This window comes from Henckelia pumila, unplaced genomic scaffold (assembly GCF_033568475.1).
Source record: "Henckelia pumila isolate YLH828 unplaced genomic scaffold, ASM3356847v2 CTG_461:::fragment_3, whole genome shotgun sequence".
In the NCBI taxonomy this organism is placed as follows: domain Eukaryota; kingdom Viridiplantae; phylum Streptophyta; class Magnoliopsida; order Lamiales; family Gesneriaceae; genus Henckelia; species Henckelia pumila.
This window is the reverse complement of record NW_027331831.1, coordinates 10,872,580-10,944,668: the sequence shown is the minus strand read 5'-3', so window position 1 is coordinate 10,944,668 and position 72,089 is coordinate 10,872,580. Positions and strand designations below refer to the sequence as shown.

General features: G+C 33.6%; 3 protein-coding genes and 1 long non-coding RNA gene across 6 annotated transcripts in view; 3 read left to right on the top strand and 1 right to left on the bottom strand.

The window, feature by feature from the left end:
- Positions 1–26,404: 26,404 nt before the first annotated feature.
- LOC140872267 (transcription factor PRE3-like) lies at positions 26,405–27,251 on the top strand. Its single transcript, XM_073275085.1, has 2 exons — positions 26,405–26,533; positions 27,105–27,251. The coding sequence occupies exons 1-2, from the start codon at positions 26,405–26,407 to the stop codon at positions 27,249–27,251; spliced, it is 276 nt and encodes a 91-aa protein (XP_073131186.1).
- Positions 27,252–46,840: 19,589 nt separating this feature from the next.
- Positions 46,841–48,533, bottom strand: LOC140872348 (uncharacterized). 2 transcript variants are annotated; one of them, XR_012147791.1, is made up of 4 exons: positions 48,314–48,533; positions 48,157–48,180; positions 47,750–47,807; positions 46,841–47,141 (listed from the first exon to the last, which is right to left on the bottom strand). It is a non-coding gene; the product is annotated as an uncharacterized lncRNA (long non-coding RNA). The 2 variants fall into 2 exon arrangements; XR_012147790.1 differs by having other exon boundaries at positions 46,841–47,807.
- A 13,832-nt stretch (positions 48,534–62,365) lies between these two features.
- LOC140872080 (homeobox-leucine zipper protein ATHB-13-like) lies at positions 62,366–63,774 on the top strand. The gene is made up of 3 exons (XM_073274812.1): positions 62,366–62,588; positions 62,654–63,039; positions 63,170–63,774. The coding sequence occupies exons 1-3, from the start codon at positions 62,468–62,470 to the stop codon at positions 63,497–63,499; spliced, it is 837 nt and encodes a 278-aa protein (XP_073130913.1). The 5' UTR covers positions 62,366–62,467; the 3' UTR covers positions 63,500–63,774.
- A 6,849-nt stretch (positions 63,775–70,623) lies between these two features.
- The window catches only part of LOC140872187 (probable serine/threonine-protein kinase PBL3), a 3,228-nt gene continuing 1,762 nt past the window's right edge, over positions 70,624–72,089 (top strand). Inside the window, exon 1 of one of the 2 annotated variants that reach the window (XM_073274974.1) lies at positions 70,624–71,142. In XM_073274974.1, the coding sequence (XP_073131075.1) occupies positions 71,085–71,142 (58 nt within the window). In that variant the 5' untranslated portion in view covers positions 70,624–71,084. The remainder of the gene's footprint in view (positions 71,143–72,089) is intronic. The other variant, XM_073274975.1, reaches the window with a different exon arrangement.

Here is a 72,089-nt window from a genome sequence, read left to right as displayed (position 1 = left end):
ACTCCGGACAAGCTACAACAAAAAATTGTATCAACAACTATACAACCTAAACAACAAACAATGGTTCAAGAAAATCTCTTTACCGTTCTTCGTCCAACTCTCGACGAACAATGCTGCTAACACAGGGCTCGACAACTCCAACGAATCTGTACGAATACAAGAGTTGATCAACAACCATGATCACTCTCAAGCCAAGGCTTCAATCAATACAAAAACGATTCGAAAATCCAAAACTCAATCCGACGGCATAACGGCTATAAACTGAACAAACCAAAAACGCAGACTGCAGTTCAATACTGATATAACCTCATATCAATGCCCAAAACAACAATAACAAAGCAAACCCATCAACCTCAAAATCCAAATTTTCGAAAATGGCTTCCAAAAATCATAACAAATCCGAACGTCGCTCTAATTCAAAACCTACAGATAATAAACGATCAGAACTCTGTCTAGAACAACATACTCGAATCTCAAACGATTCTAACAACATCCAAAAACTAGAATGTATCCGATCGTAGAAGAACTTACAATATAACAGAGCTCTCACTGCAGAGATCGATAATCTGCCTTCAGAAATGATTTCCAACGGACGGATCGAGCTCGGACTAGATTTTGAAAGCTTGAAGAGGCGTTTCCCCAAGCTCCAATGGAAGAACACGATGGAAGGGAAGAAGGAGAAGCAATTGAGACTAAGTCAAATCTCTTCCAAGTGTAGATAATATATTAAACTTAATATTTGCGTTTTAGTCCCTGAAAAATCCAAAATTTGCAAAATGGACCCTGATCAAAATCAAGTCGGCTCGTGAACTCTGCAATCTCCGATTAACTCAAATAAACTCATTTAAGATAAAAACGGGGCGTTACAATTCTCCCCCACTAAGAAGAGATTTCGTCATCGAAATCAACAAGAACCACAACTCATGAGATAGAATAAAGAACTAAAGACAATAAGAAGAACTCACGTCATCCGAATAACTCCGGAAATCGCTGTCTCATGTCAGATTCTGTCTCCCAAGTCGCTTCCTCGACTCCGTGACGGCTCCACTGCACTTTCACCAACGGAATCAACTTAGTTCTGAGTTGTTTCTCCTTCCGATCAAGGATCTGAATCGGTCACTCAAAGTAGCTCAGAGTCTCGTCTAACTCGGCTTCTTCAGGCTGAAGAATATGAGAAGGATCTGGATGATACTTTCGCAGCATAGAGACGTGAAAAACATCATGAATACCAGATAAAGACGGAGGAAGTGCAAGTTTGTAGGCAAGATCGCCTATCTTCTCAAGAATCTCGTACGGCCCGATGAATCTCGGAGATAACTTCCCTCTCTTACCGAATCTGATAGTGCCTCTGAACGAAGAAATCTTCAAAAAGACTCGGTCTCCCTGATCAAAACTCAGAGGTCTACGCCTGACATTCGCATACTTCGCCTGTCTATCTTGAGCTGACTTCATTCTGGTCTGAATGATCTTAACCTGCTCAGCCATATCTCTAAGCATCTCCGGTCCCAAATCTGGTGACTCGGACAAATCATCCCAAAACAACGGAGATCGGCAATTTCTACCATACAAAGCCTCAAAAGGCGCCATATCCATACTCGCTTGGAAGCTGTTGTTGTAAGAAAACTCGACAAGAGGCAAAGAATCCTGCCAACTAGTGCCAAAGTCTAGCACTAACGCTCGCAGCATATCCTTTAACGTTTGGATAGTCCGCTCTGACTGTCCATCGGTCTGAGGATGATAATTTGTACTCAGATGCAATCGAGTACCAAGTGCCCCCTGAAGACTGTGCCAGAAGTGAGAAGTGAATCTAGGATCTCTGTCTGAAACGATCGACTTCGGCACACCATGAAGTCTCACAACATTGCTAACATACAATTCAGCCATTTGATCATGACGATAAGTCATCCTGTACGGAATAAAACACGCAGACTTCGTCAATCGGTCGATCACTACCCAAATGACATCGCATCCTCGAACGGATCGTGGTAGCTTCGTGACGAAATCCATGGAAATGTGATCCCACTTCCATTCAGGAACAGATAGACTGTGCAACAGACCTCCTGGTCGCTTCCGTTCTGCTTTTACTTGCTGACAGTTCAAACACCGAGATACAAACCTCGCAACATCGCTCTTCATTCTCTTCCACCAGAACTGGTTCTTCAGGTCGTTGTACATCTTACGACCTCCAGGATGAATACTAAACCGAATGCAATGAGCCTCTCGGAGAATACGCTGTCTCAACTCCGAAATATCAGGCACAACAATATGGTTATTCACAAACAACACGTCATCTCTAACCTGGAATTCAGACTGATGCCCAGATCTGACTTTCTCTACTGAAACCTGAATGCTCGGCTCAGACTTCTGTGCTTCTCTGATTGCAAAAAACAACTCCGGTTCGGCTTGAATAGCAAACACTCTGATAGTCTCCCTATCTGTTTCAAACTCTAAACCAGAAGTGCAACAATCATCGATCAACTGAGAAACACCAATAGTAGAAAGAGATAAAGAACATAGCTTTCGGCTCAAGGCATCTGCAACTGCATTCGACTTTCCCGGATAATACTTGATTTCACAGTCGAAATCCTTCAACAGGTCTAACCATCTTCTCTGTCTTATATTCAGCTCTGCATGTGAAAACAAGTACTTAAGGCTCTTATGGTCAGAAAAGATCTCGAAAAACTTACCATACAGATAGTGACGCCAGATCTTCAGAGCAAAGACGATCGCGGCTAGTTCAAGATCATGAACCGAATAACAAGTCTCGTGCGGTTTCAGCTGCCTCGATGCATACGCCACCACATGCTTATGCTGCATAAGAACACAACCCAAGCCTCGGTTAGAAGCATCACAATAGACTGTGAAACCTCCAGTACCCTTCGGAATAGAAAGAATCGGAGCACTGGTCAGTCTCCTCTTCAGATCAACAAAGTTAGCCTCACAATCTGCAGTCCAGACAAAAGGCGCATTCTTCTGAGTCAGCTGGGTAATAAGCTTGGCAATAGACGAGAAACCCTCGATGAATCGGCGATAATAACCAGCTAAACCCATGAAGCTTCGGATCTCAGGTACTGATGTCGGTCTAGGCCAATTCATAACCGCTTCAATCTTGCTGGGATCGACAGAAATCCCATCTCCAGAAATGATATGACCGAGAAAGACGACTCGATCCAACCAGAATTCACACTTAGACAACTTGGCAAACAACTGCTCAACTCGCAAAATCTGCAGTACGGTCTTCAAGTGCTCTGCATGGTCAGTACGGTTCTTCGAGTATATAAGAATATCATCGATAAAGATAATGACGAACTCATCTAAATAACGCTGAAAGATACGGTTCATCAAACCCATAAAAACCGCTGGAGCGTTAGTCAAACCGAACGGCATGACTATAAACTCAAAGTGACCATACCTCGTTCTGAATGCGGTCTTAGGAACATCTTCCTCTCACACTCTAAGCTGGTGATAGCCTGACCTCATATCAATCTTCGAATAGACAGAAGAACCCTGTAGCTGATCAAAAAGGTCATCTATTCGGGGTAAAGGATACCTGTTCTTAACTGTAGCCTGATTCAACTGACGGTAGTCGATACAAAACCGCATAGAACCATCCTTCTTCCGAACAAACAGCACAGGAGCACCCCAAGGCGATACACTAGGTCTGATGTATCCCTTGGCAATCAAATCCTCAAGTTGCTTCTTCAACTATCTCAGTTCAATAGGTGTCATATGATAAGGAGCTTTGGAAATAGGTTAAGTACTGGCAGCAAATCGATGCTGAATTCGATCTCTCGCATAGGTGGCAATCCAGGAACATCTTCCAGAAACACATCAGCAAAATCTCTAACCACTGGTAAATCTACCAAAGCTGGGCTAGATTTCAGTACATCAACTGCATAAACCAAAAATCCTTCTGCACCTCTCTGTAACAAACGAGTCATAAATAACACTGAAATCAAAGGAATTCTAGATCGAGAACCCTTACCAAAGAATTTCCACTCGTCTTCCATTTCAGGTCTGAACCTGACAACCTTCAGAAAATAATCAACTGTTGCCTTGTACTTGGTCAAAGCATCTATACCGACAATACAATCAAAATATGACAGTCCAAGCACAATACAGTCGAATTCTAACAAATTCTCCTCAAAACAAAGTTCACAGTTCCTGAATAGTCTGACAAAAACAATTCCTCCACCCAACGGTGAAGTAACAGCTACTATAGTAGGCAACAACTCAGTAGGCAAGGCATGCAATAACACAAATTTCTCAGAGATAAAGGAATGGGAAGCACCTGTATCTATCAAAACATGAGCAGAATAACCAAAAATCGAACAGTTACCTGCTATAACATCGTCAGGTGCTGCCTGAGCCTGATCCTCTGTCAAAGCAAAGACTCGTGCCTGCTGTCTAGGAGGCTGGTTCGCACTAGAGTTACCTCCCTGTTTGTTCTGCTGTTGAGGCTGGAAAGAGTGCACTGCAGAAGACTGCCTCTCGGGTTGAGCTGCAGGTCGAGATGAACTTTCGCTCTGAATTCTATCTCTGTTAAGCTGAGGGCACACCTTAGAGAAGTGTCCCGGTTGCTGACAGTTGTTACAATTACCAAAGACTCCCACACACTGATCCGATGAGTGTCTTCCCCCACACTTGCTGCAGTACATGGCTAAAGATCCAGAACTCTGTCCTGAACCGAATTGCTTGGAACCACTGGAACTAGAAGAACTGTTCCCCTGCCTCTTGAACTGTTTACCTCTTGCTTTGTACTGATCTTTTCTGTTTCCCCCACTGTTTCCACCTTCATACCTTTGCTGCTGGTTCTGATGCTGCGGTGGCTGATTCTGATACTGAGATGGTGGGTTCTGATACTTCCTCTGTTGCTGAGGTGCTACCTGGTTACCTCTTTGCCTCCACAAGCCTGCTTCTGCTCCCTTTGCGTGATTCATGGCATCCGCAAAGTTGTTAGGCCTGTTGGTATTTACCAACGTGAAGACGTCGGGGTTCAAACCATTGATGAACTGATCTGCCTTAGCTTCTTCATCTCCGGCAATTAGCGGCGCAAAACGCAACAGACTATCAAACTTAGCCACGTACTCTTCAATGTTCAGATTCCCTTGCCTCAGATTGGCAAACTCTGCTCCCTTATCTTTGCGATACGAGATAGGAAAAAACCGCTTATAAAATTCAGATTTAAAAAGAGTCCAAGTAACTTCCGTACCTCTACTCTCCATTGCTTTCTTTGTCATGATCCACCAGCTCTTAGCAACCCCACGTAGCTGATGAATGACTAACCTGATTCTGCGGTCATCTGTGTAATCAATGGAATCGAACAGCTGATCGATATCATCCAACCAACTCTCACAGTCAACTGGATTTTCTGAACCCATCAATAACGGCGGATTGAACGACTGAAACCTCTTCAGCAAGGTTTCCATAGGCGTTGCTGAAGCATCCAACTGATCAACTTTAGTGCTAGCTTGCTCAGTCGCAGGGATAACTGGCGGTGTGTTTCTGTTTATCACTCGACGAGGACCCATCTGAATAACAAAGGTTAGGGCACAAGATATCTCAATCGCTACAACCGGTGCCCCCTTTACAACCGCTCAGAAAAACCGGATACCAGTCGATAACATAAGCAGTTATATCTCAAGTAGATCATGCTTTATAAAAGTAAATCACATAACCATGTAATTCAAATAATTCTCAACAATAAAGCATGCTCGCATGGAATTAAGTATACAGTTAAATAATTCAAACACATGCGAGGAGCCAATACACGCAGACTCGATCTACCCGCTCACTCTAGTTCAATCAAGAATCATATCTCTCTGATACCACTTAATGTGAGAGCTCATTTCTAATCAACTAATATCAGACAACAAGCAATAAGTAAACAAGAAACCAATAATATTTTTTTTTTAAAAGAAGGCTCGCGCGCCCGCGCTGACATCAGCGCGCCAGCGCCGATTCTGCGCAAATACCAGCGCGCCCGCGCCCATACCTCGCCAAGAAGCCGCGCGCCCGCGTCGTCCTCTCGCCCAGAAGAGTTAAGGCACTGAAATAAACTCAATCAAAACCTAAACACTTGCATTAAAAGTATTTGACATGCCAATAACAATACAAGTAAGGTTTAGGGAAGAGAAACATTCAATACGGTAGTACCTACATTGATTCTTGCTTACAAAACAATTACGAGAAGTTTGAATGACTAAACATGTTCGCAAAACATAACTAGGTTGACATGCTGATTCGAATTCTAAACGAGTCTCACTTCTATCTCTTGCTCTGGACGCTAACCAGGTCTATGCTGACTTGATCCTGCCCTTCCTGTTGCCAAGTACACATACAAAACAAAGCAACAGCCGGATAACCGGTGAGAATGATAATCCCAGTAAAAGCAACATATCAAGTAATACAACAATAAACATGCTTTCAAGACAACAACACAATCAATAACAACGTAATGAAATGCATGTCTTTAAACCGGGATATCAAATCTAATAAACAAAGGATTGCTGCTGTGCTTTTGGGATCCCGAGGATGAGATCATGTGACGACTCACCGACTCTCCCAATCGAGGTGGTGCCACATATCTCACTCCTCTAGACTTTGAGCAACCATAATGAGTATGCTAGCGCTAGGCGATACGACTACGACCTAGGCCACTCAATCATAGTTCCCAAACGTCCAAACAAAAAGAGCGGTTCTGCCCGCTGAATCAACGTAGGCTCAAGATGAATGCATAACAGAAACATAAAACATAAGCCACATAGTCAAAAGTAAAATCAATCAACAAACACAAGTTTCTCATGCTAGAACAAGTGTAGATGCAATATGTGATTTGAAAGGGAAACTCGAGAACCAACTGTCCCGAGTATGCTATCCCGCTACGATGACTGCTTTTACCTTTCAATGTCGTAGATCCAACTCCGGACAAGCTACAACAAAAAATTGTATCAACAACTATACAACCTAAACAACAAACAACGGTTCAAGGAAATCTCTTTACCGTTCTTCGTCCAACTCTCGACGAACAATGTTGCTAAAACAGGGCTCGACAACTCCAACGAATCTGTACGAATACAAGAGTTGATCAACAACCATGATCACTCTCAAGCCAAGGCTTCAATCAATACAAAAACGATTCGAAAACCCAAAACTCAAACTGACGGCATAACGGCTATAAACTGAACAAACCGGAAACGCAGACAGCAGTTCAATACTGATATAACCTCATATAAATGCCCAAAACAACAATAACAAAGCAAACCCATCAACCTCAAAATCCATATTTTCGAAAATGGCTTCCAAAAATCATAACAAATCCGAACTTCGCTCTAATTCAAAATCGACAGATAATAAACGATCAGAACTCTGTCTAGAACAACATACTCGAATCTCAAACGATTCTAACAACATCCAAAAACTAGAATGTATCCGATCGTAGAAGAACTTACAATATAACAGAGCTCTCACTACAGAGATCGATAATCTGCCTTCAGAAATGATTTCCAACGGACGGATCGAGCTTGGACTGGATTTTGAAAGCTTGAAGAGGCGTTTCCCCAAGCTCCAATGGAAGAACACGATGGAAGGGAAGAAGGAGAAGCAATTGAGACTAAGTCAAATCTCTTTCAAGTGTAGATAATATATTAAACTCAATATTTGCGTTTTAGTCCCTGAAAAATCCAAAATTTGCAAAATGGACCCTGATCAAAATCAAGTCGGCTCGTGAACTCTGCAATCTTCGATTAACTCAAATAAACTCATTTAAGATAAAAACGGGGCGTTACATTATATATGTTATTATTTTTATTACATAAATTAATATTTGTAAAACAAGTAATTAACACATAAATTAGAACATTACAAAATGAATATTTTATCTAATTTGATTAACATATCTCACTTATTAGAAAATACATAATAAATCATATACATCGATTCAGAGCAACATACATAAGAATGAAAATAAAATAAATGCATGATACCAAAAATGTCATACTTGCTTAATATTAATCAACCAAATAATTGAAATTTGAGTTAATAATTGCATAAAAATCAATATCAATATTATTCCAAAATAAAACTATATTAAAATTTAAACATTATATCTATAGGCTAACATGAGTTATTGATAATGTATTATTTTAAACTGTTATAATGATTATTGTAAATTAAAACTGTAAACTCTTGGTAAAGTGACAAGCGATCGGTCATACAATTGATATCAAAGATAAGGTCATGTGTTCGATTCTCATTGATTACAAGAAGTGCAATGAAGATTGTTGAGTGCAATAATTTTCCTTGCTGTGTAAAACAATCAAACCATGACGCTTGATTGTTGTGCGGTTTAAAATATTTGAGTTGCATTATTACTGTCAGTTATAACTTTTGGTAAAGCAGCAAACTCTCGGTACTCTATATTATTACAAATATCACAAAAAATATTATCGAAGATGATGATAAAATTAATTTTTTTATAAATGGACTGTAAACAAAAAAAAAATTGTTATGTAAATAAGAAAAGACGTTGTAATTTAATTTAAAATTTAGAATGCATTATTTGTATTATTATTATTTTCTCAAAACCAGTAGTTGTAAAATAATTTTTCAAAACTATATATTATTTGATATATTTTTTTTAAAATTTTATTTATTAAATATGTCACGACATCAAATTATATATATTTTTTAAAAAAAATTATATATTTTTCTTAATGTCTAATTTATACAAAATTGTAGTATTTGTTACAACTATTATTTGCAACAACGTCTATAAATTCAATTAAACTTGTAACATATAAAATCTTTCAACAAAGATTCTTCGCACTCATTTTATAATACATGTTGTAAATATCATATTACATTGAATTTACTATTTACTAAATATCATGAAAATTATTAACTAACTGCATATTTATCTCTTATCATCTCAACTCATTTATTTAACAACGTTTATCGATAATAAAAAGCATCCCCACGTGCAACGCACGTCGCTTTTACTAGTATATATAAAAGAATGAAATATTTTTCTTAAAAAAATATTAAAATGAAATTTATCAATTTTTGAAGTTGAAATAATAGAATCAAATTTGAATTAAAACGATAGAAGATAATACATAGGATGTAAAAGCATTTGTTAGCAAAAGATAACGTAGTAAAATCATGTATAAATAGGTTGGTAAAACAGAGGGTATCTTAAGGAAACCAATAATTTTACCATATATATGGCCCAATTTTATTAGTATAGGGTGCCAATGTACGTATTATTTAATAGTAACACATTAATACAAAATTGCCATTTATATTTATACCTTACGCACCAAATTATTAAAACAATATTATTTTTGTTTATCTCATCTAGTCATCTTTCTGTAATTTTATATTACTGTTTTTAATTTCTTAATTAAAAATATTTAAAAAATAGATTAGAGAGCTAACGATACTGTTAAATTTTATACATTCTTCGGATTTTAATTTATTCATTATATATATCCAAGGCTCCAAGCTAGGAGCCATTTTTTGGTATTTTCTTAGGGGTTTTAAATTTCGTCTTGCCACACAAAATGAGTGGCTTCCCCCATTCGTTTCTGCTATTATATTCTCGGGATAGATCTAATGACCACCATCATTTATCCAAAATTCGGTTTAAAGTTGACCAAATATGAATCTCATTTGTTTGGACTAATGATAATCATCGGATGTACAACGAGGCTATCAGATCAATTACCACCAATCAATATGATCGGTAACTAACCGTGCAAGATACGGTATTCATAATTTTTCTGAGATCGATATATTTAGGTAGTGTTTGCAACTTTTAAATATAAGTTATTATAAATTTTTTTCTTCACAAATTCATAATCACTTATATTTAGAGATTACAAACACTACCTTAATTATATCAAAGCTCACATGAGGTATCCGATATTCACCAAATATCCATACCGAAACATATCGGATATGATATGTGACCACTATTTTAGCAATATCCATGCATAGGGGATGCATATCGCATAATGTATCGGATGATCATAGGGAGACACACCACATGGAACAAGATCATGCAACTGATCCAAATAATTAACCTTTAATTTGTTCTTGGGTGATGGTGTGTGTGGGGGAGGGGGCAATTTAATTCAACATATTTTTTCCTATGACTATTATTTATTTAGTTATTAATTATTTTTACTGTATCTCGCCCACATTTTCGGATGCTAACATCATGTATTTTGATGTGAGTGATTTGAATAATTAATAAATTATGTCGGCATGATTAGTTTTTTGAAGAAATTAAACAGAAAATAAATTACAAATTAAGACAAAATTAAATGAAATTGTATACATGTCGGCATTATTTTCATCAAAGGAACATGATGTGACCACGGGCCTGGCCCATCGTATTATCAGGATTTCTAGTCATTCAAAGAAGATTGTTGTACGTGCATGCATATATTAATTACTGCTAATTAATACGTTAATTTTTTTATTTGTGTTCCATGTGATGGATAGCTAGCAACCCCAACTTGAAAGTCGAATAATATTGAATAATATTTATTTATTTATGTTATCAAAAGTCTGTCTGGATTAAAACTCATAAGTTTCTGTTTGAACGTGTATTTTAAAAGCGTTTTTAGTGCTTTATAAATGGAAAAAAACTTAAAGTACGTATGTGTTTGGACAATATTTCTATATAATATTTTTGAAAAATATTTTTTAAAAAGTGTTCTCCAAGTATACTTTTTGAAGAACAATTAAGAGGTGTTTTTAGATGTTTTTAACTTTTTAGAATGTAAGGCAATGATGAAACTTAAAACACATTACTTTTGAAATATTTAAATATTTTTATAGAATAGTTGTTCAAACACGTATTTATTCTTAAAAGCAACTTTAAAAAATTTTACAAAATATTTTTAAAAAACAATTTTATAAAAATATTTTATAAATACTTGTTCAAACGGAGCCTAAATCACTGAAAATATTTATGGGATTTTCGTAAACTTATAAGATATTCTATTATCTCCTAAAAACCAGACGTTCAAAAATTTTATTTTGATCGTAATATAAGTTTTATGCGCAACAAGTAGTCGATATTTCTCCTTAAATATTTTCAATGCAAAAACTAGTGTGAGACGATCTAACAAATTAATTTTGTAGATATATATATTATTTGACCTTAATATTACTCTATTACAAAATATATATATTTTTTATTGTAAATATGGATCGGATCGATCTTTTTCAAAGATATAGATCCATGACATGAGACCGTCTTATAGAAAAAAATACTATATAAAAAATTTGGGGACTCATTTTTCCAATTAACTATTTTCTGTATGTTTACACTCATTTAATTTTCTTTTATATAAGTACTTATCATAAGGTCGGATAAGTCCTAAAAATTTACAAAATATATATTTAAATAAATTGGAAAAAGGCTAATTTCGTTCGGTATGTTTTGCAAAATTACTCTATGCTGAAAAATTGAGTATTCTTAGTATTTTATCTTTCAATTTGCAAAATATTTTAGTTTTTTTTTTTTTCCGTTGGAGTGATGAAAAGACATTGCACACTTAGTGTCCCATTTGAAAAATTGCTAAAATTGTTGGGGGCCAACCTCATGAAACACTCACATACGTCTACTGTAAGTGTTCATCGTATCGAAATTATATCAGTATGTGTATATATATATATATAATCAATTAATTAATTCAACATGAATGCATGTTGCATGTTAATACTCAACAAAGGGAGATTTCCCAAATCTCTTTTTCACATCTGAAGAAATAAAATAATGTATTGTTTGATTTTATATCTTTCAGATTAGTTTTATTTCAGTAACCGTACTGTACAAATGGAAATATTTTTATTTAAAATTTTTAATATAGACAAGAAAAAAGGAAAAAATATTATATATATATATATAATATTACTGGTGGTGACAGTTTGCAGGCAAATGAATGTTGCCAACCAATTCCAACGGCCCAAATCATCAATTTGTGCCCACCTTTCTGTATCGGTACTCAGGAGAACGGATCGATCGAAACTCGAAAGTCAGTAATATGCAAAATTGTAGCATTTTTTTTTACTTGTGTGAAATCTAAATATTATCATGATTATTTCACGGAAGAGTTTATGCGCGGATCTTACTTAATTTATACTATGTGTTCTTGTAATTATGTTGGAAAAGAAGAAGACTGAGCAAAACTGCATAGATATACTAAGTTGACTTTGACCAGAGCCCAACTGAAATCATCAAGCAGTCGAGTCAAACTAAGTTCACTTGATAAATTGCGTTCAGTTTAAGGAGCTAAACTGAATCAGTCTCTCTCAAGGACAAATTGTTCAGAAAGTCAAACTGCTTCAAATTAAAGCCAAAATAGAATTACTCAGACTGAACAATTGAGCCACTAAAGTATCCAAGAGACTGCGTAAACAAGACTGACTCAAACTAACTTTCGTGGATAGACTTTTTCGTACACAATTAATGCCGCAAAGCTAGAGCACAACAACGTACTATCATGTCAGAGAATGCACGAGAAAAAGACAACGATCTCAATTTGAATTTGAAAGAGTCGTTGCTCGCCAGGTATAAATACATATCAAAGAATGCTTGAAAAAACATTCGGCTCCTTAGAAAAAAAACTCGCACATATATTCAAACTATCAGAGGTAAACTGAACACTTTCAGTTTACTCACATACATTTAGTCGAGGAGTTCAAAGCTCACTCAAAGGAATACATCAATTAGAAGCCGAAGAACACAATAACACATATTTAAGCATCAGATCAGTGAGGATCACGTCGTGCTTAAGTGTTGAGTTGTAATACAATTATTGTAATAGTGTTTATCAGTTGAGGTGCAACAAACCTCGTTGTAACAAGAATCAGTCGATGGCTGAGTTCTTGAGTCTAGGAGTTTTGAGATAGACAGTGGGTAAGTCCTAGTCTTGGAGTGGGCTGTTTGATGCGATCATGGATGGCTCGCATGTTGATCAAGTGCCTAAGGATCCGTTGGAGATACTACGAGGACCGGTTACGAGAGGCCGAGCTCAGAAGTTTAAGGAAGCATTTCAATCTTTGTTGCTGAAGACACAAGAGGGCGTTGGATTTCTTCATATTCAATTTGGAGGAAGTTATAATCTTATTGAGGTCAAAAGAGGTCAAGAAAGTGAAGAAATTGAAGACCCTGCTCGAAGCCAAGGCGCGCCCGCGCCATTATTTTTCGGAGAAGAAGCGCGCCCGCTCCTCCTGATCGCGCGCCCGCGCTTACGGAAACCAAATTGACGATGTTCTTGCGAACCATAGGTGCTCCCGCGCTGCCTTAGCGCGCGCCCACGCCGTGTCCTGCGCAACAACGCGCTTAGCCCTAGCGCGCCCGCCCCGAAGTTTTTACACACACCGAAGGTGTTTGTGTGTGTATTCGGGATTTTTAATATTTTGGTATTGTTTTGTTTATTTTAGGTCTTTTATTGCTACTAGAAAACTTTAGGAGATATCTTTGATATTTTTTTTGATTTATTTTGCGTTATCTTTCAATATTTTGGGTTGTAATATAAATACTACAACATTCATTATTTGAAGGCAATTAATATTTTTCAGATTATTGATTATTCAATACAAAAATTCTTTTTAGAATTTTATCAAAGCTTTTGCTTTACCCAAAAATCAAACTTATCAAAGTTTCATAGCTTTGTGGCGTTTGTCAATCGATTTTCAATTGGGTTGTCAAATACAGGTTCCTTTGAAGGTCTAATTGAATCTTTGATTGTTTTCTATCGTGAATTCTCTGTTGCTAGTTACAGGTTCAACTAGAGGTGGAGATTCCAAAATCTGTTACTTGTTTCAAAGTCGGGACAACATTATTGAATTCTTTTGTTATCGAATTGAGGTGCGATTCGTTGAAATCGTGTTGCCTTTCATACTTAAGATTCATATCATTTGGTATCAAAGTCAGGTTTGAAACAAGTAAGTTTTCACATCTTTGTGACTATCTGTTCTTCGTGTTCTTCGCGTTCTTCGTCCTTCTTCAAGTTATCTCGAAAAAATTCAAAAAAAAAAATAAAAATAAAAAAAATCAAAAAAAAATAGAGACCAAAAAAAGCTTCAAAAAAAAAAATAATAGAAGAAGCAAGATAACTTGTGGACAATTTTCGTTCTTGTTCATCCTTGGATGCAAGTCAAAATTCGAGCATCCCTAAATTTCTTCTTCTTGTTTTTGTCAATCTTCGAGAGTCGATCTTCAAGCGTCTAAAAGTTGTGAACTTGAGAGTTTGATTCACTTTTACACAAAGCAAAAGCCTACATAAATTGAGTGGAAAGAAAAAGAGTGTTGGAGTGATTCGTTTGGAGTGATCTGTGAGAACTTGTGTGAGGAATTTTACTACTAACCTTTTTCTTGCAGGTACCATGAATCCTAATAAAGATGCTAGTGAAAGTGTGAACCAAGGAATTTCCAAGGTTCAAATGGATGCGTTGATGGGTCAATTTACTAGGGTGATGAGGACGGAGTTGGAACCTCTTCATGAGCGGATGAGTAGATTGGAGGAGAGTAGTGGTAGTGGAAAAAAAAAATAAAGATAGAAAGGGAAATAATTTTGAAGGAGATGAGGAGAGTTTTGATGAGAATTGGGATGGAGGGAGAAGAGTACATGAGGTTAGACATAGGCGAGATGTGGTACGAGGAAAACATACGGAGTACAGTAAGGAGGATGGAAATATTAGTAGTATTAAGATGAAAATTCCAGCGCTTCATGGAAAGTCTGACCCGGAGGCGTATTTGGAATAGGAGAAGCGTGTGGAGTTTGTGTTTGATTGCCATCACTATTCTGACCTTAAGAAAATGAGGTTGGCAGTGGTTGAGTTTGTAGACTATGCGTTAATCTGGTGGGATCAATTAGTGACCACTAGAAGAAGGTGTGGAGAGCCGCCTATTGAGACGTGGGAGGAGATGAAGTGTGTCATGAAGAAGCGGTTTGTGCCTAACTATTATTATCGTGACATGTACAGGCGATTACAAACTCTGAAGCAAGGTCCAAGAAGCGTGGAGGATTACTACAAGGAGTTAGAAACCACGATGATCCGGGCCAACATTGAGGAGGATAATGAAGCTACAATTGCCAGATTTTTGTGCGGTTTGAATAGAGAAATCCAAGATCAAGTGGAGCTTCGCCACTGTTTTGATTTGGATGAGATGGTGCAGACAGCCATGAAGGTGGAGCAGCAGCTCAAGAGGAGAGGAGCTGGTCGACTTCCTACCGGTGGAGGATCGTCAATTCCTTGGCGTCCAAGCGTTGCAAAACGGGAGGACAACAAGTCGGTGTCCAAGCCAAAATTTGACACCAAATTGGAGGCACCAAAACAAGTGGGTAAAGGTACACCTGAAACTACTAATACTCGTTTTAGGGATATTAAATGTTTTAGATGTCAAGGACTTGGTCATATTGCCAGTCAGTGTCCTAATAAAAAAATTATGATTATGAATGCTGGTGGTGAGATTGAGTCGGAGAGTGAGGATGAGAAATATGATAGTATGCCTGCGTTGGAGGATCCTGATGAAGAGGGATATGATGCGGTTGTTGGAGAATTGCTAGTGACCAGGAGAGTGTTGAATGTACAACAAAAGAAGGAGGAAGAAACTCAAAGAGAGAATTTATTCCATACTAGATGCTTTGTGAATAACAAAGTATGTAGTGTTATTATTGATAGTGGGAGTTGCACTAATGTAGCGAGTTATGAGCTGGTGGAAAAGTTGAGTTTGCCTGTTATAAAGCATCCTCAACCTTATAAATTGCAGTGGTTTAATGATAGCTCGGAGGTAAGAGTGCATAAGCAGGTGGTAGTACCGTTTTCCATTGGTAAATATGTAGATAAAGTGTTGTGTGATGTGGTGCCTATGCAAGCTTGTCATATTTTGTTGGGTAGACCGTGGCAATTTGATAGAAAGGTGATACATGACGGTTTTAAAAATCGTTATTCTTTTACCTTGAAAAAGGAGCCTATTGTATTGTTACCGATGACTTCAAAGCAAGTGTTGGAGGACCATTTGAAAAAGAAAAAGAAAGAAGAGGCCGAAAAAAAGAGTGAACAAAAAAGTGAGATGGTCTTAGAAAAAAATATTGAGAGAAAAAAAGATGAAAAAAAATTGAGAGGAAAGAGGCCGATAAAAAAATATTTATGGCCCAAAAGAGTGAGTTGCGAGAGATTTTACATGAGCATACTCCACTTGTGTTGATTTTCTATAAGGAGTTTCTCCTTAACACAAGTGATATAGCCGGAAATCTTCCGAGAAATGTTGTTTCTCTTTTGCAGGAATTTGAAGATTTATTTCCGGAGGATTTGCCTCAAGGATTACCACCTTTGATGGGGATTGAACATCAAATTGATTTTGTGCCCGGAAGTGCGTTGCCAAACCGTCCAGCGTATAGGAGCAACCCGGAGGAAACAAAAGAGATGCAAAGACAGGTAAGTGAACTTTTAGATAAAGGTTTTGTGCGTGAGTCCATGTCACCGTGTGTTGTGCCTGTTTTGTTAGTTCCTAAGAAAGACGGTTCATGGAGAATGTGTGTGGATTGTAGGGCCATTAATAACATTACCATCAAGTATAGGCATCCTATTCCTAGACTAGATGATATGTTGGATGAGTTGCATGGTTCTAGCATCTTTAGTAAAATTGATTTAAAAAGTGGTTACCATCAAATTAGGATGAGAGAAGGTGATGAGTGAAAAACTGCTTTTAAAACCAAATACGGCTTGTATGAGTGGTTGGTTATGCCCTTTGGACTAACTAATACACCTAGCACTTTTATGAGATTGATGAATCATGTGTTGCGTGCTTATATTGGAAAATTTGTTGTGGTATATTTTGATGATATCTTGATATATAGCAAAAATTTGGATGAGCATGTTGAACATTTGAGAATTGTGCTAATCATACTAAAAGCTGAACAATTGTATGCTAACTTGAAGAAGTGTGTGTTTTGTACAAAAGAACTTGTGTTTCTTGATTTTGTTGTGAGTTCCCAAGGTGTCAGAGTTGATGAGGACAAGGTAAGTGCCATTCGAGATTGGCCAACGCCTACTTCTATTGGTCAAGTTCGAAGTTTTCATGGTCTTGCAAGTTTCTATCGGAGATTTGTAAAAGATTTCAGTACTTTGGCGGCACCTATGACTGCAGTGATCAAGAAGAACGTTCCATTCCATTGGGGCGAGGAGCAAGAGAAGTCTTTTAATATTATCAAGCATAAATTAATTAATGCTCCTTTACTTGTTTTACCTGATTTTACTAATACTTTTGAAATTGAATGTGATGCGTCAGGTGTAGGAATTTGAGGTGTCTTGATGCAAGGTGGGCGACCGATTGCTTACTTCAGTGAGAAGCTTAGTGGGGCGTCCTTGAATTATCCTACCTACGACAAGGAGTTTTATGTGTTGGTAAGGGTACTTGAGACATGGCAACACTATTTGAGGCCAAAGGAATTTGTGATTCATACGGATCATGAATCATTGAAGACAACACAAGCTAAACAAGAGGCATTCTAAGTGGGTGGCGTTTGTGGAAACTTTTCCCTACGTTATCAAATACAAGCAAGGGAAGGAAAATGTGGTAGCGGATGATCTATCACGAAGGTATGTACTTTTATCTACTCTAGATTCTAAATTCTTAGGATTTGAGTATGTGAAAGAGTTATATACTAGTGATCTTGATTTTGGTGAGATATATGCGTCATGTTTGCATGGTCCAAAAGATAAATTCTTTATGCATGATGGGTATTTGTTTAAGGAGGATAAGTTATGTATTCCTAAGTCGTCTATTCGTAAATTACTTGTGAGGGAATCACATGGGGGTGGCTTAATGGGACATTTTGGAGTGGCTAAAACTTATGAAACTTTGCATGAACATTTTATTGGCCACATATGAAGCATGATGTTGAGAAAATTTGTGAAAGATGTGTGACTTGTAAGAAAGAAAATTCTAGACAACATCCACATGGTTTGTATACTCCACTTCCCGTTCCTAGTGAACCGTGGGTAGATATTTCTATGGATTTTGTTTTAGGACTACCGAGGTCTAAGAAGGGGAGGGATTCAATTTTTGTTGTGGTTGATATATTTTCTAAGATGGCTCATTTTATTGTTTGTCATAAATCTGATGATGCTTCTCATGTTGCTGAATTGTTCTTTAATGAAATTGTTAGATTGCATGGCATGCCTAGGAGTATTGTGTCTGATAGAGATACTCGTTTTTTGAGCTACTTTTGGAAAACATTATGGTGCAAACTTGGTACTAAACTACTGTTTTCGACTACATGTCATCCTCAAACGGATGGTCAAACTGAAGTTGTTAATAGAACGTTAGGAACTTTGTTGCGTGCTATAATTAAAAAGAATTTGAAGAGTTGGGAAGAATGTTTGCCATTTGTTGAGTTTGCATATAATCATAGTGTGCATTCTACTACAAATTTTTCACCATTTGAAATTGTGTATGATTTTAATCCTTTAACCCCATTGGATTTGATGTCTTTGCCTATGAGTGAAAGGGTTAACATGGATGGTAAGAAAAAGGCGGAATTTGTGAGAAATTTGCATGAAAAAGTGAAGGCGAACATTGAGAAAAAGAATTTGCAGTATACAAAGCAAGCAAATAAGGGAAAGAAGAGAGTTGTGTTTGAACCAGGAGATTGGGTGTGGTTGCATTTGAGGAAAGAGCGGTTTCCTTAAAAACGGCGCTCAAAGCCTAGAGGCGATGGACCGTTTCAAGTGTTGGAGCGCATCAACGACAATGCTTACAAATTGGATTTGCCAGGTGAGTATAATGTCAGTGCTACTTTTAATGTTTCTGATTTATCTCCGTTTGATGTAGGTGATGATCAAGATTTGAGGACAAATCCTTTTCAAGAAGGGAAGGATGATGCGATCATGGATGGCTAGCATGCTGATCAAGTGCCTAAGGATCCGTTGGAGATACTACGAGGACCGGTTACGAGAGGCCGAGCTTAGAAGTTTAAGGAAGCATTTCAATCTTTGTTGCTGAAGACACAAGAGGGCGTTGGATTTCTTCATATTCAATTTGGAGGAAGTTATAATCTTATTGAGATCAAAAGAGGTCAAGAAAGTGAAGAAATTGAAGACCATGCTCGAAGCCAAGGCGCGCCCGCGCCCCAGACTCGCGCGCCCGCGCCATTATTTTTCGGAGAAGAAGCGCGCCCGTGCCTCCTGATCGCGCGCCCGCGCTTACGGAAACCAAATTGACGATGTTCTTGCGAACCATAGGCGCGCCCGCGCCGTGTCCTGCGCAACGAAGGCGCGCCCGCCCCGAAGTTTTTACACACATCGAAGGTGTTTGTGTGTGTGTTCGGAATTTTTAATATTTTGGTATTGTTTTGTTTATTTTAGATCTTTTATTCCTACTAGAAAACTTTAGGAGATATCTTTGATATTTTTTTTGATTTATTTTGCGTTATCTTTCAATATTTTGGGTTGTAATATAAATACTACAACATTCATTATTTGAAGGCAATTAATATTTTTCAGATTATTGATTATTCAATACAAAAATTCTCTTTAGAATTTTATCAAAGCTTTTGCTTTACCCAAAAATTAAACTTATCAAAGTTTCATAGCTTTGTGGCGTTTGTCAATCGATTTTCAATTGGGTTGTCAAAGACAGGTTCTTTTGAAAGTCTAATTGAATCTTTGATTGTTTTATATCGTGAATTCTCTGTTGCTAGTTACAGGTTCAACTAGAGGTGGAGATTCCAAAATCTGTTACTTGTTTCAAAGTCGGGACAACATTATTGAATTCTTTTGTTATCGAATTGAGGTGCGATTCGTTGAAATCGTGTTGCCTTTCATACTTAAGATTCATATCACTGTTACAAAGTGTTGTAATAGCTAGTCAAAGTTTTCTAGAGTAAATCAATCCGAGGTGGAAGAAATGGTGATGTAGGAGATTTAGCTTCGAACATCCAGAAACAAACACTTGCGTATTTTCTTTATTGTTTTACTTTCACTCGAGCACTCTCACTCACTCACTGCTCAAATCAAGACATTTGATCATTAATTCTAATCTGTTAGTTGGCATCATTCTGCATATAATATTTATTTTTCAATTAACATCGACACGCGTGAAAGAAATTGTTCAGTTGACCAACCTCAATTGAACTCAATTTGTAAGATTCAGGAGTCAACTGCTATAGTGTCAATCAATTTGGAAAAGTAGCATTCACACCCAAACTGATCCATCGAGAAAGCAGTTTACGACACCCGGCCGCAACCGATCCTGACAAATTTTTTAACATAAACTACAGTGTCATCTTAAATCGTGTAAACTTAGAGCATGTACAAGGATGTGAGAAAGTTTGTGTGGTGAAGTTGATAACTTGATCGCTTGATAATGTTAGCGTTGATAACTTCATTGTACGTTTCTACAATGATGTGGTGATGTTTAGTTATGATGTTGAAATATTATTATTTTATTATATTTAATATTTTTAAACATAATAAAATTGATCATAAATATAATAAATTTAAAATACTCATAATTAAAATTTAAAACTTAATTGAAATATAAAATCACTCGAAATAAAAATTACACGCAATAACAAAATACAAGAAATAAAAAAAGACAATAAATTTAAAAGGATTACAACCGAATAAAATATAATGAGATAGCACTGAAATAAATTATTAATTGAATTTTTTTCGAAGAATTTGTTCTTGCATCTTCATGTAGTACTGACGTTGAATGTCAGTGAGCCTTGGATCGTTAACATCTTTTTTCATGATTCGATTTTCTTGTTCTATCTCTATTCTTTCTTGCTCCCTTACCCTCATCTCGAGCTCCATCATCCTCATTTCGAACTTTTTTTCCATATTTTGAGTCATTGTTGCATAATGATCTTTTGTCAAAGCAATCCTCTCTTCATCCCCCTTTTTTCTTTCTACTTCATGTTTGTTTTCAACATTTCCACCATGTTTGCATCTTTCGATCCTTCTCCGCTCATTGCGCTTTTGAAGGCCTTCCGTCCCATCGGCCTAGTGGTTTTGCTCACTTCTTGCACATCATCTCCTTCTTCGCCAATTTGTGTATTAGATGGTGTGGAGAAAGGTGATGGAGAGGATTCACCATCAATATTCTTAAGCTTCTTCGTAGAATTCATCGAACCTCCTACGAATTTATCGAACGACCATATTTTTCATTTTGGTTGATCCTTCAACACTAACCAAGCTTTCTCATCTGACCATGGATGGTTATGATCTTGCTTGTACATCGTTTGAGCTTGAGCATACTAAACAAAAAAAAAAAAAACCAGTTCGAATATGTTGAATTTAAATATAAAAAAATTATGAATTCATACCCTCATATCAAATAAAGATCCGCTTTGGTTGAGTGCTTCAAGTTTGCTCATTTAATTTTGGAAGGCGAACACTCGTTTTGAAACATCATTCCAATGCTGCCGCATGTTGTCCGGTGAGCGTACTTTCCATCCATTTGGTAACTCATGGTTATATTCATTCCAAACCAATCCCCAAAAAATCGAGTTTCTTTGATCATTGCCAAGTGCCGGATTGGTTGAAGCGTTGCACCATGACTTTGCGAGACGTTCATTTTCAACCTTCGTCCATGGTTTCCTTCTGATGCCTTCACCACCATCGCCAACGACAATATTTTTTCCTTTCCTTCTAGATTTAGTAGACGGATCTTCAAAGGTAGGAGGCGAGACTTCGATGGGATTTGGGGAGAATTGAGTTTGGTTGAACATAAAACTCAACATTTGCTCGTCGGTGAATTGAGAATTATTTGGTGAAGGAGTATTGAGATCATTATTTTTCCATGAATCCATTTTTGAAATTGGATTGAAAATATAATGAAAGTTGGAGAATATAGAATTTTTAGAATTCAAGTAGTAGAAATTGTGAATTTTATGAGATGTATCCAAACCTATTTATAGAAGAAGGCTTGAATTTGAAAATTATAACCTTTTGTACTTTTTCAGAATATAAAAAAAATCGGTTTTTTTTTAAATTTTTAATAAATTTTTTTTAAAAAATAGGCTGGGATTGATCTGGCCGATGATTATCCCAACCCTTCCTTATTTTGTTAAACTTACTTTTTCTTTTTCTTTTTTTTTTTAAGTAAAAGGGCCAGATTTTTGTGGCCCTTTAATTTTCAACGGCCAGAAAGATCTGGCCGTTGATTTTTTTTTAATTTTTTTATTAAATTGGTGGGCTTCATCGCGCGAAGCCCAACAATTTGACCGCACGCGGAAACTTCCGCATGTGATATCCTCGCCCCTTGGAGGGGCGAGTGATAAAGTGGGCCGGTCAAGTTGGGCTTGATCGCTCCACTTGACCGGCCCTTGGGCATGCTCTTACAGCGATGTTGAGTGGACGTAATTCTCGTGTTGAAAGTGAACTAGCTCTTAAACTCATATATTATTAGTAAGGCTAGCAACTTAAAAGCATAATTTGATTTGTTAAAAATATTCAAGTGCTACAAGAAAATTTTGATAAGAAAAATTTATGTCTTATTAGTTACTATGTAATAATGAATCAATCTCTTATAATAACTAAATTGATCGTTTTAATAGCTAGACAAAAATACCCCTAATAAATTTATTATTTATCACTTATGACTATCATATTTAACATTCATCCTTTTAAATTTAAAAAGAATTAAAATATTTAATTATTTTTGTAGATAGCACAATATTTATACACATGGGTGGATTGCTAGTTTATATGGTTGATGTTGAAATATAATGAAATATTAAAATATGAATATCATATAAATAAAGAAACATTTTTAAAATATATGATACACAGTTGAATTAAATATATACAATAATAACTTTTTGAAGTTCAGAAAATCACAAAAGAGATTTTGGAAAAAAAAATATTTACAAATGAGATAATGATATATTTTATTTTGAAAAAAATAAAATAAGTTCTATAAAGTAAGATATATCAAATATATTGCGCTGGTACGCACGTGAAAATAAAGAAATCTCTCTCAAATAATTGTTTCGATTTTTTCTCTCTTTATTTTTTTTGGAACTAAAAACAATTATTTTGTGCTTTAATATATATATATATATATATATATATATAGAGTTCTTTTATGGTGCCCAACTCTATATGCCCAACTTCATGCCCACCATGTACAATATGTGATAAGTCAACTCATCAATTGTGTTGGTCAACTCACATATTGTACATGGTGGGCATGGAGTTGGGCATATGAGTTGGGCACCATAAAAGAACTCTATATATATATATATATATATATATATATATAGGTACCATAATCTGCAGTAACGCCTGGCACGCGATGGACAATCAGATTTGGACACACATATTGATTGTAGTATCATTGGACAGACAACCTGGGCTTCTATTGGGTCACATCATTCAAAAGGGAAATGACGCAATTAAAATTAAAATTAAACTAACAATTATTTCCAGGAAATAAAATTCCCAAGTGCATGCTGTCAATAAATTTCGCTGTAGAGGTATATTTTATCCATCTTAAAATAGTTAAATTTTTTGAGATAAATTGATGAATATTGATATCATCCTTGTATTAAATTGTTCATGTATATAAAAAAAGTAAATGATATTTTCATACATCTCGAATAATTATACTCATAAAAAAGTATGATATTCATATTCCATGTTAATTTGTGAAAGATATCTTTGTTAACAAATAAAACTTGAAACTAACTCACTCAAAAGCTAGCTCAAAAGAGAAGGCTTGTCTTTGCCTATATATTTGACTCCCAAAATATTTTCTCAATCGATATAAAACATAACTAATACACCAACAATTTGATTTATGGATAAACAATGTACTATCATAACTTGAGTTACAGTCATTTTCGTAGAGTGAGATCCCATATGAAATAGTTGTAGGAACAACGAATTAATTGTATTCGTGTTTGTGTGGATGTAGTTTATGGGTTGTGATATGAAAACATCTCTTATTGACACTAAATGCTTATTTAGAGTAATATCTTGAGAGAAAAATTATATTTTTAGTCATGTAATTTAATTTTTTTAGTCATTTTATTGGTCGATTTACAATCTTAATACTCGAATTTTATTTTTACTTTTTTTTTCTTTTCAATTTTAGTCATTTTTGTTGGAGTGCTGATTTGGAACGGGAAAATGATGACGCGTATTATAGAAAAAAGTTGATGTGATGTCCTATATTGATGACATGACTGATTTGATGCTAATATTACTCTAGTGAAAAATGACTAACTTAAAAAGTAATTATACTAGACCGAGATTGTGAATTAATTAATAATGGAAAGGGAAAAACAAATCGTGCAAGTTGCATGACTAAAAACATACTTTCGCATGATTTTGGGTATCTTTTACCATCGCAACAATTTGATTTGAATGAATTCCTCAAATTAAGAAAATGAAACATTAATTATGCCACAATTTTTAATATATTGTTGAGATTTTAACTCGGGAAAAAGTTTGAGAACTATTTTTATACTACGAAACAACATAAAATCAAATGAGTACTATTATTTTATTGACCCCTTCGATAAAGTGAAAATTTAAATAATGACTTCTTGATGTGTGTAAAAGGCAAAAAGTGACCTAAAATAGGTATCTTTCGATGTGTTTGAAAGCGATTCCCGACGTACTTATTAATTAATTTACGATTCTTTATAAGACGAGGAATCTGAGAATAAGTGACACAAAGTTTACTAGGACAGCACGTGTTCATCTGAGCAACAAATTTAGTTTAATTTTTATGTTTAATATAATATTCATGGTCAACTACTACGCATCTCCATTTAAATTAGTTTAAAGACGGCGATTTAATTTATTTTTAAACATATAATATATAAGTTTATACCTCTATATATGAATATATACTATATATAATTAATAATTTTATCAGATGAATGATGATCTCCAACTATAATGTATATTATATGTCTAAAAATAAATTAAATCATCGTCTTTAAATTATATATGAGATATCTTTGTATGAAATACAACGACAGCATCTGTGAACAAGTCCTTATATATATAATTACTGAACGATAACCTATCACACTGAAATCACCAAAAAATACATTTCGTGATTGTCGACCATCGTGCAACCACATTTATATGGTAGTATATATTTGGAATGCTTTCAAACAATTTTGTCAAAGAAAAAAATCTCAAAAGTGCTTTATAGAAGTATTATTAATCTCAAACACCACATTGTATGAATCTCGGGGTCTTTATCAATATGTGCATCATTGTTATGAGTATATACACAAAGAAATTAATTAATTAAGGGTATTATACGATTTGTAAGAGAGTAATTGCAAGTGCATCCAGTTGATAAATATATATATATATTTAAAAAGTAGATGATAATAATATTAAAATGATTGAAGATTGCGAGATAACATGCTTACACTGACAAACAAGACTCAAGAGGCCCGCAAAGTTGGCCGATACACAACCAAATTTCTATTAACCCACTTCTACTCTTAACCCTTGTTTGGCTGTTCAGGGAACACACGCACCATCACGTACGCTGTCCACTTTACTATTTATATTCTCTCTTCATATATACTAGCTAGCCGCAACGCACATGCATTGCGTGTGTAATATTATATACAAATATTATGTTTTATGTGTTTATAATATAAATTTATTTTTTTCAAATATTTGATTAAATTTAATATTTTTTTTTTGAATTTGATAAATTTTGAAAAATTTAAAAAAAATTGAAAGTGATCGTACCAAGATATCACTAAGATAATCTTGCTTATTATATAGTATAGATATATCATCAAAGTAAGCATAATTTATATTAATTATTTAACGTGAGTTTTGTATGATTTATATTAATTATTTAACACTTAAATAGTTTTTGAGTTTTGTATGTTTGTCTCGTGATTGACACTTTGTGATTTTTTGTCTTTTATGTTTTTAAATTTCACGTTTATTACTGTATTTTCTGATTTATGGTAATTATAGTCCTTGTTCATCGAGAATACTGGTGTAACACTACACACGTCAACTCCACGTCGGGTCTACATTTAATTAATTGTGTACAAACATATGTGACACTAAATGCAAGTCCTCTATTTAAAAACAGCCATAGCCCACTTCTTTCTTCCCATGCACTTGTCTCTTCATTCACCTCCAACACCACTCCTTCAGTGTTTTGCATTTCACACAAATTCCTTCATCCCTCTGTCCATCACTTGTCCCTCAAAACTTCCGCTTTCATTTCCGATTTCCCTTTATTTAAATCCCATTTCCCATCATTCCCTCCTAGCTACAACACTCACTCAACAATTGGAAAAAAAATTATATACATTCATTCTTACAAATTCAAGGTCCAAAAATACATATATCGAATAACCGTTGACCGCGGGAAATGTCGAGCAGAAGATCACGCTCCAATCAGCCCGGAGTTTCGAGGATAAGTGAGGATCAGATTACCGATCTTGTCTCCAAATTGCAGCAGCTTATCCCTGAAATCCGCAATAGACGCCGCTCCGACGAGGTATTTTTACCCTTCGGAGTCCGAACTATGCATGCATTGCCAATATGTTGTCCATTTCAAATCCATACAGAGTTTGTTTAATTAGAAAGATAATTTTAATCCTTTTTTCGAAGTACATCATTCTAATCAAGCTCGGAAGCATCCGATACGTGCTACAATTTTTGCGACTTTATGGGGATGTTTTGTTATATTTTGGTATTAATTTCGAAAAATCTTTTATGGGAGCCTGATTTTTCACAGGCTGGATTACAGTAGATGTATATCATGTCATGTCGAAAAGCATTGGGACATATAAATATTTAAATTTTTATTATAATATCATGATTTTAAAATTATTTTAGAATTGTAATTCAGGTGAATGTGAAACGTACTGTAGTAATAGCAGTACCTTTTTGGAAAAAGATTATAAAATAAGAAAAACCGACTTTTTCCAGTTTTACTCGGATATCTTTCGATTTTTTATAACTTTAATTAGTCCTTCGTTGCACACATGCATTAACATCATGTCGACATCATATCAATGTATTCTCGAATAAAATTCGACCTTATCGATGGATTTGAATATGGACAGGTGTCGGCTTCGAAGGTGTTGCAAGAGACTTGCAACTACATTAGGAACTTGCACAGAGAAGTGGATGACCTGAGCGATCGTTTGTCGGAGCTTTTGGAATCATCCGACGGTGCTCAAGCGGCCATTATTAGGACCTTGCTAATGTGATCACATGATATAGAGCTTACCTGTGCTTGTACCTTTTGCTCTCATTATTGTACACTAGGCTTTGGTTACTGTATCATACGGATTTTGAATGCTATAAAATTTGAGAATTTAAATTTATCTCTCTCTCTCTGGCTCTTATAAATAAAGATCCAAATTCATTATTTCAATAACAAAGATCCAAATTAATCATGTCATGAAATTGTTTCCCAGGTTAATTTTGCGAGAAAAATCTCCGAGCTGAAACGACTCGACTAATTAAAAAATATTATTTTTATATAAAAATTATTAATTTTCATTGAAAATATAAATCGAGTCGATCCATCACGGATGTAGATATGTGAGATCATCTTCCCAGAGATATGCATAATCATGTATAAATATTATAATGATTATTTTTAATCTATACTCATGGCCAGGTGTATTTTGTACGTAGTTCAAAATTTTGGAAACTCCAATATTAGAAAGTTTCTATCTTTAATCACTACCTGTCAGGTTTATATATATATATATATATATATATATATATAGATATATATATTCAGAATCGTCTTTAAATACAGTAGTGGCACGCTTAGTCGCTTACTATATTTTTTCAGACTTAAATCAAACACTACCTTAGAATATACGTTTATACATACTCATCCTTTGTTTCAGAATGCCAGAAAATATTTTCCCTTGGGCTATTTCTATTTAAACCAAGTTTATCAATGGAACATATAGTTTCGCTAAAATTAGTAGAAACATGACTATAAATTCCGTCATTATTTTAGCAAACGAAATTAGTATTCCGTCGGTAGACATGCAGGGTCGATCTTAACAATTTTTGGGTCTGAGTCTAACTTTTAAAAGAGTCCCCTAAATCATAATATGCGTTCATATTCTGTACAAAATGATTACTATAAAATAACTCGTCTAACAGTTTAAAGCTAACAATATTGATCAAATTGTTCAGGAATTTTTTTTCTCAATTAATAGCATAACCAATTCATTCAATCTTTTCACATAACATGGTTTATTGAGGATATGTTTTGAAAAACTTTAAATTTGATAAATTTTGTTTTGCACTTACAACTATAAAAAGTATAGTCAGCGAGATTTTATAAGCAATGTGAGTATTTGAGAAATATCCATCAATTTTTTTTTCAAGTAATTCACTACATCCATTGTCGGCTTTATTTTTTTTGGTAATGAGAACTTCAAGAATGTCAACTCCGAGAATAAATCGTGCTCATTAATATCAGAACAACCCTTATGAGTCAAAAAATATGTTATTATATTGGTCCAATTGCATTAATATTGTTATGAAAAAGTAAAAATTTACGGTAAAAAGTAAAAACTCCAAAACTCAAAATATATCAAACTCTACACTTTATAATATTTTTCTCTCAACTCAATTGTGTTTTTCATCACAAATGAAGACCTATTTATAGATCCACATTTGAGATTAGTCCAAAAATTAATATATCATCATCTACATCATCACACACTAATTTTCAATATTTTACAACTCAATATTCAACATTCAATATTCAACAATAATAAAATAATATATTTTCAACACTCCCCCTTGTGATGATGATTGTCATATGATGATTGTCTTTATTACGTGTTTTATGCTGCCTCGTTAAAAACCTTACTAGAAAAACCCAGTGGGATAAAAATCATAGCAAGAAAAAAAGAGTGCAGCCATGTAAACTCCCCCTCATGTTAACATGAGTGATTCTTCACATATTCCGTAGATTGCGCATCCCAATATTGTATATATGCTTTCTGAATATCGTCGTGGAAAGTGCCTTTGTAAAGAGATCTGATGAGTTCTCACTTGATTAAATATAACATATATCAATATCTTTATTTTTCTCAAGCTCTTGAGTGTAGGCAAAGAACTTTGGGGGTATATGTTTGGTTCTGTCACTTTTGATGTATCCTTCTTTCATTTGAGCAACACATGCAACATTATCTTCATATAGTGTCACAGGCTTCTTGTCTACTGTCAATCCACACGATGTTTGAATATGTTTGGTCATTGACTTTAACCATACACATTCACGACTTGTTTCATGTAATGCAATAATCTCGGCGTGATTTGATGAAGTTGTTAAGAGTGTTTGTTTCTGTGAACGCCAAGAAATTGTGGTGCCTCCACGAGTAAATACATATCTGGTTTGGGAACGTGCCTTATGTGGATCAGATAAATATACAGCATCATCATAACCAATGATACTTTTATTGGTGTCTTTTGAGTACAAAAGTCCCAAATTTGTCGTTCCTCGTAGATAACGGAATATATGTTTAATTCCGTTCCAGTGCCTCTTTGTTGGATATGAACTGAATCTTGCCAATAAATTTACAGCAAAAGATATATCAGGTCTAGTGTAATTTGCAAGATACATAAGGACACCAATGACACTTAGATATGGTACTTATGGACCAAGAATAACTTCATCATCTTCACATGGACGGAATGGATCCTTTTCTATGTTTAATGATCTTATAATCATTGGAGTACTTAATGGATTTGATTTATCCATATTAAAACGTTTAAAGATCTTTTCTGTATAATTTGTCTGGTGAACAAAAATTCCACATTCTTTTTGTTCGATTTGCAAACCCAGACAATACTTGGTTTTTCCAAGATCCTTCATTTCGAATTCTTCCTTCAAGTACATCATAACTTCTTGAATTTTTTTATTCGTTCCAATGATGTTTAAATCATCAACATATATAGCAATAATTACACATCCGGATGTTGCTTTCTTGATGAAAACACAAGGGCATATTGGATCATTTACATATCCCTTTTTCATCAATTGCTCACTTAGCCGATTATACCACATTTGACCGGATTTCTTTAACCCATATAACGATCTTTGCAATTTTACAGAATAAAATTCTCTGAGTTTTGAACTTTGTGCTTCAGGTATCTTAAATCCTTCAGGGATTTTCATGTATATATCACTATCAAGTGATCCGTATAAGTAAGCTGTAACAACATCCATAAGACATATTTCAAAATTTTCAGACACTGTCAAACTAATCAAATATCAAAACGTAATTGCATCCATAACAGGAGAATACGTTTCTTCATAATCAATTTCAGGTCTTTGAGAATAACCTTGTGCAACAAGTCTAGCTTTATATCTGACTATTTCATTTTTCTTATTTCGCTTTCGAATAAAAACCCATTTGAATCCAACAAGTTTTACACCTTCGGGTGTGAGGACTATAGGTTTAAAAACATTATGTTTATTCAGCGAATCCAATTTAACCTGGATGACATCTTTCCATTTGGCCCAATCATGATGAGTTTTACATTCACCAAAAGATTTTGGTTCATGATCCTCATTTTCATTTATGATGTCACAAGCCACATTATAAGAAAATATCTCATCAATATCTTCTATGTCTTTTCGGTTTCATATTTTTCCAGTATTAATATAATTGATAAAGATTTCACGATTCTCGTCAGTTTGTGGTTCTGACAGAACATGTTCATCATCAGGTGTTTCTTCTGGAACACCATTTTCTATTTTATGATAATCGTGCTTCTCTATGCCTTTTCATTTCCGAGGATTTTTATCCTTGGAACCGACTGGTCTTCCACGCTTCAAGCGTTTTATGACATCATAAGTGTCTTCAATTTGTTTCTTTGGAATTTCAATTCGAGCAGGGGCATTTACAACATGTATATATGATTTTGTTACCGCTTTTGTGTCTGTAAATGCATCTGGAATTTGATTTGAAATTCTTTGCAAGTGCACAATTTTTTGTACATCTTTCTCACATTGTTTGGTCATTGGATCCAAATGTAACAATGATGGTACATACCATATGATTTATTTTTCGATGTGTTTCTTTTCTCCCCCTAACATTGGGAAGATTTCTTCATTAAAATGACAATCAGCAAAGCGTGCTGTAAACACATCGCCTGTCTGAGGCTCAAGATATCGAATGATTGATGGACTATCATAACCGATATAAATACCGATTTTTCTTTGAGGACCTATTTTTTATCGTTGAGGTGGTGCAATAGGCACATACACCATACATCCAAAAATTCTCAGATGAGAAATATTTGGTTCTTTACCAAATGCAAGCTGCAATGGGGAGAATTTATGATATGCACTTGGTCTGATGCGAATTAATGCCGCAACATGTAAAATTGCATGTCCCCATATTGAAATAGGGAGTGTTGTTCTCATAATCATTGGTCTGGAAATCAGTTGTAGACGTTTAATAAATGATTCAGCTAATTAATTTTGTGTATGAACATGAGCAACAATATGTTCAACAGTAATTCCCATTGACATACAATAATCATTGAAAGTTTGGAAAGTAAATTCTCCAGCATTATCAAGTCTTATTTTCTTGATTATATAATCGGGAAATTGATTCCGCAATTTTATTATTTGAGCCATTCATCTTGCAAATGTCACATTCTAAGTTGACAATAAGCATACATGTGACCATCTGCTAGAGGCATCGATCAATACCATAAAATATCAAAATGGTGCACATGGTGGATGAATTGGCCCACAAATATCACCCTGAACGCGTTCAAGAAATATGGGTGATTTTGTTTGGATTTTAGCTGGCGATGGTCTTATAATAAGTTTTTCAAGAGAACATGCTTTACATTGAAACTTATTATTCTGAAAGTCTTCTGGTCTTTCAATGGATGACCATGCGTATTTTCAATAATTCTTTGCATCATTATTGAACCAGGATGTCCCAATCGATCATGCCAATTTGTTAACATTGGAGAACTATTAACCACCATATTTGATTCGATTGGACTTATATGTGTATAATGCAATCCAGTAGGAAGCATTGATAATTTTTCAACCACATATTTCTTTCCTGATTTATATATGGTAAGACACATATATTTCTGATTTCCATCAGTTATCGTCTGAGTATCATATCCATGAGAATATATGTCATTAAAACTCAACAAATTTCTTTTCGATTGTGGTGAATATAAAGCATCATTTATCAGAAATTTTGTACCATTTGATAACAAAAATTGTACTTAACCACAATCTTCAATCAAGCCTACAGGACATGATATGGTATTCACCATTGTTTTTGTTGGTTTTATTTCCAAGAAATATCTTTCATCTCGTAGAATAATGTGCGTTGTACCACTATCCGGTATGCAAATTTCCATGATATTATTTCCATGTTTTCTCATAGCATTTTCCATATCAAACTTCACAAAAATGCAATAAAGAAAAATTAAGTACAATACAAATGCAAAATATAACATGCTTTATAATACAAGAATGCATGAAAAATACAAATGTGTTACAATCTAGTCTCACCAATTTTTTAATCAATGTCTTCGAAATCATTCAAAAAATCTGCAGCATTGAAACTAGTTGAACCAATTAAATGGTCCCTATTTTCAACAAAATTGGTCTCTTTTCCTTTCCCCTTTGTCGATTCTTTATAGAGCTTACATAGGTGCTCAGGGGTTCGACAAATATGTGACCAATGTCCTGGAGTGCCACATCTATACCAAACACTCTCAGATCTTTTTGAGTGATTTTCATTTTCACTCGTATTTTCATGCTGCCTTTTTGGTGGGTGGTTCGTGATGTTCTTTTGAGATGAGTTATTGAAGTAACTATCTCGATTATTTTCATATTCACGGCCGCGACCACGATCGCGATCATTTTTACTTCCACATCCACGTCCACGCCCACGTTCTCGACCTCGTCCACGACCAAAATCTGGTATATGCCTTTGATTTTGGTTTTCATTTTTCATTACGACATTTGCTTCAGGAATGCCGTTGATCCAGTGGGTCGGGATTGATGATTTTTTATTAACAATTCTTTGTTCTTTTCCGCCACAAGAAGACATGCAATGAGTTTAGAATATCTCGTAAAACCACGCACTCTATACTGTTGTTGTAGAGTTATATTTGATGCGTGAAAAATGAAAAATATTTTCTCAAGCATTTCCATCTCTGTGACTTCAAGTCCACAGAATTTTAATTGCGAGACTATTCGATACATCGTAAAATTATAATCACTGACTTTTTTAAAGTCTTGGAATCTCAACGTATTCCATTCATCACGGGCGGTCGGAAGTATCACTTTTCTTATATGCTCAAATCTTTCTTTCAACCATTTCCATAAAATCATTGGGTCTTTTTCTGTGAGATACTCACATTTCAACCCTTCATCAAGATGTCGGCGTAAGAAAATCATTGTCTTTGCTTTATCTTGTGATGTTGATATATTAATTTCTTTGATGGTATCACTTAGACCCAATGACTCAAGATGCATCTCTACATCGAGAGTACATGACATATAATTCTTTCCAGTGATATCGAGCGCAACGAATTCAATCTTTGCCAAATTTGACATGGTGGTACTAGAAAAGTAACAATGCATTTTATTAGTTAATTTCCATTAATATGACAATACAAAATAATGGAAGAACGAATATTACAAGTGCGTGTACAAATAGAGAAAAAGTATGTGGTGGAAAATCGCTGGTGAGTACAAGATTCGTAAGCATGATGATCATAATCGTTATGAAAAATAGCCTTAGAAATGCCATCATCTTCATCTTTGAAAAACGAGAAAATATTTTGAGAGAAAGAATGAATTTTGATGTGATTTAAAATGAGTTTGAGTGAACATATTTATAGACCAAAAACTAGCCGTTTTGTTATCGTTTGTGACCATTGGGGGTAAGAAAAAAAACGAGTATGTGTTGAATAAAAATTCGTGATAATGATGCAATGCATATAATAATAATCATAATTAAATATACGCAATAAAATATATATCATATCACGTTATTATAAGGTCAGTGTCCTAGACAACCTCTTATATAATAACATGAAATTATATATTGATATAATTAGTATATATATATAATAAATATATATCATATCACGTTATTGTTTAAAAACCTTAGAGTCTTTTATACTTCTCGTATCCCTTACTGGGAGTGTGAGATGCCGTCTTAACACCCTCCCAGAATTTATAACAAGTTTTTAAAAAACTAATTTTTTTTTTATCATTTTTGATAATAACATGATATTATATATTAAATATATACACAACAAATAAATAAACAATAAAATAAATATTCTTACTTTTGTTACCTTTTTCTTGTGTTTTGGAGCTTGGAAAAATATGGAGGACTTTTATAGCTTCGTGCTGATAACGTGTTATGAAAAAGTAAAAATTTACGGTAAAAAGTAAAAACTCCAAAACTCAAAATATATCAAACTCTACATTTTATAATATTTTTCTCTCAACTCAATTGTGTTTTTCATCACAAATGAAGACCTATTTATAGATCCACATTTGAGATTAATCCAAAAATTAATATATCATCATCTACATCATCACACACTAATTTTCAACATTTTACAACTCAATATTCAACATTCAATATTTAACAATAATAAAATAATATATTTTCAACAAATATATAATAAATTTAGGGAATAAAAAGGTTTTTTTGTTTTTATTGGGCACGAGAAAAATAATTTATATTTGAAAAAAATTATCAAGAGACATAGGAATAATAAACTTCATAAATAAATTTATCAAAAAGCCCAGAAATAATAAAAAAAATTTATATTAGGCAGTAGACAAAGAAAAAATAATTTTCTGAGATATGAATGAAAAAAGCCCAAAAATAATTACTTTATATTAGATCAATTTACACTTTTATATAATAAATTTTTTTTTCAAAATTCTGGGCTCCGAAAAAAAATGGGTCCGAGTCGGACGACTCTTCGGCCTCCAAATAGGAACGGCCTTGACCCAATGGCAGAGCCAGAGCCAGGATTCTTAAACTATTCAAACTAAAATTTTAAACTCAAGAATTGTTTAACTTTTGAAATTGAACGACCTGGACTAATATGTATCTAATTAATCCAAAATTTTCCAAAATTAATATATAAAAAATTTTAAAAAAATTTCGGGCCATTCGGGCTAAATCCTGGGTGCCACTATATGTGGCTCCGCCTCTGGGTAGAGCTGTTACGACGAAATAAATATCTGTAAAACTGAACTTTACTAGCGACGGACTAGCAGGTATTCATGAGGAGCTGGAGATGCTCGAACCACATGGCTCGAGTCGATTTTGATTAGTTATGATTAATTTCTCGGTCTTGATTGATTCCTGAAATTAAATAGGGTTTAAAATATTCAAGATCCGAGTTCACAGCTAAAAAAAAAAATGAAATTGGTTTTTGAAAAAAAAAAAATTTATATTATTTTTTGGAAGATTCTATATTTTGAGTAAACACACATAACATAGTCCAATCTCGATGATGGGATCAAAAGAAATCTGCAATTGTTAAATTTGAACTTTTATTATGGCCCAAACAAGAATGTGGATTTTCACATGGTCCATTCGAGTTGAGCTTCCAAATTTAGAATCAAACATCAAATTGGACTGCCACCACAACCAAACACGTTTTCAAATTCTTAGAGATCCAAATTTTTTATTTAATTATTTTTATGATTTATATTTTCATTCAAGACAACCGAACATTTGGTTTGGTTAGAGGTGGTATATTGTATCGTATCAGATATCTTGGATAAGATTTGGGTCCGCATCCGGACCGAGATGCATCTCAGGACAGCTACCCGGGAATTACCTAGTGGGTCGGCGAGGAGACCCCCGATCCAGTGGAATGTTAGGCAGGGGTTTCGAGAGCCCGAGGCGGCCGTTGTACGCAAAGGCGGAGCCACACTTGTGTCCACTCGGGCTGTAGTTCGGGTGGCCCGAAAGTTTTTTAAATTTTTGTATATATAAATATAAATTTTGAAAAATTTTGGATTAATTTGGTATTAGTCGGGTAGCCCAATTGAAAATATTAAAGGATTCGGGAGCATAAAATTTTAGCCCGGGTAGATCAGAAATCCTGGCTTCGCCACTGGTTGTAAGGGGCGTGATCCACTGGTAAAAGGTTCCGAGGACATGAGGTATCGGGGCCGGGGACCCATTGCAGCCACGATAGCATAAGGGAAGAAAATTTGAAGGTAGGAAAGAATTAAGGAGATCTGGGCCAGGAGGGATGAAGAGCTTGGAAAGTTTGGAAGGGATATATGAAGGCAAATACATTGTTGTTTTATCTAGATATCTTCGTATCTATCAAGATAAGGAAAAGAATCCGTGATAAGAAAAAAGTTTGCATTGGATATCTTATACAGAGTTTTCTTCTCATGTGAGCCTCATATTGACTTTAGTATTAGAGTGACCACGTCGAAAAATTCTTTGGACGCTTATTCACAAGTTGTTGAGTGTGTGTAGTTGACCGGCCCTTATATCTAGGCTACATCGAGAAATAAAATCTTGGTGAAAAAAGTTGTCATGTCTATCCAATCTCTTTCCGATGATAACAATACCCAAAATTGTATACTATATATCATATCAAAATTTATGTTATAAAAAATATATATATCGATAACGTATCGAAAATTTTGGTATACCGATATATATGTATATATATATATATATTTAAAAATTTATTATTTAAATTTATCTATAAATTGTATCGGTGTTTCGGTATTCCGGTACATATCAAATTTTCCAAATTTCATATCATTACCATATCGAAATATTCGATATTGTGATTGTATTGTACTGAAATCTTCGATGTACCGAAAATTTCAGCAAATTCGATATCTTTCGGTATAGTACACTCGATATACTTGACATTTCTGTATTTATTTCCCATCACTACATTTGATATATTTTTCTTTGAATCTTTATGAATATTTTTGTGAAACTGTTTCATTGATCTATATCTATGATAGGGATGATAATTTTTCCACGGGTTCGGGGACCCGCAGGGAAAACCTGAAACAAGACGGATATGAGAGAGCTTTTTCGAGTATGAGTTTGGGTTTGAAAATTTTTAAAAATTTCCGAAACATATTGGACGGGTATGGAGATGTTATCTGGTCATCCCCGAAACCCGCTATTATAATAATAATAATAATAATAATAATAATAATAATCGTCATCATCATAATCATAATCATAATAATAGTAATAATAATAAATTTTATTAAATCTTTGAAAAATATAAAAATTATATTAAATATTAAAAATAATAGTATTTATTAGTTTGTATTATTTTTATGCATTATATATAATGCATACATTTATGATAACATAATTTTTATAATATAAAAATATTATTTGATTACGTAACATAAATAAACTATTAAGATTAATCATGTATATTCATTATTTATTTAAAAAAATGGGAAAAAATATATTCTTGCTAAAATTTTGAATATTCTACTTTAAAAAAACAATTTTCATTCACTTAAAAAAATAATCTTGTTTGACAGAGATATTTCTTATTCAAGATATTATTATTAATGTAAATTTTAATTTTACAATCAAAATTTTTTACACCAAAGTTTTTTAATGCATTTTACAATAAAATTGACTAATAATATATATAATATATAAATCATATATTTAAATATATATATATATATATATATATATATATATCTTCGGGTATGAAAACGGGGATGAAGATTAAGTACCCGCGGGTATGGGGATGGGGAATCCCTGATTAAAAATAACGGGGAATGAGGCGGAGATGGGAAAGACATCCCGTCCCCGCTCTGACCCATTGTCATCCTTAATATGTGATTGTGAGATGGTTTGACCAAATTCATATTTATAAAAAAATATTAAATATTTGATTTATTAAATTGACCTATGATATGATCTAATAAGAGTTTTGTACATTTTGAATGGATATATTTTAACTTACCAAAGGTAGTTATTGTAAAAAAAAAAAAAAAAAAACCATATTCTTTAATAATATAACTAGTACTCGGGTGTAGGGGTGCATACGAACCAAAAATCGAGTCGAATAATATTAAAAAATTAAGGCTTGAGTTTTGGTTCGAATTAAATATACTAGAGTTTGAGCTCGATTTAAAGCTAAAATTTCAAATATTTTGGCTCAAGTTCGACTCGAAATATTCAAACCTATTAGAACTATTGTTCGGATATTAAAGTTTGAGTTCGTTTGAAAGCTCGAAATATCCGAAAGGTTTGAAATATTTATATATTTATTTTTTATTTATATTATATTAATAAAATAATAAGCTCTTCGCAAGCGGCTCACGAACTATCTAACAAAGTATTTTTGGCTGGAGTTCGATTCAAAAAAAGTTTAAACATCTTTTGTTCGACTCGACTTCGATAAGTTCGAATATAAACCAAATATTTATTTAGCCGGCTTAAAAATCTCGCGAACTGACTCGATTCATTTACACCTCTTCTGTGATGTACATATAGCATGCTTGTACAGTCTATTTTTTGTTAAACAAAAAAAGAAAAATATAAATGAATTTAAAAAAATACAAAAATGTCTTTTACGTAAATAAATATCAACATGAGGACAAAAAAATAAAAGTGATATTTTCGTAATTAAATAGCTATCAAATGATAAAAAAAAATGAGGGAGTCATACAAAAGACCAAAACCTCCCTCATGCTGAATATAATACTACGAGTGCACGTATTATATGTATTATATGTTTATATGATACCATATGTTTTTAACGAAAAAAAAAAGAACAATTCTAAAAAGTGGTGTTTTTGTAATTGAATAAATAAATAATTTTAAAACTTGTATTTTTGTAATTAATAGCTATCAAATGAAGTAAGAAACAGTAAGATATAAAATATATATACATGATATATGTAAATATTCCATAATAATTAGATTTATTGAGATAATTATCATAATAATTTATGGCCAGTAGTATCATGTACAGTAATAGTACGCCCCTTGGATGTTAATCTTTGTATTGTATTTTTCGACTCGAGATGTTTAATGTTGCATAATATAAAGATAATAAATCATATATTTTGATAATATAATAATGTATGATCGAAAATTTTATGCATATTATCTGTACATACATTATCTCAATAATATATTTAAGAATGAAAATTTATCAATATATGTAGAGTGAAAAAAATAGACCCTAATCAATCAATTTTTAAATCCACCACATCAAGTGGTATCTAATACTCCATCTGTGCCGATTATATAATCTTACTTTTTTTGTCATGCGGATTAAGAAAAAATTATTGAGAAAACAAATTTTATACAAACTTCCTATTTTATCCCTATTTAATGTATTAAAAAATGATTGCACAATTTTCAAGTTGTAGTTAATAGGGGTATTGAAAGGGCCCGTGTCATGATTTAATATTTAATGATCAAACAACCAGGATTAATTAATGTAAACAGCGAAAACGAGTTAAAAATTTACGTTTGGGCCTACAGAAATTTCGGCATGACCTATTCATAAATAGGACATCCCAAAAACCTGTACAACACAACCAGCAATATATACTCGAAAATAGAGTCACAACTCCAATTTACAAACCTATAGCCGCACTGGCCAGGACTAAACACATGCAGAGCCGGCAAGGCTCGATCACACAAATAACAATTCAAAACAAGGTCCAAACCTATTTATACAGATACACAGGGCATCACCCCGGCAAATATAAAACTCGCTAAACTGATATATATATATACATATATCTGGAAACTCGACTCCACGCTCGCCTCACTGGGTACCACTAGATGACGATCCACCAGATGCGTCAAATCCCCCTGGATAACCTGTTATGGAATCACAAACAACCACAGCATAAAAAGAAAACAGGGGTCGGACCCCAGTACGATGAACTATAAAAATTACGACAAATATAACTGACATGAATAAAATCAAGTACAATGCAATGAAATGCAATGTAATGCGTGACAGGTATCAATGAAATAAGGGATACCAAAAGGAGTCCAAATAATCGTATCACAATAATCTCAGCGGCCACCCGTGCCAGGAACGCAGCAGACCTCGAATCATCACTGCTAATCCATACACGTAGCATCGGAGGGTGACAGGAGCGACCCGTCCAGCCTCATGTTGTCATCAAGAGTGTCGTACGTAGCATCGGAGGGCGACAGGAGCTACCTGTCCGTGCCTCATGCTATCTCAGGAGTGCACTAAAACAATGTCACTCGCTCCATGATGACTCAATATATCTCAAGAGATCAATATCAATAGCAATCAAAGGAGTCAAGGCTCAACGTGCTATGTAAACTTGTAAATGAGTGAATGCAATCATATAATCCACGTAAGCACATAAAACACGTTATCACTCATTACAAAATACTTAATATCATTACATGCCATTATAGGCATCGTAATATAAACAGCTCATACGTACCTCAACCAACACTTAATTACCACAGAAATATCTCAAGTAATATTCGAATACTCCAATCCTGTGAAAAACCATTTATTTCACATCAATTCCTATTTTCGTTTACAAATCTGACAATTATCGGAACTAAGTCTAAAAATCAAACTAACAGTTCCAAATATTCTTCATATTCAGTCATCCTATCCATGTCTAAATCTCGATAAATGACTCTAAAAGTCGAAATATCAACATATTCAGATTCTGAATATTTCCAGAAAATTCCCAAAATTTTTGAATATTATATATATCAATTCTAACACATCAAAACATCTAAAACTTGATTTCAAGACTTCTAAAATTTGAAATTCCCAATAAAATAAATCTGGAAATTCGAAATAATGCTCCAATAATTTCTGAAAAATAGCCAATACCTCCAATCGAGTCCGATATAATACCTACAACCAATAATAAATCAAATATCAATTATCGAAAGTCAATCGAATCAAAATTCCCAAAATTCGAAACCCTAACTACTGAAAATAACCTCAAAGCTTGGAATTAAAGGTCTAACCAACTAACACAACCTACCCCTAAACTCCGGCGACGATCGAAGGTGGCAAACGGCGGCGAACGGCGGCGGCTGGACAGCGGCTGTTGACGTCGGGTTTTTAAAAAAGCGACAAAATCTTACGAACTTGGTATCAAAAGAAAGCTCTCGTCGCGAGGATTCCGGAACTATATTTATTTTCGAAAATCGATAACCGACGGAAAAGTTACGGCGATTTGAAGAAATGAAGAAATTTTAAAAACAAAGAAACAGAAGGAAGGATACGGAGGGAGAGAGACGGTGGAGAGAGAGAGTTTATTATATATATATATATATATATATTATATTTATATATAGATATGTATTAGTTTAATGTGTGTTTTATTTTATTCATTCGGGGTTCAAACTTGATCCGGTTTGAGTTATTTCAACTCTTGTGTGCTCTATAAATAACATATTCATTTTAATATCGTCTATAAACAAATATTTATAAATACATATTTTTAACACACAAATTAATTAATATATTAATATCGGGTCCTTACATTTCTTCCCCTCTAAAAAGAAGATTTCGTCCTCGAAATCAAGCACACATCAAACTTATATACATAGTGGTCAAGCATCTACCACTGATAGTACATAGGAAAATCAGAGTACATGGCATAATTCATGACATTGTCAAACAAATGAGGCCATTCTTGACGCATTCTAGACTCCAATTCCCACGTAGCTTCTTCTCTCCCATGTCTACTCCATTCAACCATAACCAAATGAATCATTTTGTTCCTAAGCTGCTTTTCTTTACGATCAAGAATCTGCACTGGATACTCAACATAGCTAAGGGAACTATCCAACTCCACATCATCAGCCCTCAAGATATGAGAAGGATCTGGTTCATACTTCCGTAACATAGATACGTGAAATACATCATGTATCGCAGACAAACTCTGCTGCAAGTTCAAACGATACGCTAAAATACCAATCTTCTCAACAATCTCGTATGGACCGATATAACGAGGAGCTAATTTCCCTTTACGCCCAAATCTCATAGTACCACGAAATGGTGATACTTTCAAGAAAACAAAATCGCCAACCTGAAATTCTAAAGGTCTACGTCTGTTATTAGCATAGCTGGCTTGACGATCCTGGGCTGCTTTCATTCTTTTCCTGATCAGGTCAACTTTTTCTTTCATCTCTTGAATAAACTCTGGTCCTGACAACTATCATTCTCCTACTTCTTCCCAACAGATCGGAGATCTACATTTTCTGCCATACAAGGCTTCAAATGGTGCCATCCCGATAGATACTTGATAACTATTATTGTAAGAGAATTCCACCAAAGCTAAAGATTCTTGCCAACCACCACTAAAATCCATCACAACAGCTCGTAATAAATCTTCAAGCGTCTGAATAGTTCTTTCAGATTGACCATTTGTCTGTGGATGATAGGCAGTACTCATGGCCAATTTAGAACCCAAAGCTGATTGCAAACTAGACCAAAACTTAGAAGTAAATCTGGGATCACGGTCTGATACTATAGTAACTGGCACACCATGCAATCATACTATCTGATCAATGTACATTTTCTCCATTTTCGTATATGTCCAAGTACGATCATATGGAATAAAATGGGTAGATTTAGACAATCTATCCACAATAACCCAAATGGCATCACAACCACGATTAGATCGAGGTAGGTGTGTCACGAAATCCATAGTAATGTGTTCCCAATTCCACTGTGGTACTTCAAGACTAAGTAACATACCACCTGGTCTCATTCTTTCAGCCTTAACTTGTTGACACGTCAAACACTTAGCCACAAAATCAGAAATATCATTTTTCATACCTTCCCACCAGTAATGGGCTTTCAAGATATGATACATCTTTCTAATTCCAGGATGTATACTATGTCGACTACAATGAGCTTCTCGTAGTATATCATCTTTCAAATCTATCAAATTCGGAACCACAAGTCTTCCATTATAACGCAAACATCCATCAGAAGCAACAAGAAATTTCCCTGACTGACCAGTTGGAGTTAATTCTTTCAAGTGATGAATGTATGGATCAGTCTTTTGTGCTGCTTTGATTTTCGAAATTATTCGTGGTTCAACTTGTATAGATGAAACTATGAAATGATTACCTTTAGCTCGATAAGTCAATCCTGAAGTTCTCAAATGCTCATGAACTTTAGAAATAGTTAACGATGCCAACATCTTAGTATGAACTTTTCTGCTCAAAGCATCTGCAACTTGATTCACGTTTCCTGGCTGGTATTGAATATCACAGTCAAAATCCTTAAGCAGTTCCAACCATCGACGTTGTCTCATATTCAAATCAGACTGTGTGAATAAATATTTCAGACTCTTATGATCGGAATAAATCACAAACTGTTCACCGTACAGATAATGACTCCATATTTTCAATGCATGCACAATGACAGCCAATTCTAAATCATGAACTGGATAACAAGTCTCATGTGGTTTCAATTGACGAGATTCATACGCAATCACGCGTCCATTTTGCATCAAAACACAACCCAGTCCATTCAAAGAAGCATCTGTACAGACAACAAATCCACCTGAGCCTGAAGGTAATGCTAGTACTGGAGCCGTAGTCAATTTTTCTCTTTCAAAGTCTGAAAACTAGCTTCACATTCCTCAGTCCACACAAAACGTCGATCTTTTTGCGTCAATATAGTCATAGGCCTAGCTATTTCGGAAAATCCCTTGATGAAACGCCTATAATATCCAGCCAAACCCAAAAAACTACGAATCTCAGAGACATTGGTTGGTCGAGACCAATTAAGAACAGCTTCAATTTTACTAGGATCGACAGATACCCCTTGTGCTGATATCACATGTCCTAGAAATAATACTCTGTCCAGCCAAAATTCACACTTCGAAAACTTAGCATATAATTGTGATGTTCTGAGTATCTGAAGAACTAATGTTAAATGTTCTTTATGCTCCTTCCTTGACTTAGAATAAATCAAAATGTCATCAATGAAAACGATAACAAATCGATCTATAAAATCCCGAAACACACGATTCATTAAATCCATAAAAACCGCTGGAGCATTAGTCAACCCGAAAGGCACAACTAATAATTCATAATGTCCGTAACGCGTTCGAAATGTTGTCTTGGAAATATCTTCCTCTCTAACTCGAAGTTGATGATATCCGGAACGAAGATCAATTTTAGAATATACAGATGTACCCTGCAACTGATCAAACAAGTCATCAATTCGTGGCAAAGGATACTTATTCTTCACAGTAGCCTGATTCAATTGCCGATAATCGATGCACATTCTCATCGTTCCGTCTTTATTCTTCACAAACAAGACTGGAGCACCCCAAGGTGATACACTTGGTCTAATATAACCTTTTTCCAGCAAATCTTGCAATTGCGTCTTGAGTTCTTTCAATTCTGCTGGAGCTAATCGATATGGAGCTCGGAAAATAGGACTTGTCTCTGACATTAATTCAATGCTAAGATCTATTTCCCTTTGAGGCGGAAAACCCGAAATCTCATCAGGAAATACATTAGGAAAATCCTTAACGACAGGAATATCTGAAACTTTTAATTTCTCTTCCTTCGTCGCATCTAGAGCATAAATCATAAATCCTTCATTTCCTATCGACAATAATCTAAACATTTCCATTGCCGATACTAATGGAATGCGAGATTGTGAATCACTACCATAAAAATTCCACTTATTGCCATAATACGGTCTAAATCTCACAATGCCATGGAAACAATCAACCATAGCTCTATAATTCATCAGTGTATCCATACCCAAGATACAGTCAAAATCAGACATAGCTAGTTTGATTAGATTGGTTATCAAGATCTTATCCTCAAATCTAATCACACAATTCAAAATTATCTCATTAGACATCAAGAAAACACCAGCAGGAGTAGCAACAGACACAGTATCCAATAACGGAGTAAAAGCAATCTCATGCTCATCAGCAAATGTAACAGATAAAAATGAATGAGATGCTCCTGTGTCTATCAAGATACGTGCAGGATACTCAAAAATATAACAAAAAATACCTGCAATAACTCCCCCAGGTGCATCTTGTGCCTGATCCCGAGTCATAGCATGGACTTGAGCCTGCTGTGGACCTGGAAAACGCTGCTGACTCTGAGGAGATGGATACCTAGGCTGCTGAGTGGACTGTACTGGAACATAAGGCTGTGTAGGAGCAAACTGTGGTACATGAGCATATGGTCTGAATGATGGTCGTCCAGAAAACTGGCCAAACTGTTGTGGCTGAAATTGCAGTCTGCATTTGGACATACTCGAGATGAATGTCCAGCCTGCACACAAGTATAACAAGTTCCTGGAAATCCTGTACAATGTGCACTCAAATACTTACCACCACATCTGTCACAGTACACCCTACCAGACGATCCAACTGAACTTTCTGCACGACTACCACTGGAACTCGATAAACTAGACTGCTGTTTCTTTTTAAATGGTTTCCCCTTAGCTTTAAACCAAGGCCTTTTCGCTTGCTGAGAAGATTGAATAGGCTGATATGAAGGTAAACCCATTGGTGTCTGTGAACTACTTCCAGCTCCTTGAGGACTAGCTGCTGGGATTGATTGTGGTTCACCCCTGAGTAGACTTGCTTCAATCTTCTTTGCCTTTTCTACCACTTTCATATAAGTCGATGGAGTTCCAGTAGTTACCAACGTATGAATCGTTCGTGTAAGCCCCTTCAGAAAATGTGAAAGCTTTGACCGATCATTATTTGCAACATGTGGGACATAAGGCAAAAGAGCAGAAAATTGAGAAGCATATTCAGCAACAGATTTATTGCCTTGCACCAACAGATTAAATTCGTCTTCTTTAGCAGAATAATAAGATGGTGGTGCATATTCTTGTGCAAACTGCTTACAAAATACTTCCCATGTGATTTTTTCACCAGAATCAGAAAATGTTTCTGCTGTCGTTTCCCACCAAAGTTGCGCTCGGTCTTTAAGTTGAAAAGGAACTAACTTCAGTCGAATATCATCAGGATATTCTAGTCCATTAAACATATTGTTGAGACTTTTCAACCAACTAGCAGCTTTCTCACTTCCTTCATTACCAAAGAACTTTTGCGGACGCAACTCCTGAAATTGAGAAATTATTAATCGTATTCCTCCCATTTTCTCAGTCAATTGGGCTATTGGATCATCCTCAGCCTGAATCTCTTTTCCTTTGTCAGGATTTACCCGTGGTTGTTGTTCTACCTCTAATTCCACATCTTTCGGAGGCTGAACAGCTGGTCGACCACGTCTTCCCCTGACAATATCATCAAGATTTATAACATTTTCCGCTGCAGACTCTTCTACAACTTCCTTCCCTTTTCTACCTCTTCCTCCTGGTGCCATTCTACAAGACACAAGGATTTAAATACAGACAAAAATATCTTAACAAACAGAAAACTATGATAGGAACTCAGAGTTCTAATAGAATTCATAAACTAATTCTAAAGCCAAGAACTACTGGTTCTAACAAATACGTTCAAAAATAAACACTACAAGTAAGTCACGTAAGAACAAGTAGTCACACACATACGCAACCATTTTGTTAGTGTCTAAACTCGAGTGTCCTAGACTCTAATTCGAGCATATCCCAGTATACGCTCTGATACCAAATGAAAGGGTCCGTGTCCTGATTTAATATTTAATGATCAAACAACCAGGATTAATTAATGTAAACAGCGAAAACGAGTTAAAAATTTGCGTTTGGGCCTACAGAAATTTCGGCATGACCTATTCATAAATAGGACATCCCAAAAACCTGTACAACACAACCAGCAATATATACTCGAAAATAGAGTCACAACTCCAATTTACAAACCTATAGCCGCACTGGCCAGGACTAAACACATGCAGAGCCGGCAAGGCTCGATCACACAAATAACAATTCAAAACAAGGTCCAAACCTATTTATACAGATACACAGGGCATCACCCTGGCAAATATAAAACTTGCTAAACTGATATATATATATACATATATCTGGGAACTCGGCTCCACGCTCGCCTCACTGGGTACCACTAGATGACGCTCCACCAGATGCGTCAAATCCCCCTGGATAACCTGTTATGGAATCACAAACAACCACAGCATAAAAAGAAAACAGGGGTCGGACCCCAGTACGACGAACTATAAAAATTACGACAAATATAACTGACATGAATAAAATCAAGTACAATGCAATGAAATGCAATGTAATGCGTGACATGTATCAATGAAATAAGGGATACCAAAAGGAGTCCAAATAATCGTATCACAATAATCTCAGTGGCCACCCGTGCCAGGAACGCAGCAGACCTCGAATCATCACTGCTAATCCATACACGTAGCATCGGAGGGTGACAGGAGCGACCCGTCCAGCCTCATGCTGTCATCAGGAGTGTCGTACGTAGCATCGGAGGGCGACAGGAGCTACCTGTCCGTGCCTCATGCTATCTCAGGAGTGCACTAAAACAATGTCACTCGCTCCATGATGACTCAATATATCTCAAGAGATCAATATCAATAGCAATCAAAGGAGTCAAGGCTCAACGTGCTATGTAAACTTGTAAATGAGTGAATGCAATCATATAATCCACGTAAGCACATAAAACACGTTATCACTCATTACAAAATACTTAATATCATTACATGCCATTATAGGCGTCGTAATATAAACAGCTCATACGTACCTCAACCAACACTTAATTACCACAGAAATATCTCAAGTAATATTCGAATACTCCAATCCTGTGAAAAACCATTTATTTCACATCAATTCCTATTTTCGTTTACAAATCTGACAATTATCGGAACTAAGTCTAAAAATCAAACTAACAGTTCCAAATATTCTTCATATTCAGTCATCCTATCCATGTCTAAATCTCGATAAATGACTCTAAAAGTCGAAATATCAACATATTCAGATTCTGAATATTTCCAGAAAATTCCCAAAATTTTTAAATATTATATATATCAATTCTAACACATCAAAACATCTAAAACTTGATTTCAAGACTTCTAAAATTCGAAATTCCCAATAAAATAAATCTGGAAATTTGAAATAATGCTCCAATAATTTCTGAAAAATATCCAATACCTTCAATCGAGTCCGATATAATACCTACAACCAATAATAAATCAAATATCAATTATCGAAAGTCAATCGAATCAAAATTCCCAAAATTCGAAACCCTAACTACTGAAAATAACCTCAAAGCTTGGAATTAAAGGTCTAACCAACTAACACAACCTACCCCTAAACTCCGGCGACGATCGGCGGTGGCAAACGGCGGCGAACGGACGGCGGCTGTTGACGTCGGGTTTTTAAAACAGCGACAAATTCTTACGAACTTGGTATCAAAAGAAAGCTCTCGTCGCGAGGATTCCGGAACTATATTTATTTTCGAAAATCGATAACCGACGGAAAAGTTACGGCGATTTGAAGAAATGAAGAAATTTTAAAAACAAAGAAACAGAAGGAAGGATACGGAGGGAGAGAGACGGTGGAGAGAGAGAGTTTATTATATATATATATATATATATATTATATTTATATATAGATATGTATTAGTTTAATGTGTGTTTTATTTTATTCATTCGGGGTTCAAACTTAATCCGGTTTGAGTTATTTCAACTCTTGTGTGCTCTATAAATAACATATTCATTATAAATACATATTTTTAACACACAAATTAATTAATATATTAATATCGGGTCCTTACAGGTATATTAGTAAAGGAGTGTAAAAAAATATTACTAAATATGATATATGACTATATATTAGGGACAAAAAAAACGTGAACAATATAATTGGAACGAATGGAGTATTCAATTAGTAACGTTCACTCCACGTCATTTCAATTCAAATTCCCAATAATACATATATACGAATTTAAATCAGATTTATATATGTTTATATATATTTGACACCCCTATTAATTATTTTGTTATTTGGTTCGGGAGAAAGTCTATGCTACCCCAAGGACACTGCCTTTGGGGTGACGTGGCAGAGTATGATTCGTTAAAATCAGTGGGGCCCACGTGGGGCCCATTAATTTTAACCAATCACGAATTGCTACGCCACCCAAGGGCACTATTTGAACGAGCAATTTGATTTTCCCAATACTTACATACAATTAAATTTTATAATTGTTTGACCATCAAAAGTTGTAGTGATGTAGATTTAAAATTTTGAAGAAGGATTTCTTGTTGTGCAGGTTGAGTAGATGCTACTCGCAGGGTAGTGCCCTGCGGATGACGTGACGGCTCATGATTGGTTAAAATCAATGAACCTCACGTGAGATCCACTCATTTTGACCAATCATGAGGTTACAGGTCACCCGCAGGGTAGTGCCCTGCGGGCAGCATGTACTAAACCGTGCATAACATCGTATCCAAAATCAAAACTTTTCGTGATCAATCTATTCACGTGGGAAAAAAAAACTCCCACAAGAATTAATTTTTTTATTTCTTTGGAGGAAAATGTATTTCAAGATCGAACGTGTTTAAAACGAAATTGAGATGTAATTCGTAATTGAGCTGGTCGACCTTGATGTGAGCTAGGGTTTCGAAAAATAAATTTTTGAGACGGAATTTTCAGTATTAAATCTATGAGAAACAAAAATATAATATGAAAAATGGATATTTTTGTTTTGAAAATTAGTACTTTATACTCCACTCTAATTGTTTCTAATTCACCATATTACATATTTTTTTCCATTTTATTTTCTCTCTTACATACCAACTCAATTTCAACAACTATTAACTTTCATTTTAATATCTTTCTTTTTTTTTTTTTGACAAAATTTTTGGTAAAATTAGAAAATAAGATATAATTTTTTAATATCTTTCTTTTTTTTTTTGACAAAATTTTTAATATCTTTTTAAAAAATTATATCTTATTTTCTAATTTTACCACATGCATAATGTGTGTCATGATTCACTAGTATGTGTGTCTCTGTGTGTGTATTACTAATAACATTATGAGAAAACTAATTATAAAAACTCTTTGGTTTTTCTAGGTTAGGTATGTTTTAGAGAGCTACTTGACCAAAATATCATCTAAATCACTCATAGTCTATGCATATTATTTTAAAGGCTTATACTATTCACTTAATTTTATTTCTTGATAAAAATTGGGAATCAAAATTATTTTAAAAATTATATAATATAATATTTGTATATTTAAATAACACAACGGGTACACAAAAACTGTGTACTATATATAGCGATAGGCAGTGGTTGAGAAATCACTTTCAAGGAAGAAGAAAGAGGAAACGGAGTGATGTGAAGCAGAAAAGGGCACATGGGTATCATATTTTCTTGACCTGAAATGAAAATTTCTTTAATACTCCTTTTATTTTAGAATAGAAATGAAATATTCTTTAATTTGTAATTAATTTATATTACATAAAAAATTAATTTGTGAAATGATATTCATACATTTGAGTACTTATATTATATTATATTATATTATATTATATTATATATCCGTTAAGATACAGGCAAAAAATCATGATATATAAATTGCATTTGACCTTATCTGAATACCTCTTATATTCAAAAATCGATAACATCAGATTATTTAGGATCTGATTTGGACGAAATTAATAACTTAATTTGAAGAGTTTTTTGATGTATGGATTTCAATAATACCAACTGAATTGATAGGAATTAATCTGAACATCACCTAATTAAATCTATACAGAGGATTCAAATATATTTTATATATTATGAATTTTAAATTCATAAATGACCCCATTCAACAAACCTAGAGAACCTCTTACATAAGAAACTCGAAGTTGCACATTATAGTAGATCGTAGCAGTGTAATTTAAATATTTTAATTCTCAATCCACGTTCCGATTTCTCTCTAGACAAGAACAATTATTTCACCATAATAATCTGTTTCTCAATAATTGCACTTCTTGTAATTAATTAATTAGAATCGAACCCGTGAACTTGACATTAAACTAATTGTAGATTTAAGCGTGTCACTTTATCAAAAGTTATAGCTAGTCGAAACGGTGTAACTCAAATATTAATTTGCTTGTGTGCATTTGTTTTTGCATTTTATGTGGATGACATTGAAAAAGAAGAAGAGGAGGTTTCGAACAAATTCATATATATACTTACTCAAATTCGTAAATAAAATTTAATTTCACTTCGAAATATTATTCGCAATAAAATAAGGACCATAGTTAAAATTTACAAAAAATGTATATATAGTATTATAGAATCAAATAATAAATCAAAACTGAACAGATCGAAGATGAAAACATGGATCCATCCCATTCCAAAGGGGAGCCTTTCAGCTCCCAACTAATAAAGTCACGTCATAGTCTTTAAAATTAGATAAAATTAAATGGGTTCCACTTCACCATTATCACCCAATTCAAGGCTTGCTGGATCCCACTTTTCACAACTTTTTGTGTGTGTGCATATATTATCTATTTATTTTATTACGTTATTTATTTAAGTGATTGTATGTATGGTTTCACACTTTATATTGTGGGTGTCTATATAATATTCTCTCTTTTGTCTTAATTGTATTAAAATATGCTGACTTCTGGTTTCTTCGTAGAAAGGAACATTAAACACAAACTTTATAGCTACCTCTTGTGTTTAATTCCTAAGTCCTACTCTAGTTGACCTTAATTAGTTGCTCTGAATTTATGAAGGCTCCTCGTGAATTTTATTATACCTCATATAATATATATCTATATTGTTGAAAATATATATAAATATATATTATTATTTATTGTTGAATGTTGAAGGTTGAAAGTTGAAAATTGAGTTGTAAAATATTGAAAATTAGTGTGTGATGATGTAATTAATGATGTATTAATTTTTGACTAATCTCCAATTGAGATCTATAAATAGGTCTCTCTATTTGTGTAGAAAAACACAATTGTGAAGAGAGAAAAATTTTATAAAGTGTAGAATTTTAAGTTTTTGAGTTTTTACTTTTTACCGTAAATTTTTACTTTTTCACAACACGTTATCAGCACGATCGCTCGAAGGTTCTCTATATTTTCCGACGCTCCAAAATACAAGAAGAAGTCAAAAATATTCAACAAGTAAGAATTTTTATTTTACTGTTTATATATTTTTATTGTGTATATATTAATATATAATATCATGTTATGAAAAAAAAATAAGTTTTTTTTCAAAACTTGTTATAAATCCTGGGAGGATGTTAAGACGACATCCCACACTCCCGGTAAGGGATACGACAAGTATAAAAGCCTCTAAGGTTTTTAAACAATAACGTGATATATATTTATTATGTATATATATATTAACTATATTAATATATAATTTCATGTTATTATATAAAAGGTTGTCTATGACACTGACCTTATAATAACGTGATATGATATATATTATTGTGTATTTATATACTAACCATATTTGTATAATCTCATGTTATTATATAAAAGGTTGTCTACGACACCGATCTTATAATAATGTGATATGATATACTATACCTGACTTTATACTAACTATATTGGTATAATTTCACAACATTATATAAAAGGCTGTCTACGACACTGACCTTATAATAATGTGATATGATATACATAATTATTTAATTATGATTATCATTATATGCATTACATGATTATCACGAATTTTTATTCAACACATACTCAATTTTTTCTTTACCCCCAACGGTCACAAACGGTAACAAAACGGCTAGTTTTTGCCCTATAAATATGTTCACTCAAACTCATTTTCAATCACACCAAATTCATTCTTTCTCTCAAAATATTTTATCCTCGGTTTTTTCGAAGATGGAGATGATGACATTTATAAGGATATTTTTCATAACGACTATGATCATCATGCTCACGAGTCTTTTACTCACCAGCGATTTTCCAACACATATTTTTTCTCTATTTGTATACGCACTTGTAATTTACGTTCTTCCATTATTTTGTATTGTCATATTTATGGAAATTAACTAATAAAATGCATTGTTATTTTCTAGTACCACCATGTCGAACTTGGCGAAACTCGAATTCATTGCACTTGATATAACCGGAAAGAATTATATGCCATGGACCCTCGATGTAGAAATGCATCTCGAGTCATTGGGTCTTAACGAAACTATCAAAGAAAATAACATATCATCCTCACAAGATAAAGCAAAAGCGATGATATTTTTACGCAGACATCTTGATGAGGGGTTGAAATGTGAATATTTGACCGAAAAAGACCCAATGATTTTGTGGAAAGGGTTAAAAGAACGTTTTGAGCATATACGGGAAGTTATACTTCCGACCGCACGAGATGAATGGAATACTTTAAGATTCCAAGATTTTAAAAAGGTGAGTGATTATAATTCTGCGATGTATCGAATTGTCTCACAGCTGAAATTTTGTGGACATAATATTACTGAGATGGAAATGCTTGAAAAGACATTTTCCACATTCCACGCATCAAATATAACTCTACAACAGCAATATAGAGTGCGTGGATTTTCAAGATACTCAGAACTCATCGCATGTTTACTCGTGGCAGAAAAGAATAATGAATTGCTCATGAGAAATCATCAGTCCAGACCTACTGGTTCAACGGCATTTCCTGAAGCAAATGTCGTAAGTAAAAATGAAAACCAAAATCAAAGATATAGACAAGATTTTGATCGAGGTCGTGGACGAGGACGTGGGCGTGGACGTGGGCGTAGAAATGATCGCGGTCGTGGTCGAGGCCGTGGATTTGAAAATAAAAGAGATAGTTATTTCAATAACTCATCTCAAAGGAACGTCACGAACCACCCACAAAAGAGGCAGCATGATAATACGGGTGAAAATGAAAATCATCCAAAAAGAACTGAGAGTGTTTGTTATAGATGTGGCACTCCAGGACATTGGTCAAGAACTTGTCGAGCCCCTGAGCATCTGTGTAAGCTCTATAAAGATTCAATAAAGGGGAAAGAAAAAAAGACCAATTTTACTGAAAACATTGACCATGCAAGTGGTTCAATGAATTTAGATGCTGCCTACTTTTTGAATGATTTCGAAGATATTGATTAAATATACTGGTGGGAAAAGAATGTAACAATGTAATTTTTATTTTATAAAACATATTATATTTTGCATGTATTGTTTGCATGTATCTTTCTTAATTCATTTTATTGCATATTGTTTTTGAAGATCATTATGGAAAATGCTATGATCAAAGATGGAAATAATGCACTGGAAGTTTGCATACCAGATAGTGGTACAACGCACACTATCCTCAGAAATGAAAAATATTTCTTGGAATTAAAACCAACAAAAACAATGGTGAATACAATATCAGGTCCTGTAGACTTGATTGAAGGATGTGGCAAAGCACAATTTTTGTTACCTAATGGTACAAAATTTTTGATAAATAGTGCTTTATATTCACCACGATCACAAAGAAATTTGTTGAGTTTTAATGATATATATTCTCATGGTTATGATACGGAAACAATAACCGAAGGAAATGAGAAATATATGTGTCTTACTACATATAAATCAGGAAAGAAATATGTAGTTGAGAAATTATCAATGCTCCCTACTGGATTGCATTATACACATATAAGTCCAATCGAATCAAATATGGTTATTGGAAATTCTTCAATACTAACAAATTGGCATGATCGATTGGGACATCCTGGTTCAATAATGATGCGAAGGATTATAGAAAATACAAGTGGCCATCCACTGCAAGACCAGAAGATCTTTCAGAATAATAAGTTTCAGTGTAAGGCATGTTCTCTGGGGAAACTTATTATAAGACCATCACCAGCTAAAATCCAAAAGGAATCACCCATATTTCTTGAACGTATTCAAGGTGATATTTGTGGGCCAATTCATCCACCATGTGGACCATTTCGATACTTTATGGTATTGATCGATGCCTCTAGCAGATGGTCACATGTATGTTTATTGTCCACTCGGAATGTGGCATTTACAAAATTGATGGCTCAAATAATAAAATTGCGGAATCAATTTCCCGAATATACGATCAAGAAAATAAGACTTGATAATGCTGGAGAATTTACTTCCCAGACTTTTAACGACTATTGTATGTCGATGGGAATTACTGTTGAACATCCTGTAGCTCATGTTCATACACAAAATGGATTAGATGAATCATTGATTAAACGTCTGCAGTTGATTGCTAGACCAATGATTATGAGAACGAAACTCCCTATTTCTATATGGGGACATGCAATTTTACATGCTGCTGCATTGATTCGCATCAGGCCAAGTGCATATCATAAACACTCCCCATTGCAGCTTGTATTTGGCAAAGAACCAGATATTTCTCATTTGAGAATTTTTGGATGTATGGTGTATGTGCCTATTGCACCACCTCAAAGAACAAAAATGGGACCTCAAAGAAAGAATGGTATTTATATCGGCTATGATAGTCCATCAATCATTAGATATCTTGAGGCTCAGACAGGCGATGTGTTTACAGCACGGTTTGATGATTGTCATTTTGATGAAAATAACTTCCCAATGTTAGGGGGAGAAAAAAAAACACATCGAAAAAGAAATCACATGGTATGTACCATCATTATTACATTTGGATCCTAGAACTAAACAATGTGATAAAGATGTACAGCAAATTGTGCATTTGCAAAGAATAGCAAATCAAATGCCAGATGCATTTGCAGACACAAAAGGGGTAACAAAATCATATATATCTGCTGTAAATGCCCCTGCTCGAGTTGAAATTCCAAAGAAACAAAATGAAGACATTCATGATGTCATAAAACGCCTGAAGCGTGGAAGGCCAATCGGTTCAAAGGATAAAAATCTTCGGAAAAGAAAATACATAGAGAAAAATGATGATCAGAAAATAGAAAATGGTGTTCCAGAAGAAACACACGATGATGAAAATATTCTGTCAGAACCACAAACTGACGAGAATCATGAAATCTCTATCAATTATATTAATACTGGAAAAATATGGAACCGAAAGAATGTACAAGATATTGATGAGATATTTTCGTACAATGTGGCATGTGACATCGTAAATGAAGATAATGAACCAAAATCTTTTGGTGAATGCAAAACTCGAAAGGATTGGTCAAAATGGAAAGATGCCATCCAGGTTGAATTAAATTCGCTAAATAAACGTAGTGTTTTTGGACCTATAGTCCTTACACCTAAAGGTGTTAAACCTGTTGGGTACAAATGGGTTTTTATTCGAAAGAGAAATGAGAAAAATGAAATAGTGAGATATAAAGCTCGACTTGTTGCACAAGGTTTTTCTCAAAGACCTGGAATTGATTATGAAGAAACATATTCTCCTGTTATGGATGCAATTACGTTTCGGTATTTGATCAGTTTAGCAGTGTCTGAAAACTTGGACATGCGTCTAATGGATGTTGTTACAGCTTATTTATACGGATCACTTGATAGTGATATATACATGAAAATCCCTGAAGGATTTAAGATGCTAGAAGCACAAAGTTCAGAACCCAGAGAATTTTATTCTGTGAAATTACAAAGATCATTGTATGGGTTAAAGCAATCCGGCCGAATGTGGTATAATCGGCTAAGTGAACACTTGATGAAAAAGGGATATGTAAATGATCCAATATGCCCTTGTGTTTTCATCAAGAAAACAACATCGGGATGCGTGATTATTGCTGTATATGTTGATGATTTAAACATCATTGGAACGAATAAAGAAATTCAAGAAGTGATGTTATACTTGAAGGAAGAATTTGAAATGAAAGACCTTGGAAAAACCAAGTATTGTCTTGGTTTACAAATTGAACAAAAATAATGTGGAATTTTTGTTCACCAGTCTAATTATACAGAGAAGGTCCTTAAACGTTTCAATATGGATCAATCAAATCCTTTAAGTACTCCAATGGTTGTCAGATCATTGAATATAGAAAAGGATCCATTTCATCCATGTGAAGATGATGAAGTTGTTCTTGGTCCTGAAGTACCATATCTAAGTGTCATTGGTGCCCTTATGTATCTTGCAAATTGCACTAGACCAGACATATCTTTTGCAGTAAATTTATTGGCAAGATTCAGTTCATGTCCAACGAAGAGGCACTGGAACGGAATTAAACATATATTCCGTTATTTACGAGGAACGACGGATTTGGGACTTTTGTATCCAAAAGATACAAATCAGAGAATAATTGGTTATGCTGATGCTGGATACTTATCTGATCCACATAAGGCACGTTCCCAAACCGGATATGTATTTACTCGTGGAGGCACTGCAATCTCTTGGTGATCACAGAAACAAACACTTGTTACAACTTCATCAAATCATGCCGAGATTATTGCACTACATGAAGCAAGCCGTGAATGTGTCTGGCTTAAATCAATGACTCGGCATATCCAAACTTCTTGCGGATTATCAGTGGACAAGAATCCAATCACACTGTATGAAGATAATGCCGCATGTGTTGCCCAAATGAAAGAAGGATACATCAAAAGTGACAGAACTAAACATATTCCTCCTAAATTCTTTGCATACACTCAAGAGCTGGAGAAGAATAAAGATATTGATATCTGTTACATTCAATCAAGTGAGAACTCATCCGATCTCTTCACAAAGGCACTTCCCACGGCGATATTCAGAAAACACATTTATAATATTGGGATGCGCAATCTACGAAATATGTGAAGAATCATTCATGTTGACATCAGGGGGAGTTTACGTGGCTGCACTCTTTTTTCCTTACTATGATTTTTTTCCCAATGGGTTTTTCCTAATAAGGTTTTTAACGAGGCAGTATACAACACGTAATGGAGATAGTCATTCTATCATGATCATCATCACAAGGGGGAGTGTTGAAAATATATATAAATATATATTATTATTTATTGTTGAATGTTGAAGGTTGAAAGTTGAAAATTGAGTTGTAAAATATTGAAAATTAGTGTGTGATGATGTAATTAATGATGTATTAATTTTTGACTAATCTCCAATTGAGATCTATAAATAGGTCTCTCCATTTGTGTAGAAAAACACAATTGTGAAGAGAGAAAAATTTTATAAAGTGTAGAATTTTAAGTTTTTGAGTTTTTACTTTTTACCGTAAATTTTTACTTTTTCACAACATATATATATATATATGTGTGTTGGAGAAACTGAAATTTCAATCCAATAATTTTGTCTATTTGTAATTTTGGTTTTTATTTTGTCAAATTTCAGTTTTAATCTGTCTTCTTAGATTTTTTTTTCCAATTCTAGTTTTTTTTACTTAGTGCTTACGTGACGTCGATGTTACGTTGATGTATGTAGCGCCACGTCAACATCCATGAGGAAAAATGACAAAATTGTTTTTTTAATGTACAATATAAATGATCAAAATCACATATTATTGATATTTTTAAACGATGAAAAGTTTCACGTGTTTTTTTGCGCGCCGCCTGTTACATATATCGGCTTAGCCTCCATTTGATGTTACACAGGAAACGGAAAGATATATACATGAGTACAATAGCAAGATCAAGAAAAGACATTTCGAGTGTCACACTGTAAAACGTTGATGTTTCACTGAAGCGACGGAATAGAAATGCACAGTTGGAGGGGCACACGGACAAACTAAGCAACAGCTAAGTATTGTTATGAGAAAAGGATCCATGGCCCTCCAATCCGATCCTTTCATTTTCTTTCCACTTTAATTTTTCTTTTTTTTTTAAAAAAAAATAAAAATTAAATATAATAAAATTTTGTTCTATATATATAGGAAAAATTGTTTTTTGGTCCTGTTTGTCACTTTGTGATTTCGGTCATATATATTTTCAGATTTCAGTTTTAGTTCGTTTCGTTTTTGGTAATTTAGTCATTTTTTCAATGTAACACTGACGTGACATCAATTCAGTGTTGATGTGAAACTGACGTGTATAGTGTCACGTAAGCATTTTTGAAGAAAAATGACTAAAATTACCAAAAATAGAAACATACAAAACTAACTGAAATATAAAAATATAGAGGACCGAAATCGCAAAGTGACAAATATAGAGGACTAAAATCGCAGTTTTCACTATACATATATATATAGAGAAGGGGGGATGGGTTCATCTTGGTGCATGCATGATGTATGTTGGAGGGTTAGGTGGCAAACCCTACCCCTTTCTCTTGGAGCCATCCTCGCACTCTTCATGACCCCATAAAAAATAACAAATTAAAAGGATAGAGTGTTCGGTCGATTTATATGCGCATCGGATGCCTATTTGAGTACTAGATCTGTGCGGCATGGACTCGTTCAGTTTTAGCTAGCTAGCTCATAGACTCGTGAATTTTAAGTATTGTGCTTGTTTCTCACCATGCCTGATGATTTTGAGGTGTTAAGTATTGATTCACTCGTTGAATAAGTATCGCGATAATCGATCGCTTGATCTAAAGAAACCAACAAGCATGCATGTAACAATGTTGAAGTACGAGAAGGTTAACGTGAAAACGAGAGTATTCGATTTCCAGTGTCATCATAGAAGACGGTACTTAGCTGGGATGGAGATAAGATTTGAAGTTTTTATGTAAGATTATATGTGAAAGTTTTATATTTGCTATATTTTGAAAACCGGAGGCCAAACTACCATAATAGGTTTCAAAAATCCAAATAAACTGTTATGTTGAATTATCGATAACATATAAAAGTGCTGTTTGCCAATTAAAGTACTGTTTGATACAGAGGATATTTTTTGGAAAATACAAGCATCGATGTGTAAGTTGGCCTAAATAGAACATTGATAATCTATATTAAAATTTGGATTGGCGATTAATAACTTATAATTATCTGTATATTTAGTTTGATTTTTATTAAAGTATCGATATGATCAAAACGTTACTGATCATATATTCCGCGTAGGTCCTCTTCAACCACAAACAACATTCTGGTGCAAGTTTTCCATTAAAATAATATAATTTTCGCACAAAATCCAACTTCCATCTCAAACTAGCTCATTTACTTCAAATCTCACACAAAAAAATATTCTTGGAATATTCTTTTTATTTTAATTATTTGCATTTATATTACACACTTATATTATTTATAAATCATTCCTTAATTATTTAATATTAATATAAATAAATAAAAATTACATAAAATTAATAATTAATATTTATTGATAAAATTAAATGAATAATAATAATTAAATTTTTTATTTGAATACTTAATTATTAATAAATTAATAAAATAAATATTAAATTATTATTTGTACATTATTTATAATTATAAAAAAAGTATTAAAAAAATAAAATTCTTTGCACCAAATTTGGCGCAGTGGAGTGATTTTGCTGCGCCAAACTATAATCAATTCGGAAAAAAAGCAAACTATTTGTATATAAAAACTAATTTATTGCGATAAAAATACTTTTTTTATATTTTTTATTTTTATAAATCACTGGAATTAAATTTTGATACCAGCTAGAGTCTATATAAATAATTTTATATGATCAATTTTAATTATTTCCCCCCCTTATTTTGCCATTAATAATTCTATGGAGAATTCATGTTACAAATACTCGAAAGATGAAAGCCATTTGCAATTTAATTTTCAAACCATTCCTTCAATCAAATTCATCAATTCAAACGTAATTAATGCTTCTCATCTTTGTCCAATAGTTCTCCCTTGGATTGATAGTTTTAAGGGTGATTCTACATGTACACGGAAAGTTACACGTTGGGTTACACGTTACACTTGACATTACATAAATATTCTTAATGTATTTTGGAAAGAATTTTTTCAAATAAAGTGGAGGAATAATTTTGTAATTTCATGTAGAATATGTAACCCAATATGTAACCTTTTATGTACATGTAGCATTTCCCTAGTTTTAAATCTAATTAAAGATTTCAAGTTTATGATACATATCCATTGATTTCTTTTAATAAATGTCAATCTGGCAATGCATGGATTTAAATTCAACAATCTCACGATCAGAACGTTATTGATAATATGAGACGGATCGATTCGATCAATATCTGTAATAAAAATAATATTTTTGACATAAAAATAATACTTTTTAATGAGTCGGTCTGGAGATTTGGCTAACAAAATCAATTCTTAAAAGGGTATATTATAAAATTTTAGTGGCTTTCAAATATTACTGCATCAAATTCAAATCACTCGATCCAAAAGTAACCCAAAGATTTTCCCATTACTTATTTGCAATAAACATTTAAGAAAATGAAAGCCCACAAAATGAAAATATCTAAACTATGGATTTCAAGAAAGAAAATTTTTCTTCCCTTTATAGCTCGAAATTTAGGTCACCCACTTCTCTTATTAAATTCTTACTCTAGGAACCCATTTTCTCTCCTTTAGCAAAGGAATCAAAGTATACAAAATTCAAAATTAATGAGCCTACTAGCTAGCCCTTTTACTCGAAATTTCAATGACAACTGTCCATGAAGAAAAACAAACACCCCACTTTTACAACAAAAAAGTTTTTAAATTTTCCGGCTTTCTTGTTCTTATTCTTCGATAAATACTTTCCTTGAATCCGATCAGGCTTATATAGGGAAAATTGAAAATTTTGTTCTATATTTGTCTCTTTGTATATATGTTCTCTATGTTATCAGAATATGTAATTTTCATGAATAATGCTAGAGGTACAACCAATATATCGTACACCGATATTTACAACAATTATGTCATGATATTTTGTTATTATCTCGTGAGATTTTGATATGATATCGTGAAATTTTTCATTCAATGTATCGTGAGATTTGATAAATTTAAATTTTGTATTGAATTTTTTGTGGTGTAAAAATTGTTGTACAAATTTGGTTGTACATGTAACATTGTGATCATGTGACATTTTACACAAGAATGCTAAGTAAAAAAATAAAAATAAAAAAAAATTCAAAACTACATAAAAAATTATATTAAACTAAAATTAAAATTAGACAACAAAGATTATCAAAATTGAAGAGACAGACATACAAGACCAAAGTTACAATTTTTTTCGATTTTTATAACAAAATAAACATTACCGCACCTCGTTAATTATAACCAAACACGGAATAAAATCATATTAAAGCAGTTGAAATACAAAACCAAATCTCACAACCCTTCGGTAATCAATTAATTGAATAAACTATACACAACCTCTAGAGCAAAATCGTTGTACTAATTATTAATTAAACCCACACATCTCATATTAAAAATATTCTTCGATCAATGTACGACTTAAAACTCAACACATGAAACAAAGTTTAATTAACCCCCCCACCCCATTAATTGTAGCTTAAACATGGCTTAAACCAGAAGAAATTAATAGCAGTCCACACCCCCCTCCCTTTCATATTAATAACTTTGGTCTCGTTTCGCAACCCCATTTATCAAGAAACGTACCCCATGGCTGGTGTATCAGTATCCCACTCAATCAAACCACAGGTGCCACCATTTTTGTAGCTCACAAAAAATGTACTGAAAATGGCATTCTTCCACTCCAATTTCATGCTACAAACACCCCCTCATCAAGAACATGATCATCCCTCCACTTCTCTTGCAGTACCATTGATTCTTCCTTCATGTAGCCCCCACGAATTTCAAGGTACTTTTTTTTTTTTTTTTGGTATATATATTTATTGAAGGATTTAATTTGTTGGACATATATAGGCGTGGGGGGTTCCGTGCTAGGGAAGAGATCATTTGGAATAATGGAGGGGTGTGATGAGATGAATTACACGAGAGAGGATGAGTTATCGGAAGACGAGGGATGGCAGGTGCTTGGGGAGAGAAAGAGGAGGCTGAACATGGAGCAAGTGAAAACTCTGGAGAAGAACTTCGAGCAAGGGAACAAGCTGGAGCCCGAAAGGAAGCTGCAGCTGGCCCGAGCCCTCGGGCTTCAGCCCAGACAGATTGCCATTTGGTTTCAGAACAGGAGAGCCAGATGGAAGACTAAGCAATTGGAGAAAGATTACGAGATTCTCAAGAGACAATTTGAAGCCCTCAAGAAAGAGAATGATTCCCTGAAAACACATAATCAGAAACTTCATTCTCAGGTAATTTATTTATATTAATATTTCAACTTCATTTTTAATTTCTATATATATATATTGTCATATTCTTGAACTCTTGAACTTGAGCATTATATATATCAAATTTTGAACAATTTGAAGATTTAATTTGCAGATATTGGCACTGAAGACAATTAGGGAGCCAACAGAATATTCCATCAATCTCAACAAAGAAACAGAAGGCTCGTGCAGCAACAGAAGCGAAAACAGCTCGGATATCAAGCTCGATATTTCAAGAAATCCTGCAGCTATCGACAGCGCATTGGCCACAAATCGCACACTTAGGCAAAGTAATATTGGAATCCAAAACTCTTCGAGACCCGAAATTCAGGTCCCCAAAATGGACCAAACCGTGAAGGAAGAAAGCTTGTGCAACATCATGTTTTGCGGGATGGATGATCAGACAGGGTTTTGGCCATGGCTAGAGCAACAACATTTCAATTAAAATTAATTAAACCCGAGATTTCGGATGCATAAGTGAAGTAGTGTTCATCGAGTATAAATTGGTTTACAGAACAGAATCATTGGTGAAATCCCATTTGGATGAGATCAAGATGCATGGGATATATATATCATATTTTATAACTTTCCTTTATGATCAATTGAATTTCTTGTTTTGGTATATTTTTTAGGGTGGTTGTACAAAGTAGTAGAAATGTGGATCACAACTTGAAGAGGGGTAAGAGTTTCTTGGAGGGAATAAATGAATGGGAATTTTTTTTCATACAATGTTTTTTTTTTATGTAAGCCCACAAAAAACAAAAAGAAAAAGAAAAAATATATCAAATTAACCAAAACTATGTATGTATTTTTACTATTTCGGCATGGTTTCCAAAACATATAATAAAATAAAATAAAATGAATATATTCCCAAGTTTCCGGTAGCGAATGAATAGTCTAATTTTTCACCTTTCATTTTTCTTATCAACTAAAATAGAAAGTTGTTTTCTTGAAAAGTTTCTGTTTCTGTTTGTATTATTTCTATTTCTTGGTAATTTTTTTTTATCGACTTCGAGTCGCTCTCTATAGTAATCAACCCATCAATGAATACAAAGCATGACAATGATAAAAGAGAAAGGGAAAGAATCAAGCTCAAAATCCAAGGAGGGGAAAAAGACAAAGAGATAAATTGGAAGAACAATATAAGCAAACGATGGAGAGTTGGGAAAATGTCATTCTCACTAGGAAGACTATACTGAAAGTATTTTCTTTGCTTGCATTTACAAGTGACCGTGACAAAGATCCAATATATTAATAATTGTCATGGAATATTATATATAATTATTGATTTTGTGGTTTTAAAATCAAGTTGCTTCAGACACCTTTCGTTTTTTTTTTTTTTGGTATTTTTGGTATTTTTTTTATTTTGGTATTTAGTTGTTTTTCCATATGCTGCCTTACATGACAAATTGACAATAGACACATCATCTTCGTGTCAACAACAAATCAACATCACATTAACATTACATCCGAAAAAAAATGAATTATCAACATGCAGCAACAACAAAAAAAGACAGCACACTGTCCAAATATAGAAGACCAAAATCGTAAATAGATAAATAATTAATTTGAATAAAAAGTGCATTTCATAGGCTATTGATTTAAAAATATCTGAATATATGTATATATATATAGCTGTGTGGAATCAAATTAAGAAGAAAAAACATGTTACAGATTTTTGCTTGAAATGGGATTTGAGGTCTGGCACTCTTTAACTGGAGGAGCTCATGTGATTTTCTGTCACAGTACACGTTGAATTCAACAGTACCATATTTTCCCCCCATCATTTTATGCAAGAACAATATCTATATTTGTCTTTACATATAAAATTATTCATTTATGAAAATTATGTAAACCGAGAAACTGCAGCCACCATTTCGTATATATATGATTATATAAGTATATATATGGACACCATATATAGACTCCATCTTCTGATTTCCAGCATTGAATCTCTGAGAATGAGTATGGGCCCTTTTAATTTCTTGAATTGATTGTTCAAAAATGGGCACGATAAAAAATTATACATTTACAGCGATATGTTAAAATATCATGCATGTTAAACAAATGTACCCTTCGGTGAAATCAAATATTCTCGTGTTTAATTGAACCCTAACAACATTCTTTTCTTATACACCAATTCAATAAAATAAACTTATTGCCTAAACTTATGGTATAATAACGCTTACATGTTAGGAGATTGGTGGTCAACACATGTCGCTTGAGCTACTATACGGTTTAACAAATTGAATTATTTGCATTGCTGCGTATCGCTAACTATAAGTATTGATAAAACAAACAACGCTGAATTCTACATCTTTGTTCGCCAAAATAACCCTATCTCCTTGTGGTAAGTATGAGAGCTTTTAGAAATGCATGCATGTGCAGCTTTTTTTTTTAAAAAAAATTAATAATAACTTTTTAGAAACTGAACCTAGCTATTCAATTTTATAGGAATCTCTAATGACGTTAATTAAAGAACATAACTCATTTGTTTGATATATATCCTTAATCATACATAAATGTCTGCATGATACTTGTACTTTTATATAGTTGGACAACGAATCAGCAATAAATAATTTATTTAGTTGAATAACAATATTAATAATAAATAAAACAAAACTGAAGATCAATCTGGGATCATGTGCCAAGATATAGAAAATGGGATGAAGACTTTTGGCTTGTGATGACATGAATAATTAATTCCTTGATTAAGGAACACGTACAAGTGGTCACATGCCATGCATATTTTGTATCATCATACTAATATACTATAAATTAAATGGACAGATCAAAGGTTTTTACGATGAAGAAAAAACATATCATTCTCTGATCAGTTCCGTTAGTGTAAAATTTTATATTTTTAAAAACTACGTGAATTTATATTCACGTATTGATCTAAATAATATGTTTTTTGCTTTTAAATTTTCTTAAAAAATTATATATATTTCAATTCCCTATAAGCAACTTATTGGGTACTTCGAGGTTGTTTCTAAAAAGACATAAATTGTATTTTATTAAGGCGAATAACGTGCTTCCACTTGATACTTGTCCATTATTCTGATTAATTAAGAATCCTTTTTTCCTTTTGGTATCCCACTTGGTATTTTTTTTCAGATTGGCTAGTTACACTTCATTATTCTAGTTAACAAGGCAAACATATTACATATAATTACGCAATTTTAACTCATTTTCTTTTACCATAGAAATTCTTATGAAAATAATCTCTTATTTGATCTGATCTTTTTTTACATGCTAAAAAAATTACTTTTTATTTCAAATATGAACCAAATCGATCTATCTCACGGATATAGATCTGTGATATCGTCTCACATGAGATATTCACTCTCACGTATAGGGGGTCTCCTTTTTTATTTAAAAGAGAAAAAAAAAAAGAATCGGAGAAAACGGTGGACCAAGAAATTCTATTACCAATTACGATTATTTGTTTTGAAATAAAAAAAGGAAAAACAAAAGAAGGCATACTTGAAATCCATTAGCAAATTAACTTATGAATTGAATGGGAATTCGATATAATCCAAGTTATCCAACAACACACATCGGGCCAACAAAATGTTGAAAGGCTAAATTTTGGGCCACATGAACGATGTAGCCCATTTTTTCTGGACCGATTAAATCATAATTCTTTTGTTCAACCGGATTGATTGCTTTGTTATACAAACTCGAATCAAATCAATACTATCGGTTTTATAAAATTGCTTACTAGAGAATAGGAATAGTCTCAGGATTTTCTTCTCTATGTGGCTGGATTTTTTACATAAAGAAAAATTTAATTGATAAAAATCGATGAGTCAAGACTCAAGATACCATTTATATTAGAGTAATATTCATTTTTATACATGAACTCAGGACTATTGATAAATGTCAAGTTGACACATAAATTATTGCAAATGGTTTGATTTGTACATGATAAAATTAAAAAGTCAAGTTTACCCTTAATCTAAATTGCTATTAATTTAAATTACTATTATTTAAAATTTGATTAGGTATATAATTTTATTTTCAAAGTTATTTATTGATTAATTTTAAAATTATCATATTTAGTCAAAATTATATCATGATAATACTTTTCATCTCAAATTATGCAACAACAAATATTGTAATATATTGATGAAATTATAATAAAAAATATATATTCACCAGAGCCTTTGATCTTGTTTTAAACTGTTGAAGTAAAGATAATCACAATTTCGAAATCTGATATTTTTTTATTGGAAATTCAAAACAATGTTTAACATTAAAAATTTAAATCCAGAAAAAACAAATCTCATAAAAAAAAATCTCACTCATTGTCACGCTTGTATGATTCTAATGGCCTAAAATTTCTCCACTTGATTTAAGAATTTGTAAGTTTATTTTTTTTATTTGTGCTTGAATTTAAATATAAATAAATATTTATTTTATCATATTTTTATTTGTATTAAATATATTTAATTGTATATATGATTTATTTAGTGTGGTTATATTAATATATAATTTTTATATTTTTTTCAAAAAAAAAAAAGATAATTATTTAATATAGATAGAAAAAATATCATTTTCATGTCTAACTATATTTTAAAAAAATAAAGATATAATCTAGTATTGAAATAACGTAGGCCAAATGCCGAAAGATTAAACTAGAATGTCATTTTACATCTATATTTGTCCATCTATATAACGTATGACCTTCCTTCAAAATTTTTTGCTGATTGACCGTCAAATACAAAGGAAATACAAACACTAAACAAAAGAAAAAAAAAATGAGAATGTTATATTTCAAAATTAAATAAAATACATAAAAATAATTAATTGTAGGTCAAATTTGGACCCAATCGACAATTTTCAAAAGCCAGTCCATCACTTTTGTACTGTTGCTAGTGGACACAAGTATAGAGTATGGACTAGTCATTACTCATTAGCCGTCCTCGTACATATCTTGGAAATTCTTGGCAGAAACGCCCCACAAATCAAAGTGTACGTTAAATCTCCTATGAGTACAATGCAAAAAAAGCTGGCCTCTATAAATAAAATCCTAAACATCCGAAACCATTCATCTCATGATCTCACCACAAATTAACCACAATATATTCCTGCAAGCTAACGTTCATTCAAAAATGGCTAATGTCGCATTAGCGGCAGTCGTCTCCCTCGCGATTGGTCTAACACTTTTGTGCTATCTCATTGATCATCCCCTACCTTCTGATGATGCTCCTTTACTTGCTGACAACAATACATACACGGCGGCAATTAGTGCAGTAGATCAAGAAACAGGACCATCGATTCAAAAGAGCGTAGTTTCGTTTAAGTTCGGTACATATAGAAGAGTATTGCAAGCTAAAACTTCGGAATGTGACCCGTTATGCTGCGTGCCTATTCAATGCAGAGATCTTACTTGCTGCACCAAATGAATGTCGACGTATTACGTTAGTGTTTGAGATTGTTTTTGAGAAACATTCTTGAGCATTGTCTTCATAAAATCATTTTCAAATTTTACCATGGAAAAACTCAAAAGTGACAGTCATGTTAATTATATGTTCTGCCATAAACAATGTCGTCTGTTCTCTCCGTTCGTGCGACCCTCATTTTCTTTTTCTTTTTCTTTTTTTTTTCTTTCTTTTTTTACAAATTTTTATCTTCTGTGTAGGACATTTTGTGTTTATATCAATGTTATATTTTCACTGTGTTGAGTTTATTCATAAATAAAATTGATTTAGCAGAAGATGGGGATAAATAAACAAGTTATAAATAACATTATTCCAGAGTTAGTTATGTATGCTAATTGAGTATTAGATATGGGTCCGGGACGGGTCCTAGTATTCAATAGATGTGCTCCAAACTCGTCCTGCCACTATATTAATCAGTAGTTTAAACTTTGAGATGAATAGAAAGAAGTAAATATTGTGAGATATATATACGAATATTACTGATAAACTCATATTAATAAAGTTAGATAACAAATATTTTGAAGCATAAAACGAGGTGCTCGGGTTTAATAACATAGTTTATATAATATAGATTGGTGGCTCATAGCACTCAAAAATTTTCTTTAACGTTTAATCAATTTCTTGTAATTGGTTCCTTTCAATTTTTTTAATCGGTTTGATTTATATTAAATTAGCGGTCATATTATAATTATTGTAAGTTGAGAAGGGACATTATGCTAATTTTTTTTCATTTAGATTTCTCCATGTCAATTAATTCAGTATTTATATATAAAAAAAAATTAGCATAAGAGGAATATGATCATATCATCAAAACCACCAAAATAGGCAAAACTGGAGTGGCAAAATGAGTTGAGCTTATTGGGTTAATCTATCCCTGTCTCGTAAAATGATGGTTTGTAGTTGATTGCGAGCCAACTCGTCTTAAACCGCCTAATATTTAAAAATTGCTAGGCTCGTTCGGCCAAATAGGTGTGTTGGGTAATTGGGTTGAAAAAATATCTGCTCATGAACTAAATAACGGACCAACAACCAAATGGTGAATTGTAGAAAGTTGCGAGTCGACCCACGCTATGGGTCCGTTTTAACAAGTCAAGATAAAATGTAATTGAACAAAAATGTTTTTACAGTAATTGAACAAATATGTAACAAAAAGGAAACTTACATTGATAATCAAGTTAACTCGTGAATGAGTCGATCAAAACTCGACTCGGACATAATTGATTTGAGCAAGTTCGAGTTGAGTAGCCCAATTTTTCACTTGAGTCGAATATCAATTCTTTCCACTCGAGTAGTTCAAGAGTTACTCAATAACTATATTATTATTATTATTACTATTATATATTTTAAGATAAGATTATTTTTGTCCTCTCCACCACACAGGCACACACACACATATATATATATAATTTAAATACTAAAATACTAATAATTTCGAGATTTTCGAGTTCGAGTAATTCAATATTTTTACAACTCAAGCTCAAATTTAAAATTTAATATTCGATTGAGCTTGAATGTACAAAATTAAAATCAATTCGAGCTCGAACAGTATTATATTCGTACTCGACGAGACTCGCTCATAGACACACATAATCACGAGTATTACTCCACATTAGTGACATAGCACTATTTTTTATCGTAAATTTTCCACCAACTAATAATAATAATAATAATAATAATAATAATAATAATAATAATTTTAAAAAAACAACTCATTCTACCATCAACCTTTTTAAACTCAACTTCTAAAAATGTGTTTCCAAATATTATTTTTTATTTTATTTAGAACAATCAAGTTATCTCATAAATGATCCAGTTATACATTTAAGAGTGCAAATATATTCCACTTAGAATGGATTAATTTATACAGTTGATTTAAGTACATCATTTGTGGACACGATAGTTGGCACCATGAATGGACAACATATCAAAACTATATATATATATATATATATATATATATATATATATATATTGAGCAATCATGGTGAGCACCCATATGCTCACACACAAATGTAATAATTTGTAGTATTTACTGAATAGTCCATTTCTTACTCATAAAATAGTATGAAAAAATAAAAGTAAAATAAGACATAAAATCCAGTTTTCAAACGAATTATGCAGAAAACCATATCTCCTTCAAATTCCGGCCCCGACATACTATAGTCGGGACTTCAGTACTTGCAGCTGTTCCCATGGATGGCGTACGCGTAGCATGAAACCCACTTTTTTTTTTTTTTTTTTGTTTAAAAAATTGTTCCCACTCAAGTGGGACACTAGCTAACTCACAGAGATCGATGAATTAAGTAAATAGTTTGGCAAGAAAGCATTTACAGAATGTGATTCGGAGAATGGGATTCTATCCGATTCTTTTCAACCACTTTCTGCTTCTATTTCTTCAACCCCTTTTCAACTCTATTCAAATCTTGTTTCTACAGTTCATTTTCTTTTGTTTCTTGAAGCTTTGCCACGTACGTTACTCCAAAGACCTGTTTTGTTTCGAGATATTTAAAGAGAGGGTGGGACTCTCAATTGAAGTCCCTTTCTTGAATTTTGTATTTACCCTGTTTTCTTGGTTTGGCGACGATGGGTCTTTGCTTTGGTTCCTCTGCAAGAGTTGATGCTACTCTCAGCACGCCCCGCGGTATTTCAAGCTCTTTTTTTTTTTTTTTTGAAAAAATATAATTTTAGCCGATTTTGAGGTTGATTCTTTGACTTGAGTGGACAGCATGAAAGTTTTAACTGTTTGGTGTTGGTGCGATTTTATTCACTGATTACCTCTACTTGGGATACATCTAATGCCCGGAAATTCATTTAGATAAATCATGTTATGATGCTACTCGGCTCTGATTCTTGATTCATATACCTTTTGTGGAATTTTTGGTGTTTTGATTGGCAATTAAGAGCAGTTCTTTTGTGTTAAACAAGCTTGTTTCTTTTCATTGGCTAGTTTGAATTTCCTTTAAGTTACATATTTACTAAGCCTACCATCTCAGTGATATAAATATAATATGTATCTAGTTGTATGCTGTTATCACATTGATTGATCACATGAGAGCATGCTACAGTTTGGAGTTGGTTCATATTTGTGTATTGTTTTGGATCTATAATACATCAATTAAGATCACATGGCATGATAATTTAGCTGCAGAAGCCAGAACATGAGATTGTGAACTATCCCTTTCTTCTCTCGTTTGGAGGTATTCTCAAATTTGCCGAAAAACAGTTCATGATTAATTGTCCCAAACGAGGACACTTCTTAAATGATTCTCATGATTCAACTACTAGATATGAAAGCGAGTGAAATTGTTCTTGTTACTCAAAATTTAACCACAGTGGGAGTTGCAACTGCTAGATATGCAGTGAGCGAAATTATTCTTGTAACTCTGTACTTATTGGAATGCAACCGAAGTCCCCCGAAAGAAATGGGGAAGATCATGAGTTTATATGATGGAAGATATCTTTATTGATATGAGACCTTTGGAGTAAAGTTTAAAAATAAATCTAGGAGGGCTTAGGCCCAAGTGGACAATATCACCATTATGTAGATACGTGAGTTCCATTGTACAATACTACTTGTGTAGGATACTT

What these genes read in the sequence shown, in the direction of transcription:
- LOC140872267 (XM_073275085.1), top strand. Translation starts at nt 26,405, where the DNA reads ATGTCGAGCAGAAGATCACGCTCCAATCAGCCCGGAGTTTCGAGGATA. An exon ending in ATAGACGCCGCTCCGACGAG is followed by an intron (nt 26,534 to 27,104) that starts GTATTTTTACCC and finishes GAATATGGACAG; the next exon opens with GTGTCGGCTTCGAAGGTGTT.
- LOC140872080 (XM_073274812.1), top strand. Translation starts at nt 62,468, where the DNA reads ATGGCATTCTTCCACTCCAATTTCATGCTACAAACACCCCCTCATCAA. An exon ending in TAGCCCCCACGAATTTCAAG is followed by an intron (nt 62,589 to 62,653) that starts GTACTTTTTTTT and finishes GGACATATATAG; the next exon opens with GCGTGGGGGGTTCCGTGCTA. An exon ending in ATCAGAAACTTCATTCTCAG is followed by an intron (nt 63,040 to 63,169) that starts GTAATTTATTTA and finishes TTTAATTTGCAG; the next exon opens with ATATTGGCACTGAAGACAAT.